Source organism: Triticum urartu, chromosome 5A, assembly GCF_056163025.1.
Source record: "Triticum urartu cultivar PI428250 chromosome 5A, HENAU_Tu73, whole genome shotgun sequence".
Lineage (NCBI taxonomy): Eukaryota > Viridiplantae > Streptophyta > Magnoliopsida > Poales > Poaceae > Triticum > Triticum urartu.
In genome coordinates, this window is record NC_141877.1 from 385,950,149 (window position 1) to 386,017,368 (window position 67,220).

The window sequence follows — 67,220 nt, forward strand, 5'->3', positions numbered from 1 at the left end:
CAAGCCTGATGTTGCCCTTGAGAGGAAAATATCCAAGCTTCATCCTAAGATCATTGGTAACAATAGCTGGGATTTTCTGTACAATAACAAATTATTCTGGCATTAGATTACGAAGACACGCATGTTGATTGTGGTTTAGAGAAAGAAACAATGACGTACCAAATGGTCTGTGTGAAAGTTGGTGAAACATAGACGATGCACAAAGGTGATGGCAGGGATGTGTTTAGCATTAAGGACTTGTTTAATCATGCAAGCCATGTCGATATAGGAAAGTTTTATGCCCCGGGTGTAGACTGTCTCGTCTATGTAGCTCCTTTCCGATAAACTGAGGCCTTCAAGGGCTAAATAAATACAACCATGTATTAGCCACTATGTGTGAAGCAATGAATAGAGCAGTTAAAACTAAAATAAACGAATATTGGCTTTTAAAAGGGAAATTACAGTTTTAAACTACATTGTGAGTACAAAGAAAGATTTAATACATTATATCACAGAGATTAAGCACATAAATATCAACGGCATGCCACAGTAAAATTATAATAGATAAATGTTAACCAGAACAAATATTGATAAGCGATCAGAACATACCAACAGAAGGTTTGGGAAATGCTTTGTGACCTCCTCGAGATTCACTCAACATCAAGTCAATGGGAAAGAAGAAATCTTCTGCTTGCAAATCCAATTTTATAATATCACCATAAAATAGATCATAGTCACGTATCAACTTTTCTCATCCAGGTCCATGAAACTTAGACATGTGGTTGCCATCTGTAAACTTAATCTTGTAAGACAATTCCTCACTGGTGCCGAACACAAGGTTAAAATCTTCGTCTTCAAAACCATCCTCGAAATCATCATCTTTCCGTAAAGAGATCAAAGAAAGGACCTGGTTCCGGTAGTAGCATGGGACATACTGCATAAAAGTAAAATTAAGACAAAGGTATATAAATGTTTTACTGATTTTCAGAAGAAAAAAATGCATGAAAGTGTTTTTTTCCTTGAAATTTCTTTGCTTTCAGGCACGGGAACATGCACCATCTATGACATTAAATTAAACCTATACAAAACAATTGAACTTCTAATTACATCAAGGCCTATAAAATAAAAACAAGCATGCGCAGTATAGTTCGCTCCGAAGGAATACGTGTGGTTGCAGACTGGAATAAAGATAACTGCAACAAATACAGTGACGAAGGTTTTTTACTGGCCACCCGTGATTTGGTAGCAAAACTTACCAGGCATGACTCATAACAACGAGGCAAAGACACAATCAAGAAAGATTGGGCAACATCAGATTCAACACCGGGACAGTTGAGGTTCCTGCAAACATCACACGCCATCTTTGTCTGCGAGATGTAATAGTATATAAGACTCAAGTTCATTAATTATTAAAGAAAAATTTATTTCAACACTCCGCTAATGGTACAAAGAATTAAAGGACTGTATATCAATGATACATGGTTGTTTCAACGAGTAAGATAGAGCGGAGCGAATGCTGATATGGTGATATCCCTTGATGTTAGTGTCTCTGTAAAAAAAATGAAAAAACACGCACAGACCTCCTCAAATCTACAAGCTTGCAGCGAACTAGCTGAAAAAAAATCAACTATTGTCCTCCAACATTATTCCCCTATAGAACCTCTTAAAAGGGGTAAGATATTAACACAAAACTAAAATTAAAAGGGTAACATACAACAAGAATCGATCTAAAAAACACAGTGCGCAACGCGTAAGTATTAAGCAGAGGGGAAAATTTTATTGTATTTCAGAGCAAGTGGGCGAATCGTAGATCCATCTATGTGGACTGTAGAGTGAGGAAGATGAAGCAAGAAAGACGGAAGGAACCAGAGAAGAAGGGGAGCAGAAGAGCAAGTGACTCGGGAGAGAAGACACACAAAACGATGTATTTATGGAGTAATTATGGAGAGGGAAGTAATTTTGTGTACTCGCCCGCCAAAGCTGAAACTACTGACAATAGTAAATGGCTCCTTGCCATCCCAGCGTAAAAAAAAGGGGGCGGGGGAGGGAGTGGGGGTTGGTCGGTCTGGCGAGTAGGTGGAGTATTTGGTTGAGCCGGACCATGTCGAAGTCCCTCGCTTTCATTTCCCCTCTCGCTCTCTCACTATATCTCTTCCCCTCTCTCTTTCTCCCCCTCTCTCTCCTTTCGAATTCGATGCCGCCTACGACACCGCATCTTCTCACATCCTCCGGGCCATGTCGACACAAAAGTTCGGACAAGAGGGGAGGAAGGAAGGCTTGAACTTCCTTGAGCTGGATTTTGATTTCTATGTAGGTGATTTCCTGCTACATGCGGAGCGTTGAACTAGGGTTTGTTTTCCAAACAAAAGATCTGAGCTCTAAAAATTCATGTGGCCTTGTAGGAGAACCCTGATACCATCGAAGACCATGATTTCTGTGGCAAAGAGCTCGACCGTCCTCTCTACTGCGTTCTCCATGATACCAAGCCTCTCAGGTGTGTGGCCTTTGAAGGAAGTGACACGGGGAGGAGGTTCTACAGCTGTGCTGTGAAAGTTAGTCACTTTCGAAAATCTGAGCCTACTTTCTTGTTGAATCAAACTGTTTGGATATAGGGCTTGTAGTCCTCCAAAGAAGACTGACTTCTTCTTGTGTTTTCCGGTTGATTGTAGGAAACATTGTGTAGTCCTTTTACTTTACATAAAAGGGTAAATGTGACTACTTCTTTTACATCACTGAACACAAAAGAAGTGATCTAGACACTCTCATGTTTGTTTACAAATGGGACTTCTGTTTAATGGTCAGTATATTCTTCAAAAAAACTCTCCAAATAAGTTGACTGCAGAGGTAGCTCCAGATTAATTCAAGCTGGCTTAAAAGAAACTAAGTACAATTATGAAACAACTCCGCGGACAGGGTGGGCGAAGTACCATAATTAGTGTTGTGGGTACCTAACCATTGACATGCCACATTGCACAAACACGGTTCATAGTTAGTTGAATAAGGTTATAAACCAAGTATATGTGCACCAGAGTATTAATAGTCTCTATTTATTTTGTTCCTTTTTGTTCCCAGAGAGGCGTTAACTGTGGAGTCGTAGAATGGGTTGACCCCCCATGGCCTATTATTATGCAGAGGTGCCTACTCAAGCTCTGGGGGATGTTGCATGAGAGCAATGATGATAGGCAAGCAAAGGATGAAGAGATAAGCATGCTTAAAATGGATATTTAACAAGTGAACCTTAAGCTCAAGAATCTTGTTGCAGCTGTGGAAAGAACTAATGTAACTACCATGAACATTGACAGGCAGAAGAAGCGGATGGGTATCATTGATAAAGACGTCAAGCGCATTTAGAGGTCTCGCACAAGTGCCATTCATAATCTTAAGGACGACAAGGGTGAGATTAAGCTGGACAGGGATTTTCTGAAGGAGGAGGTGCATAAGCTGAAGGAGAATAGAAAGAAGATGCAAAGTGTCATCTGTGATCTTTTGGGGCAAGGGTTTTCGAACACTGATGACCTCCTGATGATCAAGGCAACCCTCGAAGAATGATCATTAACAGTTGCCTTCTTTTGAAACGTTGCAAGGGATACTCGTCTAGTATAAGTTTATGCTTGGACATGGTTACTTGACTAAAGAAATGTATCTCATTTTTTGCAATCTTTCAGAGGGTGTGTGATGGTCTACGCACATCAAATATTGATCTCCTGAATATTTTATATTTCAGAGAAACGTGCTGCTAGCGAGGCGCATCCAGCAATATTTCGTCTTGCATCGTTCAATGAGGCATGGGTTACTGTAATATAGCAAGGCACATATGTCGCTTTGGCAGGCATGGGGAACCATGCCTCTGGTAACCTGGCACTGACTTGTCAAAGGCACGGTCCTATGTGAGACAGAAGCACCGCACTAGCGCTGACACACATAAAATCTACAATCTACAGAGTCCTGTTTACTCATGATGCAGACGCACGTATGTGCCTCCGTGACTCGATTGTTTGTACTCAGACATAAACTCATTCACAGACATGCGTTTACACGAAAGGCACGTACAGTCTGAGCTCGCTGGGAGCACGATTTGAGATTAAGCAGAGCCACGGCCATGTGCACGTACAGTTTGCCACGAAAGGAGGCAGTGCCATCCGGTCACTGCAGACGCACTGGCTTACATGCACTAGATGCACGTTCCTTGCAGAACAGGCAAGGCGGTGCCTCTTCTCTTCCAAATGTTTTTGTTCCCTGGTCGACTACCGCACATGAATGTTTTTGTAGCACCGTGATAGTGACATAAAACTATCAAATTTTCAGAACAGCGGGTGGATAGCACAAAAGCATTGTTATAACAAGCTTACAAAACAGTGCAAAAGGCGAATGGATTGTTTGGTCATGTTTAGACATAACACGGTCTCAGATTGGCGCAACAGCATCTAACTGTACTAGCTTGATGAACTAACTTCAGCCCTGTGTCCAGCAGGCACAAGTAAACGGATCTGACAAATCTAGGCATTCAACACGCCTGTGTTTCAAATCCAAGCACAGATGATTGCAGCATGCTGATAACTTGAGATGGGCGCGTTTGGAAACTTTATTCTCCCACAGGAACAACTTCTATTGTTGTTCGTAAAATTCTTGCGTGAAGTCTGAGGGAAAGCGAAACTTAATCCTGATGGTCTCTAGCTCCGTTGCATTCAGAATAAAGAACCTCACAAACTCAGTGTTCTTCCCTCTTTTTTCATAATATTCCAGTGTTATTGTCTTAAAATGAATGATGTGTTCTTTGAGAAATGCACAGTGCTTGCGACGCCAAATATTTCTTGCACCATCAGGAATGTTTCCTCCCTGAAAACACATAAAGGTTGAAAGATACTCAAGATCTATCAAAGGACAAAAATAACGATAAATTCCATGACCCCCATCCCAAACAGTTCATCAAACATTTCCCTAGATACGGATGTATGTATAGTAATAAAAAAACATGCCTAGACATAGGGTGTATCCATTGCAAACAAAATGTAAGATAAGCTTTTTGAGATGCAAGGAGTGCTGCACTATGCATGGTATGAGTTTTTCATTGGGCGTGAGAATCATCACCTGAACAAACAAGTTCTCCAGATTTGGAAGGCACTTAAGCAAGTGAACGACCAGGTCCACTTTATAAGTCATGGCCAAAAACAAGGTTTTGACAGATTGCCGCATTGTAGATAGGCTGACCGTCGCCAAACCCTTCACATAACATAGAAAATAAAACATAAAATTATTAGAACAAAAGGTTGGATGACATGAAACTACTTTCTCAAGGAAATGCAGCTGGAATTATTGTGAAATGTCAGTACCATAAGACCCGTGGAGTCAAGCGAGATCCTGAATTTGCCCAATGTCTCCAGTTTGGGTGCAGAGACGATGAATACCTCCATGTTATTGCTCTGGAGATCGTGGATCAACCTTTGAAGTGAGGGGGCATCCTCGATGATGAATTTTCCTTTCTCACCACGAATGTCGATGCTTACAAGGTTAGGGGAATTTATTGTGATCCGATGCCTTTCTCTATTGCAAACAAGCAGCAGGCACTCGAGTGCAGGGCAACTAGAGTTGATCATGCTTTGCAACGAGAAGTCTAATATATCAACCTCAACAAGTGAAAGTCTCTTGACCAGTGGTAGTTCAAGTACCTCTACATAATGGTCTGGTATCTGGCAACACGCGAAACTGACAGTGCGCAGAGAATAGGAAAACCGAAAGATCGACTTCGGTAGTGAGGGCGTAGATGAAGAGCATGTGTGTGATAGTTTGACAGTTTTTTTCACAAATCGTGGAAACAGGTAGTAAAACTCCTCAAGCACCTGGAGATTGTTCAATCTGGGGGACTCAAGCCAGGCGTGGACAGTAGAGGGCCTGCATTGGAGGTAGCACGCCGGTGTACAAAGGCGAAGAACTGCGCCCACATGGCTGGAGAGAGGATGGACTCTGGAAGGCATGAACCATCACCTGGAACTATTTTTCCCTGATACCAAGTTCCGATGTATCGTATGCGAGCAAGCTCCTCGCTGTAGGCAGAGACCCTACTGATTATCTCGACATGAACTGTTTCTAGGGCGTTAAAAAGACGAGCGACAGGGATCTCACAGCAGTCAAGATTCAGAGGAGTGGTTGGCCAAACAGGGCGCCAACGACGTGCGAGCATCTGAGTGCGGATGCCCTCCCTAGTGGAGAGACGGGAGATGACTCACCGAGGATGGCGTCCGGGAGGTCATTGATGCGGTCTGAACCAGGCTGCTCTTCTTGATCCTCGGATCCGGTAGGAGAACCCTCGCCGCTTCCAGCCGCTACCGCCAAACCACCAGAGGACGGCGTCGCCGGTGGCGCGAGCTTCGCCCTCTTGGTGCATGGCGCACCGGAGTGGATCTCCATCTCCGTCTCTGTTGATGGGATTGCTGCATGCGAGCGCCACTATATGTGGCGTGGATCTAAAAAGACCAAGGAAGAGGGTGTGTCTAGGGTTTCGAGACTCTGTCCGGCTTAAATAGCCGGAGCCTGGCCTCGGGCGACGAGCCAGAGCGGCGTCGCCGGAGGGGACACCCGTCGGATGCTTGGGTTTCCGGAGCGGCGCCATGTGGCGTTCACACCCAAATACGAGGAGACACCCGTCGAAACATAACTAGGGACAGGAGAGAAGGGGGGAAGAGTGGAGGGATTCGTTCAAAATGATTCCATTGACTCTATCACCATGAGAGGCACGGTATGGCGGCCCAGACAGGCATGCTTGCGTTTTACGCGGGGTTGCGTTCGTGCGTTTATAGCGGAAACCCACAGCGGCCGCCTCATCCTTGATTCAGTGTTTTGGGTCACAAGCACGGGCATGAAGCGCTCAAAGGCATGGTCGGTGGTATTACATAGAGTCACGCTAGCCTGTGACTCTATCAGATGAAGATGCACGGGCGTTTAGCCCATGGAGATGAACCTTTGTCTTACGCACAGCCACAGACGTTTACTCTGTGAGGCACGGACTGGCGTATAAGAGGGGCGTTGTTTTTAAAAATCTTATTTCCTTGTATTTAAGAGCACGGACGTGCAGTTCATACAGACACGGTTCCGTACTGAATTGTGTCACGCTTCTTTCTTGATAAAGGCGTCGACGTTCGTGGCTGTCTGTGTTTCGCACGGCGTGCTATTATATAGAGTCACGCATAAAGGTTTTCTTATTGTATTCCAAATGAGTCGGTGGTATCGATCAAAAGGAGAGGCATGGACATCAAGCCTTCGGAGGCATAGTTTGTTCTTACTTGGAGTCATGTTTGTGCTTTTATTACGGAAACCTAATAGAATCGGGCGACTGTCCTTGTTAGAATTGTTTTCTTTGTAAGATTTTAACTCAAATGCAAGAAGGAGACTTTGTATGTTTAGTAGCGTCATGGTCCTTTACGCATGAAGACGACTTTCTGTGTGTCAGTGTTTCAGGTCATAGGCATGGTTATCAAGCCCACAAATGCACGAAGGCGACTTTATATGTTTAGTAGCGTCACTGTCCTTTACGCATGAAGACGGCTTTCTGTGTGTCAGTGTTTCAGGTCACAGACACGGTTGTCAAGCCCACAAACGCATTACCTGTAATTATCCAGAGTCACCTTCGTGTCTCTTTGTGTTCCAAATGCATCCGTTAACTATATTACCAGGACAGGCACGGTCGGGATGCCGAGGGAGGCATGCCTGTGTTTTACGTGGAGCCACATTCATGCGTTGATTGCGGAAACACAATGTTTCGACGGGCTCCTCCACCTATTCGGGTGTGAACGCCACGTGGCGCCTTCACGGAAACCCAAGGGTCCGACGAACGTCTCCTCCGGTGACGCCGGTCTGGCTCGTCGCCCGAGGCCAGGCTCCAGCTATTTAAGGCGGACGGACAGAGTTTCAAAACCCTAGCCACACACTCTTCCCCCCTCTGCCCGCTGCCAGGCCATCCATTCCTCTTGCTGCTCTCTATCCTGACCCTCTCCGCCACGGCTAGTCAGGAGGAGACTACCGCGGAACCCCTTGTCCAGACACTGGATGAGATCAAGGATGGCAGGCGTTCCTCATCTGTAAGTTCACTCTGCTTCCGCTTCATTCGTTTTTCCTTTCCGTCGGCTACTTGATTTAGTTGTGAAACATGAATAAGCCAGACAGAATCTCGAAACCCTAGCCACATCCCCTTCCTCCTTTTGTCCGCCTCCAGGCCATCTAGTAATCTTGTTGTTCTCTATCCTGACACTCTCAGCCACGGCTGTGCAGAAGGAGACTACTCCAGAGCGCCATGTCCAGTCGCAGGAGGAGATCTCGGCTGGTGAGGCTTCCTCATCTATAAGTTCACTCTGCTTTGGCTTCATTCATTTTTTCTTTCTTTCGACTACTTGATTTAGTTGTGAAACATGGATCATTGTGGTGAGCTTCATCCTAATGTTGATGAGGGTGCGTCCTGCCATCAATCTGACATCTTCTCCTTTGACCAGCTGAAGAACCTGTTCAATACTGTGGAAGACTTTGTGAAGATATCCACGATGTTGGACGACGAGAACAAAGCCATCATTGCACTTATGGATGAGAAAGGCGCAGCTCGAACTTCAGTGCGATAAGCTGAAGCTGGAATCATATGTTATGAAGAAATAGATCGAGGAACTTCGTGCCGAGCAACCAAAAAAGAAGTCTCGCCGGACTAAGTAGACAGCAGCGACCCTGATCCTCATATCTGAAGCTATTAAGAAGTGCACTGAAAGTTTCTTATTTTGTCTTTCGTTACCTCGTGCCGTTGGTAACTTTGATAAAAAAATGTGTTTTGCTTTCCTGGTTCATGTTCATTCCAAGTTTATGGGTACATATGAACATTAACGTAATGGCCAGTTCTAGAGACACAGTTTTTAAAAGCACGGACGTGAAGTCTCTGCAGCCAAAGTTTTTGAACCAACTAGAGTCATGTCTTGTGCACACATGAAGGTGTGGACATTCCCGCCTTTCTTTGTTTCAGTGTTTCGGGTCACAGGAAGGCATGGTCGGTGGTATTACATAGAGTCACGCTAGCCTGTGACTCTATCAGACGGAGATGCACGTTTAGTGTTAAGGGTCACAGGCACGGGCATAAAATGCTCAAAGGCATGGTCGGTGGTATTACGGACATGAACTCTTGTTATTAAAAGTTCACAAGATATGAACTCTCTACGAACACAATTGCGTACTGAGTTGGGTCATGCTTTTTTCTTGATGTTACGTATAATATTTGATAGAAGCGTGGAGGTTTGTCGTTGTATGTGTCACAGTGTTAAGGTTCACAGGCACGGGCGTACAGTCCTCAAAGGCCTGGTATTGTATTATATAGAGTCACGCTCGCCTGTCTTTGTGTTCTGAATGATTCCATCCACTCGATCAGATGAAGAAGCACGGTCATTAAGCCCACAAAGGCAAAGCTTTGTCTTATGCACAGTCACGTCCGTTCTTTAATTGCGGAGACCCTCCGGAATTGGTTGAGATGTGAACACCCACTATTTACTAACATGATTCTACCCAATGGCACGCCCTGGAACCCAGACAGGCATGGTTATGCTTTACACATAGTCACATTTGTGCCTTTATTGGGGGAACCCAACGGTTCGACGGGCATCTCCTCGGATTCGGCTATGAATGCCACATGTCGTTGCTCCGGAAACCCAGTGGTCCGACGGGCGTCTCCTCTGGTGACACCGCTCTGGCTCATCGCCCGAGGAGAAGCTCCGAGTATTTAAGCCGGACGATGTCTCGAAACCCTAGCCACATCCTACTCCTCCCTTTTTTCGCCGCCAGGCCATCCGTTCCTCTTAGTTTTCTCCATCCCGACCATCTAGGAAACAGAGGCCCGCACGTGACACCCACGAAGGCATGGGCTATCACTCTCTGCAGCCACAGTTATGTACGTTTGTGACTCTCTGTGTTTCAGTCATTAGGGTCACAGGCATAGGCGTCAAATCCACAAAGGCATCGTGTGGTATTATATAGAGTCATGTTCGGTTGTGTTTGTGTTCCGAATGATCAGGACGACTCGTTCACACGGAGAGGCACAAACGAGAAGCCCATGGAGGCATACTTTAGTATTAGGCAGGGTCACAATCATGCGTTTATTTCACATGGTCGATTGTATTACATAGAGTCATGCTCGCCTGTGAGACTCGACCAGACGAAGATGCACGACCGTCTAGCCCACGGAACTGAACCTTTGTCTTACGCACAGCCACGGGCGTTTACTCTGTGAGGCACGGAATTGCCTATATGAGAGACGCTGATTTTAAAAGCTTATTTCCTTGTATTTAAAAGCACAGACATGAAGTCCATAGAGACACGGTTCAGTACCGAGTTGCATCATGCTTCTTTCTTGATAAAGGCGTCGACGTTCGTGGCTATGTGTGTTTCAGTGTCAAGGGTCACAAGCACGGGCATACATCTCTCAAAGGCATGGCGTGCTATTATATAGAGTCATGCACAAAGGTTTTCTGATTGTGTTCCGAATGAGTCGGTGGACTCAGTCAAAAGGAGAGGCACGGATGTCCAGCCTACGGAGGCATGGTTTGTTCCTACCCGGAGTCACGTTTGTGCGCTTATTACGGAAACCTAATAGAATCGGGCGACTATATTATCAGGACAGGCACGGTCAGGATGCCGATGGAAGCATGCTTGTGTTTTACGCGGAGCCACGTTCGTGCGTTGATTGCGGAAACCCAACGTTTCAACGGGTGTCTCCACGTATTCGGGTGTGAACGCCACGTGGCGCCGCTACGGAAACCCAAGGGTCCGACGGACGTCTCCTCCGGTGACGCCGGTCTGGCTCGTCACCCGAGGCCAGGCTCCGGCTATTTAAGGTGGACAGACGGCGTCTCGAAACCCTAGCCACACTCTCTTTCTTGTTCTGTCCAGATCCACGCCACATAAAGCGGCGCTTGCAGGCCGCGCGATCCCTGCAATGGAGACGTAGATGGAGGTCAACTCCGGTTCCCCAAGCACCTAGAGGGCGAGGCTCGCGCCACCGGCAACACCTTCCTCTGGTGGTTTGGTGGTAGCGGCTGGAAGCAGCAAGTTTGCGCCTACTGGATCCGAGGATCAAGAAGAGCAGTCTGGTCCGGACCGCATCAGCGACCTCCCGGACGGTGTCCTCGGTGAGATCATCTCCCGTCTGTCCACTAAGGAAGGCGTTCGCACTCAAATCCTCGCACGTTGGTGGTGCCCTGTTTGGCGCACCGCTCTTCTGAATCTGGACTATCGTGAGATCCCTGTCCCACGTCTTTTTAACCCTCTAGATCAAGTACATTTCGAGTTGGTCACCGCGAACTCCGTCACACCAGAGGAACTCGTCCATGTAACATACACTAGAACTTTTTTAGAGGATAACATGTCGGTGAAGATAATTCGTATGAGAATTCGTACCTTCCAGAGGCCATCCTCTCCGGCCGTCAGAGCGCAGTTCGCCGCCTCTGCATTCCGGCGTCCTACCTCCACTACAGGCACTCCATAGTCGACGACTGGCTTTGATCCCCAAGACTGAACAATCTCCAGGTGCTTGAGTTTTACTACCTGTTCCCACCATGCTTGAGACAACATGACATAGGGCCATTCTCATGCCCTTCGCTCATGCCATCACCACCAGCATTAAACCCTCAGATTTCCTCCTCTCTCCAAACCATCTCCTTTGCTCTTTGCAAGTTACTAGACAATTATGTACGGGTGCTTAAACTACCACTGCTCAGGAGACTCTCGCTAGTAGATGTTGATGTATCAGACATCTCATTACAAAGCATCATCAACTCTACTTCTCCTACACTTGAGTCTCTGATGCTTGTTTGGACAGTTAGGCACCATTGCATCAGAATAAAACTCACCTAACCTTATAAGCATCGACATTTCTGGTTACTATGGGAAAATTGTTATAGAATATGCCTCGTCACTTCAATTGTTGCTTTGTGATGGTGATTGCAAGAAGTTGCGGATAGTTATCACCTCTGCACCTAAACTACAGGTCATGGGCAAATTATCTAATATTTTCTATGAATCTGGCGTCACAAATGACCGTATAATTATTTAGGTACTGACTTTCAACAATACTTTCACCTTAATTCATTGGTACAAACAAGTTCCATGCAATTCAACCTTTACTTTGCTAATATTATGTTTTATTCTACATGAAGTGCTTGCCGGCAGTCAGCACATCCACAGCGGTTCATTCTATCAAGACGTTGTCTATCAGCATGGATTATGACCTGCACGCAGTCTTTTCCTTGGTGGAACACTTCCGAAGCTTAGAGAACTTGTATATCGAGGTGATGCTTCTCACACAAATTGTAAAACACATACCATGCATGGTGTAGAACTCCATTCAACAAAAAAATGTCACTTACATTTGTATGTAATGGACAAAGCTGTATATAGTCATGGACCAATATTAGGACAAAACTAAAAAAACTTTTATTACAACAGAGGTTATAGAATTATTCCATCACTTTCTCTCCAAGCAGAATCACTCTTTATGGAGCTTAACCATTTCAAATCTTCATGTTTATTCAGGAAATAGCCTCTAATGAAGAAAGTTTTGCGAACGACTGTTCTTGCAAGCACCATCATGACGTTCGTTTGAAGTCACTAACGCTGGAAAGCTATGTTCAATGCGAGAAAAGCATTCGATTTGCGACATTCTTTATTCTCAACGCGGCACAACTGCAGACTATGAGGATCAAGTTTCTTCTTCAGGAAGACTTCGTGGAAGAATTCTACAAACAACAACAAGACATGCTTCAGTGGGACAAAAAGGCTTCTAAACATGCTTGCCTTAGGTTGTCGCCAAGTTGCAACCACGGGAACTTGGATCTAAGGCACGCATGCGTTGAGCACCTGGATTTAAAGGATCCATTCACTTGTAAGTGCTGAAAACAGTGCTAGAGTGAGATGTTGCCGCCACTTTCCGGTTTGGAATTTACGTAGGTGTGGTGAAACAATGCCCGTACCTTTTTTCTCAATCTGTAACCTTGCCAATAGCGAACTCGGTATTTCGGTCTATGGCTAAACGGTCTTTTGCTCATGTCGTACATTTCATTTTCTAAAAGGGATTCAAGTCTCTGCAGCCACGGCTATATACATTTGTGACTTTCTGTGTTTCAGTGATAAGGGTCACAGGCACGGGCGTCAAATCCGCAAAGGCATCGTGTGGTATTATATAGAGTCATGTTCGCTTGTGCTTGTGTTTGTGTTCCAAATGATTCAGTGAACCACGGTTTGTCAGCAAACACATAGACATTCATGCCTTCATAGAAAAGTGATTCAAGACACACTGTTCTACCTGTCACACATGCATGACCATGGCAAACACACGGTTTTCCACGAACCACACAATGGCCGTGAAATGATACGAAGCACATTGTTCTACATGCCACACAGACACGCCCGTGATTCCACGTGCTTCAGTAGCACGTAAAGACATTATTCTTTCATAGGAAACACCATGAACCTACTGCCAGGCACTATATCCATTTGCAAAACAGAAACGCAAACACAACTGTGACCCGTTGTGTTTGAAATCTTTGCATCACAGAAGCACCGCGTGAAGGCACATGAAGTAAGGTTGGACACGCATCGCAAGCACGGTTATGCACATGAGGTACGGTTAGGCACAGTGCAGGGACATAATTGCAGATGTCACCGCTATTGCGCGTTATTCAAATCATAGGCTTGCACTCTCTGTGTTTCAGTGTTTCGGTCATTAGGGTCACAACCACGGGCGTCAAATCCACAAAGGCATCATGTGGTATTAAATAGAGTCATGTTCACTTGTGTTTGTGTTTCGAATGATTCAGTGGACTCATTCAGATGGAGAAGCACGGACGAGCAGCCCATGGAGGCATACTTTAGTATTAGGCAGGGACACAATCATGCGTTTATTGCGCATGGTCGATGGTATTACACAGAGTCATGCTCGCATGTGAGACTCGATCAGACGGAGATGCACGGGCGTCTAGCCCACGGAACTGAACCTTTGTCTTACACACAGCCACGGGCGTTTACTCCGTGAAGCACAGAATTGCCTATATGAGAGACGCTCATTTTAAAAGCTTATTTCCTTGTATTTAAAAGCACAGACGTGAAGTCCATACAGACACGGTTCCGTAGTAAGTTGAGTCACGCTTCTTTCTTGATAGAGGCGTCGACGTTCGTGACTATCTGTGTTTCAGTGTCAAGGGTCACAAGCACGGGCATATAGCCCTCAAAGGATTTCTAATTATATAGAGTCACGCACAGAGGTTTTCTAATTGTATTCCGAATGAGTCGATGGAATCGGTCAGTCGGAGAGGCACAGACGTCAAGCCCACGGAGGCATGGTTTGTTCTTACCCAGAGTCACGTTTGTGTGTTTATTACGGAAACCTAATAGAATAGGGCGACTGTCGTTGTTACAATTGTTTTCGTTGTAAGATTTTAACTCAAATGCACGAAGGTGACATTATATGTTTAGTAGCGTCACGGTCCTTTACGCATGAAGAAGACTTTCTGTGTGTCAGTGTTTCAGGTCACAGGCATGGTGGTCAAGCCAACAAATGCATGACCTATAATTATCCAGAGTCACCTCCGTGTCTGTTTGTGTCACCAGGAGAGGCACAGTCGGGATGCCGGGGGAGGCATGCTTGTGTTTTACGCGGAGCCACGTTCGTGTATTGAATGCGGAAACCCAACGTTTCGATGAGCGTCTCCTCCTATTCGGGTGTGAACGACACGTGGCCCCGCTCCAGAAACCCAAGGGTCCGACGAGCGTCTCCTCTCGTGACGCCGCTTTGGCTCATCGCCCGAGGCCAGCTCCGGCTATTTAAGCCGGACAGAGTCTCAAAACCCTAGCCACGCACTCTTCCCCCCTCTGCCCGCCGCCAGGCCATCCATTCCTCTTGCTGCTCTCCATCCTAACCCTCTCCGCCATGGCTGGTCAGGAGGAGACTACTGCGGAACCCCTTGTCCAGACACTGGATGAGATCAAGTATGGCAAGCATTCCTCATCTATAAGTTCACTCTGCTTCAGCTTCATTCGTTTTTCATTTCCGTCGGCTACTTGATTTAGTTGTGAAACGTGAATAATCCAGACGGAATCTCGAAACCCTAGCCACATCCCCTTCCTCCTTTTTGTCCGCGTCCAGGCCATCCATTCCTCTTGTTGTTCTCTATCCTGACACTCTCAGCCATGGCTGTGCAGGATGACACTACTCGGTAGATCTCGGCTGTCGAGGCTGTCTCATCTGTAAGTTCTCTCTGCTTCGGCTTCATCCATTTTTTCTTTCAATCCGCTACTTGATTTAGTTGTGAAACATGGATTATTGTGGCGAGCTTCCTCCAAAGTTGATGAGGGTGCGTCCTGCCATCAATCTGACACCTTCTGCTTTGTCTAGGTGCAGAACATGCTCGAGGATCTCCTGGAGAGAACCAGGAAGTTGGATGAGGAGAACAAAGCCACCATTGCACGTCTTATGGATGAGAAAGCGCAGCTCGTCCTTCAGCGCGACCAGCTGAAGCTGGAATCATATGTTATGAAAAAACAGATAGAGGAACTTCGCACCGAGCAACCAGAAAAGAAGTCTCGCCGGACTAAGTAGACATTAGCGACCCTAATCATCGTATCTGAAGCTACTAAGCAGTGCACTGAAAGTTTCTTATTTTGTCTTGCGTTACCTCGTGTCGTCAGTAACTTTGATAGTTTTGCTTTCATGGGTCACGTTCATTCCAAGTTTATGGGTACAGATGTGAACATTAACGTAATGGCCCATTCGAGAGACACTGTTTTTAATAACACGGACGTGAAGTCTCTGCAGCCAAGGTTCTTTGTACCAGCTACATTCATGTCTTGTGCACTCATGAAGGCGTGGACGTTCATGCCTTTCTTTGTTTCGGTGTATCGGGTCACAGGCACGGGCATAAAACACTCAAAGGCATGGTCGTTGCATTTACTCTGTGAGGCACGGAATGACCTATGTGAGATAGCCCGTTTTTAAACGTTTATTTCCTTCGATTTAAAAGAACGGACATGAACTCCCTACGGACACGGTTCCTTATTGATCTGTGTCACACTTCTTTCTTGATGTTACGTATATTGTTCGATAAAGGCGTGGACATCGTGGTTGTCTGTGTTTCGGTGTTAAGGGTCACATGCATGGGCATAAAACTCTCAAAGGCATGGTCGGTTGTATTACATGGAGTCATGCTCATGGATCGAGAGGAAGCACAGCCGCCGCTTCCTTCCGCTCCGACGACAAGCACACCACAAGAAGGCGGCGTCGCCGATGGAGACACTCTGGACCTCTTGGCGGCACACCACGAGCAGCGCATTCCATCTTCACCTCCATTGCCGCGGTGGCGCCGCCTACGACCAGCGTTCGCTGGATCTGGAAGAGGCACGATGAGAAGCCCATGGAGGCATACTTTAGTATTAGGCAGAGTCACGTTCATTCGTTTATTGTGCAAACCATACATTTCATTAGCTAAACTGGCTTGAAGTCTCTGCAGCCACGTTATGTGCGTTTGTGACTTTCTGTATTTCAGTGATAAGGGTCGTAGACACGGGCGTCAAATCCACAAAGGCATCGTGTGGTATTATATAGAGTCATGTTCGCTTGTGTCTCTTTTCCGAATGATTTCGTCGACTCGTTTAGATGGAGAGGCACGGACGAGAAGCCCATGGAGGCATACTTGAGTATTAGGCAGAGTCACATTCGTGCGTTTACTTCAGAAACATAACAGAATTGGATTCAGATGTGAACCCTCACTGTTTACTTTCTGAGGCAATGAATGACCGATCCGAGAGACATTGTCCTTAAAAGCACGGGCAAGAACTCTCTGCAACCACAGTTCTATACCAAAGAGCCACTGTCAAACACATGGAAGTCATGCAACGAGGGCCACACTTTTAGTAGTAGAAAAAACACTTTATCAGCTGGCGTTGCTCCTTTGTTACGCGCACAGTAGGGTGGCTGTGGAAGGCACGTTATTCAAACAGAGAATGAACATCATGATGCTAGGACAAGGTCAAAAGCATGGTTGTGAGTCTGCAGTGTCATGGCTAGAATCCTCGAGACGCATTTCGGTGTGGCCTGTTGAGTAGAAACTCGGTTGTGCGGTCACCAGAAGCACTACGTAACACCCCGCAAAACAGGTTTGGTTCACCGTTGGGGTGGCTGTCTATGCTTTCAGCTCTTTTCATCTCTCCTGTGTCACAGCAGAGACGCATGGGTGTATTGTTACACCATCCAACTTCATAAAGAAAGGGCTGCAAACATTTACAAACAAACCTATCGCCCTTATAATATTTTCCCAGCTGAGTAATAAAAATACCTAAACAGGCAAAATCTGTTCTACTTACATTTGCTTTGTTTCTACAACTGCACCAAATAAACTTACAAGCCGTTTTTTATAACCACAGTACGAGGACCAGAAACAGTGTAACGGCTCAAATGCAGCTCCATCAGTGCAAGGCTCAACTGCAGCTCCTCAGTGTGTATGGCAGGTACATCCGAGAAGCACCTCTCTACCTGCAACATAGGCACGGTTGTGCATGCATTGTGTGCATGACAGGTACATATATAAGACAGGCACCGTCGTACATACAACACAGCACGGTTACACATACAGCGCGCATCTCTCCACTAAAAAATTAAATCTACTTTATGTCTCTTAACCTTGGTGCCACAGCATTTTATGGTCCTTCGGCCCATACAAAGCCGCAAAACCACACATTTCCTTCATGACTACACGCAACACAAAAACAGACAAGCGTACACATGGTGCAAAGACTACAAGGGTTGTCTAATAAAGTTTACATAGAACCCAAGCTTAAAAGAATGCAACAACAAATAACTCCATACACCTGGACAACTAACACAAGGCCTGATTTCAGCATCCATACGTGAACGGAACCGTCAAATCCAGGTATTCAACACTCCTCTTCCTTAAAAGCGGACGCGCGTGGCTGCAACTTGATGATAATCTAAGACGTGCACGTTTAGAAGCCCTTCTATGCCACTCCAGAGCCCTTTGTTGCTTTTCGTAAAATACTCCCGTGAACTCTGCGGGAGGGGAGGTAAACTTAAGGGTGATGGTCTCCAGATCCTTTTCACTAAGAACAAAGAACATCGCAAATTCACTGTAACTCCCGAAGCGAACGTAATCTTCCAGCGATACTGTCTTCAGACAAACATCGTGATGTTTGAGAAACTGCCGGTGCTTAAGATGCCATTTGTTTTTTTCACCATGGCAAATCAACGATCCCTAACATATAAATGATAGGTTGAAAATACTTAGCGTCTATAAAAAGAGATACAGACCATAAAAAATGAAATGAAACAATTAGTTCTACAACCACCGTAACAAGAAGTTAGACATAGACTTGTCTATATATATATATATATGTATCCAACAATAAATCATGTGTAGATATGGGTGCATCAATTCTAGTCAAAATTAAGACAAGAATTTTGAAATAGAACGAGTACTACAGTATGCACATTTCTGAAGATCATCACCTCGACAAACAAGTTCTCCAGTTTTGGAAAGCACTGCAGCAATTCAACAACGGTGTCCACCTTACAATACATGTAGATAAGCAAGGTCTTGACAGATTGACGCATTGTTGTTAGACTGACTGCCTTCAAACCCTTGATGAAAATTAACAGAAGATGGATCAAAAAACTAATAGCATAAAGGTTGGATGAATTAAAACTTGTTTCCTCACAAATAAAGTTAAGCTGGAAGTATCATAAAAACTCAATACCTCAAGACACGTGAGACGACATGGATACGGTTCAGACGCAGAGACAACGGTTACCTCCAAGTCCTGACTCTGCATGAAGAATAGAACATAGACCATCAAATTAATAGAACAAACATTGGAACAAGTACAACTCTGTTCCAGTATGAAGGAAAGTCAGTACCTCAAGACACGTCGAGGGAGACACAAACACGAATTCAGCCAACGTCTCCAGTTTAGGTGCAGAGACAACGGTTATCGAACAGTCGTCAACCAGACAATCAACAATCAACCGTCGAAGCGAAGGGGCATCCTCAATAATGAGTTCTCCGTGTGGACAACAAATTCCAATGCTTACAAGGTTAGATGAGTTTATTGTGACGCGACGACCTCCTTTATTGCAAACAAGCGGGAGAGACTCAACTACAGGGCAACTAGAGTGGATTATGCTTTGCAGCAAGGCGTCTAATATATCAACCTCCACAAGTGAGAGTCTTTTCACCAGTGGTAGCTTAAGCATCCCTATGTAATTGACTGGTATTTGGCAAAGAGAAAAGCCAAGGGTGTGGAGAGAGGAGGAAAACCGAAACATGGACTCCGGTGCCGAGAGCTTAGTTGAAGTGCATAGATCCAATAGAGTTACCTCTTGCGTCAGAAATTCTGGGAAGAGGTAGTAGAACTCAAGAACCTGGATATTGTTCAACTTCCAGGGTCGGAGCCAGGCATCAACGGTGGAGGGCCTGCACTATAGGTGGCACGCCAGAATAGAGAGGCGGCTAACCGAGCCAGCATGGCCGGACAGAATGGATTCCGGAAGACTGACAGCAGGATTTCGACAAAGCCGCGTTCCGGAATAGCATTTGAGAATGCGCTCCTTGGTGAAGGCGGACAGATGAGATATGATCTTGATATGAACTTTTTCTCCATCGTTAAAAAGGCGAGAGACAGAGGTCTCGCGGCGGTCGAGATTCATAGGAGTGATGGGCCACAAAGGATGCCAGCGACGTGCGAGGATTCGAGTATGGATGCCATCCTTGATGGGAAGACGAGAGATGATATCACCTAGGACGCCATCGGCGAGATCGCTGATGCGATCCGCACGACATCCCTCTTCTTCCTCCTCGGATCGAGAGGGAGCACGGTCGCCGCTTCCATCCCCTCCGACGACCAACACACCACTAGAAGGCGGCATCGCCGGTGGCGCCACTATCGACCTCTTGATGCTACGAGCAGCACTTTCCATCTCCACCTCCGTTGCTGGGGTGGCGCTGCCCATGACCAGTACTCACTGAGGTGGATCTGGAGAAGAGCATGTCAATCCATGAAATGACTATAATACCCACGACGGGGAGCGGAGGTCTCCAGATTAATTACCTCTTTTTTTCTTTTGACGGGAGAGTCCGGGTTAATTACTACTCGTAACAAGTAAAATGTAGGTGACTGCTTGAAACATTAAATAGAGCCACGGCTTTCAAGGTACGAGATGCACGGGTGAAGACGCAGACCAGGCACGGGCATGCCCATTCGTGTTTTAATTATTTATGGCACACATTCAATAGAAGAATCTGTTTGACGCCGGAAGCACGGTTCTACAGTCATCTTGCCTCTACGAGCAGCAAAAATTTCCACGGGCACATTCACATTTAAGTCAATAGAAGATTCAAGGTCGTGCCTCTGCTTTGTAGATGATTCTTCTGAAACACTCACGGACAAAAGCAATGAAGCATGGCAGAGGCACGGCTTGTCACGTACCAGACACACGGTCCTGCCTTCGGCATTGTGACGCACTGTTCTACATGCCACACAGGCATGTAGAATAGTTCATGTCTATGTTCATGTCTCTTTGTGTTCCAAATGATTCTGTTGACTCTAACACCAGGAGAGGCACGATATGGAGGCCCAGAGAGGCATGCTTGCGTTTTACGCGGGGTCACAATTATCACAGGCACGGGCATGAAGCGCTCAAAGGCATGGTCGGTGATATTACATAGAGTCACGCTAACCTTTGTGTTACACATAGCCACGGGCGTTTACTCTATGAGGCACGAAATGGCCTATACGAGAGACCCTGTTTTTAAAAGCTTATTTCCATGTATTTAAAAGCACGGACGTGCAGTCCATAGTATATTATTTGAAAAGGGCGTCGATGTTCGTGGGTATCTGTGTTTCAGTGTCAAGGGTCACAAGCACGGGCATACAACCCTCAAAGGTTTTCTAATTACATAGAGTCAAGCACAGAGGTTTTCTAATTGTATTCAGAATGAGTCGGTGGAGAGGCACGAAAGAGGCATGGTTTATTCTTACCCAGAGTCACGATTGTGCGATTATTATGGAAACCTAATAGAATCAGGCGACTGTCCGTGTTACAATTGTTTTCGTTGTAAGATTTTAACTCAAATGCATGAACCGTTGCCGAACCATCAAGTGTGTTAGTGTTTCAGGTCAGAGGTCACCTTCGTGTCTCTTTGTGCTCCAAATGCATCCGTTGATCTATCACCAGGAGTGGCGCGGTCAAGATGCTCAGGGAGGCATGCTTGTGTTTTACGTGGAGTCACATTAGTGTGTTAATTGCGGAAACCTGACGTTTCGACGGGTGTCTCCTCGTATTTGGGTGTGAACTCCACGTGGCACCACTCTGGAAACCCAAGGGTCTGACGGGTGTCTCCTCCGGTGACGTCGCTCTGGCTCATAGCCCGAGGCCAGGCTCCGGCTATTTAAGCAGGATGGGGTGTCTAAACCCTAGCCACACCCTCTTCCCTCCTCTGCCCGCCGCCAGGCTATCCATTCTGCTGCTCTCCATCCTCTTGCTGCTCTCCATCCTGACCCTCTCTGTCATGGCTGTGCAGGAGGACACTACTGTGGAACCCCATGCCCAGACACTGGAGGGGATCAAGGCTGGCGAGGGTTCCTCATATGTAAGTTCACTCTGCTTCCGCTTCTTTCCCTTTTTTTCTTTTCTTCGGCTACTTGATTTAGTTGTGAAATGTGAATAAGCCAGACGGAATCTCAAAACCCTAGACACATCCCCTTCATACTTTTATCCACCTCCAGGCCATCCACTCCTCTTGCTGTTCTCTACCCTGACACTCTCCGCCATGGCTGTGCAGGATGACACTACTCCAGAGAGCCGTGTCCTGACGTAGGAGGAGATCTCGGTTGTCCAGGCTTCCTCATCTGTAAGTTCACTCTGCTTCCATTTCATTCAGTTTTTCTTTCTTTCGGCTAGCCAGATTAGTTGTGAAACGTGGATCATTGTGGTGAACTTCATCCTAAGTTGATGATAGTGCGTCCTGCCATCAATCTGACACCTTCTCTTTTTTCCAGGTGAAGAACCGGTGGGAGGCTACGGAAGCTCACCTCTTGAAGATCGTGGAGATATCCACGAGGTTGTACGATCTTCTGGATGAGAAGACGAAGGCGAAGCTCAAACTTGAGTACGACAAGCTCACACTGGAGACATACGTTATGATAAAAGAGGTCAAGGAACTTTGCGCCCAGCGACCCTGATCGTTGTATCTGAAGAAATTAAGTGGTGGACTAAAAGTTTCTTATTTTGTCTTGCATCACCTCGTAGTCAGTAACTTTGATAACAAACGTGTTCTGGCTTCCTGGGTCAAGTTTATGGGTACAGATGTGAACATTAACATAATGGACAATTCAAGAGGCGTTGTTTTTAAAAGCACGGGCATGAAGTCTCTACAGCCAAGGTTCTTTGTACCAACTAGAGTCATGTCTTGTGCACGCATGAAGGCATGGACATTCCTGCCTTTCTTTGTTTAAGTGTTCCGGGTCACAGGCATGGGCATGAAGCGCTCAAAGGCATGGTCTGTGGTATTACATAGAGTCACGCTAGCCTGTGACCCTATCAGACGGAGACGCACGGGCGTTTAGCCCATAGAGGCACGTAATGGTCTATGTGAGGGACGTTGTTTTTAAAATCTCATTTCCTTGTATATAAAAGCACGGACGTGAACTCCCTACGGACACGGTTCCGTATTGAGTTGCGTCACACATCTTTCTTGATGTTACGTATATTATTTCGATATAAAAGGTGTGGATGTTCGTGGCTATCTGTATTTCATTGTTTCACAGTGAAGCACGGGAACGCTTTTAAACAAAGCACAAGCACGTCTCGATTTGCAGAAACAGCACTGTCGTGGTTCTACAGGACGCTACATTCTAGGTTGTGTAGCATGTCTCCACCCAAACGTTCACCACAGGGTCACGGACATACATAGAGGAAGTGTCATGAAGTGATAACAAATGCACAGTCTTACAGGTACAAAGAGGCATGAGGAGGCATATTGATTAACATCATCAGAAATGAATCAGATTATACATGCGCACGCATATAGAGAGATGCATAAAAAGTGGACTACAAGAGATAAACTAAGTTGGTAATAGTAAACGATCGATGGTATTAACTAATAATGGAACTTAACAATAGGCATACAACATTAGACTCAAACTTATAGTAGAACACACACGGTAGATAGAAGTCTTGATCATGATAGATCGACTGGGTCACTGAAAACTCAAAAGTAGTAACAAGTCAATGCTAGATGGCTGCTTGAAACATCAAATAGAGCCATGGCTTTGATGGTACGAGATGCACTGTTGTACTTGCAGACCAGGCACGGGCGTGCCCCTCAGTGATTTAATTATTTACCACACACATTCACAAAGCGTGCCTGTCTTTGTGAATCTATTCGACGCCGGAAGCACGGTTCTACAGTCATCTTTCGTCTGCAAGCGGCAAAATTTTCCACGGGCACGTTGACAATTAAGTGACTAGAAGATTCAAGGCTGTACCTCTGCTTTGCAGATGATTCTACTAAAACACGGACAAAACCAAGTGAGTGAAGTGATGGCAGAAGCACGGCTTTTCAAGAATGAGACACACGGTCCTGCCTTCGGCATTGTAACGCACTGTTCTACATGCCACATAGGCACGGCCGTGATTCCACGTGCTTTAGTAGCATGTAAAGACGTGATTCTCTCACAGCAAACGCCGTGAACCTACTGCCAGGCACTATATCCATTTGTGAAGCAGAAAAACAAACACAATCATGGCCCGTTCTGTTTGAAAACTTTGCATGACAGAAGCACAGCGTGAAGGCACACGAGGCACGGTTGGACACGCATCGCAAGCATAGTTATTTGAATTACTTACAGGCATGCATTCATAACAGAAGAACATGTGTGAGAATAGGCGAGGCACTGTTACCACGAAAGCCACGGTTATGCAGCCCCAGAAGCACGACCCAGATTTGGTGCTTAAAAATGGTTTCATTCCATAACGGCGGGCGTGACCATGCAACCGTGAGAGTCACGGTTGAACACGCACCGGTGGCATGGCCGTGGCTGCCTGTGCCCTTAGGTTATTTTTATCTCTCTGTCACGCAGTAGAGAAGCATGCTTGTATGCTTACAACATCCACGTTCAGAAACCGACGTGGCTGTGGAAAATAACAAGGAAACCTGTGCTTCTGATATTTTTCTCTGCCGAGTAAAAAATACATAAAGAAGCAAAAGGCATTCTTATTTAAATTTGATTTGTTTCTATAACTGTAGCAAATTAACTTACAAGTCGTTCTTATAACCACAGCACAAGAAGATAAACAATCGACACCCGCCCGCCCTCCCCACCGACCGCTTGCTATTTCATCGCTCCACGTGCGGCCTTGTTTTTGAATGTTCAGCGATCCATTCTTCCTTCTAGACCCTTGTGCAACCCCACCCTTATGCGTAGCTATTCAACCTATTTACCTATAAAATTAATATTCATGCATAAAAACAAAGCGAAATATTGCAGTCATCACTGTTTTTTGCTTACGTCCTGTTTAAGCTGCATTATTACCTTTTAATTTTTCTATTCGTACTATTCTCCGGTTCCAAAAAGTATCCACTCAGACCTTTCCTTTCTGGAAATGGACTGCGCAGATTCTGTGCCTTGTCCCGGGCTTCCCTGCACGCATTCTGTGTGCCTGGCTTGTGTGATGTTCGATTCTGGCGTAGATGTAAGACTTTGGTAAATGCTCCCTGCTGTCAGTGGGGTCGTTGGAGTTGCTGGCGTCTGACGTCTTCCTCCTAGGCTTGGAGTGCATTGTCCTGAGTCGTTTGATGTCCTTGTTGGTGTTGTTGGCCATTTCATTGACCTTGGACTCTTCTCCTCCTGCAATTTCCTCTTCTCCTCTTCAATCCTCATCCTCTCCTGGACTTCTGGGTTATCCGGGCAGTTTGTTTTCCTGTGAACCTTTACTCTACAACGGCCGCACTTGGATGCGGCTTTGTTGCCTTTTCCTTTCTTCTCAGAACCAGCTTTGATTTGATCTCCTTTTTTCGTGCCCTTTGAGCCACTCATGGGAGGGTTCTTGAGAGTTTCGGCAAGAATGCATGTGTCTGGTTCCTCGGCAAGTGTCGCCATGACTTTTATTTTCATATCTACCATACACTCACGGAGCACACGGTATGCCTTCTCTTTTCTGCAAGCATTTGAACAGATATCCGACAACTCAGCGTAAGCGAGGCCGAATCTCATAGTTTCATCGTCTTGTATGGTCATGCTATCACCTTGACTTGTAGACAGAACTTTCAGACTCTCTGATAGATTCCTGGTCCATCTAGGGATGACAAAGGATTTTGGAAGTTGATCGATCATGCCTATTTGGTCCATCACCTTAAGCACATGGCAGCATTGAATGCCATCCCTACTCATTTTCTTGCAGCTGCAACTGTATATTTCCTTTTCCTCATCCACATCTACCCTGAACTTAGACCTATCAAATTCCTCGCCCGGATATGGTTTCCACACTTTTTCTCCGGGCTCAATAATCTTTTAAAAAAAATATTGCCTCCCCTTTGCCAGGTCAGAGCACTTGAAGTAAGTCCGGTTCCGTAGATTGAGCTGGAATTTCCTGAAAATTTCATTCGTGTATACTTGACTTGCTTGTCTTTCAATCGGAAACCCTGTCTCTAGTGATGGCACCTTCTCTTCTGTTCGATGTCTTTTCTTGTCGAGCGTGGCGAGGCAATTTTGCTGAATCATGTGATACCCATCAACAAACCTTTTTATTGTGTCACTATGGTTGACGTAATTCTTCCACATCGAATTCGTGCTCTCACTGCGAGTGGTTGTTGACGAGAAAGGATAGAAGCAGTCCTTGAAGTAGGCCGGCACCCAGAAATTTCGGAGTTCCCATAGCGTGTTCAGGTGTTTGTTGCCTTCCGCCTTGTGCACAGAAATTGCTGCTTTCCAGGCACGCTCAAACTCGTCTTGATCTAGTGAGTTTTTGACGATTCGAAATAAATCATCAGACATCCCTGGGTGCTGCGCAAACACTGCTACATTATTTTCCTTCAGGTTCTTCCTAATCTGCCACCAGAAGAACCTGTGCCTCGTTCTCGGAAGAGCTTCCTTTATTGTAGTCTTCATCGCCCTGGTCCTGGTCTGTTATTATGTATTTCGGCTCTTTACCTCCCATTGCCTCGACAAACGTGCTTAGGAGCCACTTGAATGACCCTATTTTCTCATCCTTCAAAAGACCTACTCCAAACAGGACAGTCGACCCATGGTTGTCGACACCTATAATTGGTGCAAATGGCAAGCCATATATATTCGTAGAGAATGTCGTGTCAAAAGACACGAAATCTCCATATAGCTCATAATTCATCTTACACAAGGAGTCTGTCCAGAACAGGCTGCACACTACATTGTTCTCTGTCTCTTCCACATGGTGGAATCCCGGCCTCCGCCTCTGCATATCGGCAAACAGTTTCATGGTGTCTGCGATATTAGTGCCGCGCTCTCCAGCCCTGTCCCGACATGCAATGTTGCTTATTTCAATCATGTCGAACATAATTTCTCGCCTCGGTTTCCCCATGGCAGTAAAAATCTTCATAACCTTCCTTGGTTCTAACCTCGCCTTCTGCAGCACTTGTATAAAGAATTTCTCCTGAGGTGTCATCTTCTTATAGCATCTCATGAATTTCAGCATCCAATCAGATGGGTGAAGCTGGTGGTTGTGCTCTAGACGCATGTTCTTCAGATACCATTTCCTCCTATCTGTATCCCTCTTGGCTGTTATTTGGACTGGGCAGCTTGTCCGGATCAAGCAGTTGCTCCTTCTCTCCTTAACATGTCTCTTAGTTGTTTTATTTTGCCCTTCCTTGGTGCACTGAAACACCTGCTTGTCAAGCTGCTGATCATATGTCGATCTTCTGCTCGTTGATCGCTTGGCAGCAAAGCCAACCTTTCTAGCATATCTGCAGAAAAAGAAAAAGCACTCATCCAATGATCCGAATACCATACCACCCTCTGGTTCGAGCGCTTCGGTGACCTCCTAAATCGTTGGGTATATGCCTTCTTTAAACATGTCGTCAATTTCCTTCTCTACAATGGTCGGCGGCGCCATGATGATTCTGTCTACCATGTCTTCGTTCGTCTGATCGCATTCACTTCTGATGACATCAGTTTCATCGCCAGCCACACGTCCACTTACAGCGGAGCTGCTGCTGCTCTGTTGTTTGTCACACGCAGCAGCGTCGTTTATGCATGGAGCGATCAAATCCATAAATGAGTCTGTCTCTCCACTGTTGCATTGTGCAATGCTGCTCCCAGTTTCTCCGGCACTTGTGCAACCAAGGGACTTTGCTGCTTCTACCATGAAATCCATGCTAGCGTTGTACGATAGTTGTTGTTGTGAATGTTGTGTTTCCTTCGAAATGGATGGAGAACTATGATATTTCTTTGCCTCATCTGTTATCCCCTCCGCCAAATCCTAAACACATGGCACGAAACAGAATTAGATGTCTAGAGCAGCATATGCATTTTTTAATTTCTAAACAAAAGATTTATATGACTCGTCAGGGCTCATCTGGTATACCAAAACCAGACCCGTGCCTCTTCACCGAGTATAAGCGGTACACCAGAGGCACTGTTCACATTACACCCAGCAGCACGAATGTGACCATGCTACACACACATCTGGACAAAGAGGCACAGATGTGCTTCTGTTTACACCATACAACCGGAGAGGCACAACAACATCCTATACAAAAGAACAACTGCACATACAGTCGTACCAGACGGACAGCCGTACTCCTGTTTTGCACTTTACCTTGTTCTTCCATAGAACTGTTTGTGTGTTGAATTGAAAAAGGCGACGTCACCTTTGTTTTCCCATGCCTCTCTTTTCCAGCAAATCTTGGCGACAACCTCCGTGCATTGGTGATTTCGCTGACGATTCTGAATGCCATCGGAGATCCTTTTGAAGGACCCCTCATGTTGAACGCCACAGGTGATCCTTTCAAAGGACCTTGCTTATGTTTTCATTGATCCGTGGACTACCACGATACTTGCTTCCTTGCTCGTACACCTACGTGTGCAAGATACTACAATTTAAATATACCAGATGAAAACAAAGAAAAAATTGCTCACAAAAAATATACATTTTCTTTAAATGTTGTTTCACGTTCATATTTGATGTCACCTGTATTGCTTTCTGGTGCTGCTTGATACGTCTCCAACGTATCTATAGTTTTTGATTGTTCCATGCTATTATATTATCAACTTTGGATGTTTATGGGCTTTATTATGCACTTTTATATTATTTTTGGGACTAACCTATTGACCCAGAGCCCAGTGCCAGTTCCTGTTTTTCCCTTGTTTTAGAGTATCGCAGAAAAGGAAAATCAAACGGAGTCCAATTGACCTGAAACTTCACGGAACTTATTTTTGGAACGAAAGCAACCTGGGAGACTTGGAGTCCACGTCAAGGAAACTTCGAGGAAGCCACGAGGCAGGGGCGCGCCCACCCCCTGGGCGCGCCCTCCACCCTCGTGGGCCCCTCGTGGCTCCCCTGACGTACTTATTCCTCCTATATATCTCCATATACCCTAAAACGATCGGGGAGCACAATAGATCGGGAGTTCCGCCACCTGAAGCCTCCGTAGCCACCGAAAGCCAATCTAGACCCGTTCCGGCACCCTGCCGGAGGGGGAATCCCTCTCCGGTGGCCATCTTCATCATCCCGGTGCTCTCCATGATGAGGAGGGACTAGTTCTCCCTCGGGGCTGAGGGTATGTACCAGTAGCTATGTGTTTGATCTCTCTCTCTCTCTCTCGTGTTCTTGATTTGGCACGATCCTGATGTATCATGAGCTTTGCTATTATAGTTGGATCTTATGTTTCTCCTCCCCCTCTACTCTCTTGTAATGGATTGATTTTCCCCTTTGAAGTTATCTTATCGGATTGAGTCTTTAAAGATTTGAGAACACTTGATGTATGTCTTGCCGTGCGTATCTATGGTGAAAATGGGATATCACGTGATTCACTTGATGTATGTTTTGGTGACCAACTTGCGGGTTTCGCCCATGAACTTATGCATAGGGGTTGGCACACGTTTTCGTCGTGATTCTCCGGTAGAAACTTTGGGGCACTCTTTGAGGTTCTATGTGTTGGTTGAATAGATGAATCTGAGATTGTGTTATGCATATCGTATAATCATACCCACGGATACTTGAGGTGACATTGGAGTATCTAGGTGACATTAGGGTTTTGGTTGATTTGTGTCTTAAGGTGTTATTCTAGTACGAACTCTAGGTCTGTTTGTGACACTTATAGGAATAGCCCAACGGATTGATTGGAAAGACTAACTTTGAGGTGGTTTCGTACCCTACCATAATCTCTTCGTTTGTTCTCCGCTATTAGTGACTTTGGAGTGACTCTTTGTTGCATGTTGAGGGATAGTTATGTGATCCAATTATGCTATTATTGTTGAGAGAACTTGCACTAGTGAAAGTATGAACCCTAGGCCTTGTTTCCTAGCATTGCAATACCGTTTACGCTCACTTTTATCATTAGTTACCTTGCTGTTTTTATATTTTCAGATTACAAATACCCATATCTACTATCCATATGCCACTTGTATCACCACCTCTTCGCCGAACTAGTGCACCTATACAATTTACCATTGTATTGGGTGTGTTGGGGACACAAGAGACTCTTTGTTATTTGGTTGCAGGGTTTCTTGAGGGAGACCATCTTCATCCTACGCCTCCTACGGATTGATAAGCCTTAGGTCATCCACTTGAGGGAAATTCGCTACTGTCCTACAAACCTCTGCACTTGGAGGCCCAACAACGTCTACAAGAAGAAGGTTGTGTAGTAGACATCAAGCTCTTTTCTGGCGTCGTTGCCGGGGAGGTTAGCGCTTGAGGGTATATCTTTAGATCTTGCAATCGAGTCTTTTAGTTTCTTGTTTTATCACTAGTTTAGTTTATAAAAGAAAACTATAAAAAAATGGAATTGAGTTTGTCTCATACGCTTCACCTTTTTAATATCTTTCGTGAGTATGATGGAAAGGAAAATTGTGCCAAAGTGTTAGAAGAAGAATGCATTAAAATGTTTGTCACTAAATATTTGAATGATGAGCATGATTGCAATGTTGTTAGTATGAATTCCTTGAATATCCATGATGCTAATGATATGCAAAGCCACAAGCTTGGGGATGCTATGTTTAATGGAGATGATATTTTTTGTCCCCCAAGTTTTGATGAGCAAATTTATTATGATGATAGCATGCCTCCTATTTATGATAATTATATTTATGAAAGTGGATTTGGAGAGGTCATGACTTTATTTAGCAATGATTCCACTATTTCGGAAGAGGTTCCAATTGATTATGAGAACAAAGTTGCTGTGTATGATGATTATTGTGGTGACTTGTATGCTATTAAGAATAATGATAACCATGAAACTTGTCATCGTGATTTTAATTTTCAATTGGATTATGCCTCACATGATAGTTATTTCGTTGAGTTTACTCCCACTATTCCGAATGAGAAGAATTTTGCTTATGTGGAGAGTAATAAAATTTCTATGCTTGTAGACCATGAAAAGAATGCTTTATGTGATAGTTATATTTTTGAATTCATACATGATGCTACTGGAAATTATTATGAGGGAGGAACATATGCTTGTAGGAATTGCAATAATATCAAGTTTCATTTCTATGTGCTTAAAGTTTTGAAGTTATGCTTGTTTTACCTTCCTATGCAAGTTGATTCTTGTTCCCACAAGTTGTTTGCTCACAAACTCCCTATGCATAGGAAGTGGGTTAGACTTAAATGTGCTAGTCATATTCTTCATGATGCTCTCTTTATGTTTCAATTCCTATCTTTTATGTAAGCATTATTGAAATCATCATGCCTAGCTAGGGGCGTTAAACGATAGTGCTTGTTGGGAGGCAACCCAACTTTATTTTTGTTCACAGATTTTTGATCCTAATCATCTATCCTCTGTTATGATTGAGTTTTTTTATGTTTTAATTAGTGTTTGTGCCAAGTAGAACCGTTGGGAAGACTTTGGGAAAGTCTTTGCGATCATGCTGTAAAAAACAGAAACTTTAGCACTCACAAGAATTGCTGCAATTTTTTATTAGAGAGTGCTATTTAGTTAATTATTTTTGCAGATGATTAATAGATAAATTCCTCATGTCCAGAAAGTTATTTTAGAATTTTTGGGGTTCCATAAGTATACGTTTGATCCAGATTACTACAGACTGTTCTGTTTTTGACAGATTCTGTTTTCTGTGTGTTGTTTGCTTATTTTGATGAATCTATGGCTAGTAAAATAGTTTATAAACCATAGAGAAGTTAGAATACAGTAGTTTTAACACCAATATAAATAAATAATGAGTTCATTACAGTACCTAAGTGGTGATTTATTTTCTTATACTAACGGAGCTCACGAGTTTTCTGTTAAGTTTTGTGTTGTGAAGTTTTCAAGTTTTGGGTAAAGATTCGATGGACTATGGAATAAGGAGTGGCAAGAGCCTAAGCTTGGGGATGCCCAAGGCACCCCAAGGTAATATTCAAGGATAACCAAGAGCCTAAGCTTGGGGATGCCCCGGAAGGCATCCCCTCTTTCGTCATCTTTCATCGGTAACTTTACTTGGAGCTATATTTTTATTTACCACATGATATGTGTTTTGCTTGGAGCGTCAATTTATTTTGTTAGGATTTGCTTTCTGTTTGAATAAAATACCAAGATCTGAAATTCTTTTAATGTTAAAGAGTCTTCACATAGTTGCACAATTATTCGACTACTCATTGATCTTCACTTATGTCTTTCGGAGTAGTTTGTTGTTTGCTCTAGTGCTTCACTTATATCTTTTAGAGCACGGCGGTGGATTTATTTTGAAGAAATATATGAACTCTCATGATTCACTTATATTATTTTGAGAGTCTTTAGAACAGCATGGTAGTTTGCTTTGGTTATGAAACTAGTCCTAATATGATGGGCATCCAAGAGGGATATAATAAAAAAATCATATAGAGTGCATTGAATACTATGAGAAGTTTGATACTTGATGATTGTTTTGAGATATGAGGATGGTAATATTAGAGTCATGCTAGTTGAATAGTTGTGAATTTGAGAAATGCTTGTGTTGAAGTTTGTGATTCCAGTAGCATGCACGTATGGTGAACCGTTATGTGATGAAGTCGGAGCATGATTTATTTATTGATTGTCTTCCTTATGAGTGGCGGTCGGGGACGAGCGATGGTCTTTTCCTACCAATCTATCCCCCTAGGAGCATGCGCGTAGTACTTTGTTTCGTTAACTAATAGATGTTTGCAATAAGTATGTGAGTTCTTTATGACTAATGTTGATTCCATGGATTATACGCACTCTCACCCTTCCACCATTGCTAGCCTCTCTAATACCGCGCACCTTTCGCCAGTATCATACACCCACCATATACCTTCCTCAAAACAACCACCATACCTACCTATCATGGCATTTCCATAGCCATTCCAAGATATATTGCCATGCAACTTTCCACCGTTCCGTTATTATGACACGCTTCATCATTGTCATATTGCTTTGCCTGATCATGTAGTTGACATCGTATTTGTGGCAAAGCCACCGTTCATAATTCTTTCGTACATGTCACTCATGAGTCATTGCATATCCCAGTACACCGCCGGAGGCATTCATATAGAGTCATATTTTGTTCTAAGAATCGAATTGTAATTCTTGAGTTGTAAGTAAATAAAAGTGTGATGATCATCTTAGTGGAGTCTCTGCTGCTTAGAATGCTCCTCTTCGCAGGTGTTTGTTGCACACCATGCTCCTGGTTGGGACGTTTGCCAAGAACTTGTATCTCACTCTTGACTCCAATTATTCCAGCCCGCATGGCATGTGCATGTTTGACAGCATCTGCATCCTTGATCTTCTTCTCGTTTTGTAGTAATTTTTTTTCTTCCACCTCTCGATGCTCAACTGCAGAGTAGATGCACAGGATAAACAGATATTACAATATTCATCCAGGATATATAAATCATTTTTGTTGTTGTTAATGATCTACTATTTGGTGTTCTCAGTGGTGGCACCTTGACAGCAAACGTCCCAGAAATAAAAGACCAAACACTAATGTTCAACTGCCTTACATTACCTGCCTCCCATAATCCTTGCCGATGTTGTTCAAAGACCGACCGTCCCTGTTGTCCTGACCAGATGACGCACTCCTAAACATCTGCCCAAAAAAGAGACATAATAAATATAAAGGTTATAAACCTGCAGTATGAGTGTTGAAACTTTTCAAAGTCGATCTCAATCTTCCTTACTAACCTTTTACACTTACAACGCAACAGAGATATATTTTTAGTTCTATATAATTGACATATATAAATATATACATGAATTAATTTTTAATTAAACTACAACCTCAACCAAAGTGAGATCCTCTGATGCTAATTTTCTTGTGAAACACTTAACACAAAGATAACCATGAAACCTAACAAAAGTAACAAGCTCGTATTACAAGGACGGGAGTACACAAAACAAAAAACAAACTCAAATCAGAGCTACAGTATAAACTAAACAGTTTTATTCTATGAATCCCGACCACAACAAATTCATCGGCGAATTGAATTTCGTGTATCAGGAATCGACATGCAAAAGGTGCGTTGATACATTTTTTACTAACCTTTGATTGCGGAATCTTATGCGCTGATTGTTCAGAACTCACACCTTTATAAATTGTGGGGGTCTGCTTCCCTGCAGTTTGTCAGCAATCTCCTTCAATGATTTTGAATCTGGGAGAGAGAGAAAAGAGAAAGAGAGAGGGAGAGAGAAAGAAAGAGAGAGGCTACTTTGATTTTTTGCATGCAGGATAAGAATAACCTGATAGGTGGGGTGAGTTTTGCGACGCATGAGAGATGGGCATGTTTCTTGGGCGTGACAAGATGTGGTAGGTCAACTTCACTTGACCATCAACGAGACTGACAAGTGGGCTCTCAGTTACTAATTCCTCTAAGTCTCTCACTAACTTGTGGGGTCGGCCTTATATGACTCCTACGAGGAGTACCTCCATCTGAGGTGAGAAAATGTGGTAGGTGGACTTCAAAGTCATACTGACATGTGGGCTCTCAAATAGTTCCTCCAAGTATTTGACTAACTTGTGGGGTCATCCACAGATGAGTTCTAGATCTCTCTCCATCTAGCATCGGTGGCGACAGGTGAGGCATATTCTAGCTCTCCAAAGGAAGGACAATCCTGATCCCTCCGCGGAGTTCGCTCGTCACTGAAAAATTATTGGTCTCCTTCATCTCACTCGCCGTGTATCTCTTGTTCAGGTAATCCATTGCATCCTGACCATGATTATGCCACCGAATCAACGTTTGAACAAAAAAATTACCGGTGCTAGTAATTCCGCGGGCTGCGTACACACCGCATGTGCGCAACACAGCAGGTGGAGCGCGATTTGAATATCGGTTCCGGATCCAATTATCTTCAGCTGGTCCGTGCTCAAACTGTTGTGTCGTATTAACAGTAGAAGGGTTATGGATTTAAAATTAGGACTCAACTGACCTCACTTTAATCATGACAACTGCATGCTTGCGCCGTGATTTTGCTAAGTTGAGCTATATCTCCAGCCATGCAAAACTTAAGCACTCTCGTGACCACAGATTATATTATTTGCAGAGCTCAATGAAACTGCAGTCAAAATTCACTATCCTGATCCCTAACATGAGGACACAGGTCAAATGATTGTAAAGATCCACAATCTATAGCAGAGATCCAAACGACTTACGTCCGTTTTTGCAAAGCACTTACTAACTTAGAGTTAGAATCCGTCTTAGCTAACCAACCTGTTGATGATGGTCTCACATGGACTGCTAACAACTATCTTACATAACTGACCTGGTAACAATGACGTCTCATGGCCTCTTATGTAGAGTTCGATGAGATGGACTCCACACCACAGCTGTCGGAGACTTAGTCTCAGTCTGTCGATGGCACGGAGATTGTCACCCAAGATTTCATGGTTCATGACCAACTAGAGACAGAGACTAAGGATCAAGTTAAAACATGCAGCGCATAAAAAGCTTGTTGAGGAGTACATGACAAAGAAGCAGCTTGCTGCCTTGAAGTAGGTGTTTTTTGTCATGCATCTTGCGTGTGTCGTTGAAATTTCTTTGGAAATCAATACCTCTCATTCTAGCTGCATTTTTAATCACGGCTTAAATATTTGTCTCTGTTTTGTTTACTCGGCATTCATATGTAAGCTTCTGCCAGAAAAGCACGTGGTTCAACAATACATTTGCTAAAGGTCATTTCTTATCTTTGTCCACAGAGCTGTTACAATGGGTGAATATGAAGAAGAGTTCAGCACAAAACTTAGCTTCCAGAAATTCATTACTGTCTGTGAAAAGCTAAAAGAACCACAAAAGCAGCTTGTCAGAGATATTGGTTTTGGATACCTTCTAGATCTATGCTGTCATGAGCTTCCAAGGTGTTCCGTTCGCTGGCTTGTCCGCTATTTTGATTGCCCTTCGAGGTATTTCATACTGCCTAGTGGATACATATTCCTTATCAACTCGTACACCATGCACCGGATCTTAGGAATTCCACTGGGCGAGCAGATTATCCCTAGAAAATGCTTAGAAACTTTCAGATGTCAGGTTAAGTCTGAAACTCGGTGTGCTGGGCACGCTCCAAACATCAGAGAGTTAAATGATCTCATAACCCCAGAGCTGACAGGAGAAGTGTTTCAACGGATTTTCGTGATGTTTGCAACAGCGGTATTTCTATGCCCAACGACATATGACTGCATTAGCCCCGACTACTTAGCCGCTCTAGAAGGACCAGCAAGTAACATATCATCATATGATTGGTCCAATGCTGTCACAGAGAAACTGGTGGCATCACTCTAGACCTTCAAGGACAAAGGATTCGCAGGCGCCCTGTGTGGCTGCCTCCTGATTCCAGTGGTTCTTCACTAACTTGTACATTTCTTTATACCCACAAGCAGCTACAAGAACATGATTAATTTTTACCTCTTCCCCACTTGCAGATAACGTATTTTGAGTTCCTGGATACAAAGATTATGGACCTGGAACCTGACACTCCTGCAAGAGTTGTCATGTGGGACACAGAGGCCATTAAGAATTATGCTAACATAGACAGTCTGTCAACAAAGGACGGAATTTTTGGGAAACACACGGTGAGTCAACTTTTCATCATTCTCCTTTGGTGAAGTTTTCGACTCAACATAATGACTTAGCTGCCATGTATTAATTTGACTTGATTGTAATTGTTTCCTTTGACATGGCAGCTGAAAGACATTAGGCGCATGCCTTTCCAACCACTACCTGGCTTTCAGGCGCCATTTTTCCAAATGTGTCCCAGACTAGAAGCCTACATAGAAGAATTTGTGCCTCAAGAAAAACTTTGTTTCGTAAGTGATTTCCAGCTTCTGCACCTAATTTTATGTTTGAAATGATGTTCCCTAGGTTTTTACGAAACAGATACATGTCCTATTGTGTTCATCCAGACAGTTTCCTATAGAACGTTAGTTGTTCTTTTGTGTTAAAACTAGAAGTGCTTCATATAGGACGTTAGCTATCCTTTCATGGTCATCCAGACAGTTTCCTATAGTACCTTAGCTGTGCTTTTGTGTTAAAACCAAAAGTGCTTCCTATAGGACGTTAGCTGAGCTTTTGTGTTAAAACCAGAAGTGCTTCCTATAGTACGTTAGTTGTGCTTTTGTGTTAAAACTAGAAGTGCTTCCTATAGGACATTATCTGTGCTTTTGAGTTAAAACCAGAAGTGCTTCCTACAGGACGTTAGCTGTGCCTTTGTGTTAAATATAGAAGTGCTTCGAATAGTACGTTAGTTGTGCTTTTGTGTTAAACATAGAAGTGCTTCGTATAGTACGTTAGCTGTGCTTTTGTGTTAAATATAAAAGTGCTTCCTATAGTACGTTAATTGTGCCTTTGTGTTAAATATACAAGTGCCTCCTATAGTACGTTAGTTGTGCTTTTGTGTTAAAACTAGAAGTGCTTCCTATAATACGTTAGTTGTGCCTTTGCGTTAAAACTAGCAGTGCTTCCTATAGTACGTTAGTTGTGCCTTTGTGTTAAATATAGAAGTGCTCCCTGTAGTACGTTAGTTGTGCTTTTGTGTTAAAACTAGCAGTGCTTCCTATAGTACGTTACCTGTGCCTTTTTGTTAAAACTACAAGTGCTTCCTATAGTACGTTAGTTGTGCTTTTATGTGAAAAGATATTTTCATTTTCGGTATTAATAACTTCTTTTCATTCTCGGTATTAATAATTTCGGATGGTTTTTGTTTCAATTCCAGGCCAAGGTGAAAATTGCCAAAGTTATCAATGAAATGTACACAGAACTTTTCTCGCGGTTTCAACCAGTTCTCGAGCAGAAATTGGAGAACCTCCTTTCACTTGGTAGGGATCTTAATGCAAAAGAAACCAAGACCAGAGATCGGGGTGTTTATTGTAACTTGCAACAGGACAACTCAAATGAAAAATAAACTTTTTCATCACTCCCTTCAACATATTCTATGCTTCCAAGTTCTAGCACGACAAGCAGTCAAAGTTCTTCCAGCAGTGACTCGACCAGTGTCCTTCACGCCACATCATACTCCCTGGAAAATTTAAAGGGTTGCTGCGATACCCCTGACCCAGAATCCGTACGACAAAGAGCAGTCCCAAATTCATCTATCTTCACGCCTAAAATCATCAACCCAGATTAAGTTGCTACTGGAGGTGAACAGGATCAACCACAACAAAGAGGACATTAATGAACAAGCCAAGATTCATCTGGACAAAGTGCATAACCATCTGCACAACTGCCTTGATGGCTTGCCAATTCATGAGCCCTTCGTGTCAACATCTGATATGCTGGAGAGCGGGGCAATTATAATGACAGGTGAAAATTCGTCTGAGCGTTCCCTACCGATTGAAACCCAAAATTTTGCTGGAGTATCTGTAGACCACAACTCTTTGACAAGCCCACTGGAAAAACTCTTGGAGGAAACAGCAAAACCTACTGCAACAAAAACATCAGCCTCGCACTCTGCGGTTGACAAATAATTACTGACTGCTCCAATCTCAACAGATACACTTGGAGCACCTGTTTATCACATTGGGAAAACGTCACCAACTACTGCACGGTCCAGCGGTTCTGACAGCGCTCACAACAACTCTTTAACCAACACAAAGAGCCTCACTATATCCCAACCTGCACAAAAATCAAACAATGTCACTGGACAACATTCTTCTTCGCTGCCGGAAGATAAGGTCCATCTTGTTTCAATTTTGAGTGACGAGAAGAACATTGCTGAAACAGAACGCATAAGAGCTACTTTCTCCCTTGCTCCTACAGTAGAAGTCCCCGGTGTTTCTGCCAGCAGTTCTGGCTCAGTACTGGACACGGGACAAGCAATTCCATCCACTAGTGATGCTCCACTGGTTGTTGCACCATCTGTTGATGGAGAAGACAATAACATTGAAGAAGAACATGAACAATGTATGAAGCAACCACCTATTAATCCCATAGACAGCGTCCCTATTACCACAAGCGCACATCCGCCAGAACCGGAACCACAAATGACAGCTCACAAGAGGTCCTTATAGCAGTCAGAAGATCCAGGTAACAAGAGTACAACGCCTCCTAAGAAAAGAGTTAGGATACTGGACCCTCCACATAATTCAACAGAAACTGCAAACAACCAGTCTCTACATGCTGACAACCGCAGAGGCCTCCTTGATTGTGGATTCATTGATGATGATCAAATATGGTCTGACCCATCTATCTATGAACAACTTGATAGAGTCATTGAACAAAAAAATAAACAACCCTTTCATAACCAAGTAGCATCACAACAATGCCAACCTGATACTGTCTCACACTTGGCCAAGAATTCAAGCTCGTCAGCTATATCTTCCCTTTCTAACTATCCAGAGCCACCTATACCCAGTAGATCATGATCAATGTCAGGCGGTAGCCACCTCACACAGGCCTTTGATACGTCATACTCTACAGGTTTAACTCAAACTGTCCTGTCCCAAAGTTTACCAGCAACTCCCTTGTCCCAACACTACAACCAACCATCTCCTAGTATCAAAAACCACTTCTACCGACATCCTGGTGCTTAGAATAACGGCAGTTCAAACAACAGCCAACGCTCACCATATGCGATGAACAACCAAAGTCACAAGCAGTACCAGCAACAAACCACTATCCGTGATGCCCACTACCCCCAACACAATGATGCTTAGAATAACAACACTACACGGTGCCAACAACGCCAACCTCAAGAGCAGAACAATCAGCAACCACACAGAGGCGAGTCTAATGGAAAAAGTTACAGTGCCTTGCAACAACAGTTCAACAGCATGCAGTATTCCGGCCATCCTCTCCAGCATTTTCCAACAAATATTCCTTCAAGCTCAACCGGTGATCCAACTATCAGAACATTAGAACTGCGCATGCAGCACCAACCACAACGCCTAATGTTCCAAAGAAACAACAATTATAATGAGGGTCGTCTGCAACTTAGTAATGGTCAACTGAACTCTGGTGGTCATGTCTTCCAGCCTCATCAACATCAGTCTCAGCTAGAACAGACTAGATTCACTGACCAAGGGAATGACCATCAAGATCACTGCCAACTTTTGGAAATAAGAGACTCTACAATGGAGGAGAAAGAAGTGTATGAAACAATTGTCGACAGTACGCCAAGTATCAAGCAAAATGATAGGTAATGAACTCGTTGTTCCTGCTACAGTAAAGTTTTGGTCCCTTCGTTTACTAATGCAATGTATTCTGCCTGAAGCTATCATATTCAAGTGTTTTGGATCGATTCTTCTACTATTGTAATTGAATACAAATCATTTCCTCTTATGTTAAAAAAGAAAATCTTACGATTTAAAATTCATTTTTTTACAGCAAGAGGATATTCTCCGTCGATCGACGTTGGGCCGATCACCAAACTTTAGGTTTGTCAATGAAGGTATACGGATATATCAACTCATTCGTGGTCGACGCCTACTCAACGTTGCTAATGAAAGAACAATTCTACGGACAACCAACACTTGTGCACAAGCATATAATGTACATGGACACTTCTATAAGTTCTTGCATCTCATAAATAATAATAACAAGCCACATTTACTACTACTACCACACTGAGTGACACAGCTTCAATTTTCTGCAGGATAAATTTCAGGTTCTAGGAGAAAGCATTGAACTACTCAAGGAACACATTGTGGAAAAAACTATTGGGTACAGACTGCCCAACAAACGTAGCATCGTGAGTTCACCCTACTCACTCTATCTGCCTAGTGTTCGTCTTCGATTCTACTAGTTTTTCTTGTTACAATGATATCATTTCCTGTTAATTATTTTAGGTCTTAATACCTATGAGAAAGGAACCACATTTTATCTACCTCATCATCGTGAATCTTTCAATGCGTCGCTTCGAAATTCTTTGTCCTTATATCAATTGCGACGGTACAAAGGAGCACTCGGACATTGTCATCGAAAACTTCAAGAGAGCTTACCATTATGCTTACAACAACCATCCTCACACCATGGCCTCTTTTCATGTCAAACCTGTGCAGAGTGTATGTAACTCAGACAGAGAGTGAGTTTCTTTTATATGTAGCTCTACCTCATTTAAACCATGCATTTCTTTGTTCCACTACACATCCCATATCTACTGTTCACCTTCTAATCACTAACATTAATGCTCTCAATTTTCAGGGATGACAGTGTTATTTACACCATGCATTTGATGCCACTCATTAATTTGAATTTTAATTCATTTTTATCAACAAAGTAAGTTTAGTCTCATTGACAACAAATCAACATACGCTCATCCAAGCCAGCTGAACATTATGTTTTACAATAAATTTTATCAGTTTGCATGGTTATGTGTTTGCAGATCCATGTGAAACAGATGAGAGAACAACTAACTTACAAAATGATAACATCCCACTACAACACAGGGCATGTATTTGAGGCACTGAGCATTGTCCTCAACAAACACAATATCCGGCGCGAAAGAAGAAGAGTTGGAAGAAGATGACTACTGCTTAAATGTGCCTTAATTTAGCTGGAGCCATGCGAACATTATTTCAACCATATTGACTCCTGTAATCACAACAATGTTTCAGCTATTTTTGTGTCGGTCCAAGATATCTCCTATGGATCCCATTAAACACAGTTGTAGTTTTTCCAAAAGTTGTAAACATGATATTCAATACAACACTTCCTTGCACTAGAACGCCACTCACTTCGAGTAGACATAATAAAAGAAACATCTGCAACACAGAGGAAAAACACTATCAATACGTAAGCATCTGACGAAGGAGCTAAATGACTCACCTCCAGTAATGTTGCTAAATGACTCACCTCCAGTAATGCGGGTCATAGAGGCACTGTTGTGCCTCTTGTCCATGTAGAACGTGCATCTCTTACCACAGACAACTAAGCTGACACACACAAGTGCGCCACCAGTTAACATAGGACCGTCCCCTCTTGATAGCTTAACACCGGCCCCTCTCCAAGCCAATGAGTCATGGAAGCACGACCGTGGCTCAAGTTAACGAAAGAAGAAACCATCCTCTGTGATAGATGACTAAACTGAAAAAATACCAAAACAGAAGAACGATCGTGACTTCAACTATAAAAGGTCCGTGACCTCACAAGTTTCAACGACGAGTCTCTCTCAGCAAATAAGTGAAAGCAAACGTTTCGAAAGAAAGGCGCGACTGTGCCTCTGAGTAACATCGTAGACATGCCTCTCTGAGCGAACGTGTAAGAGAAAGCATTTGCGAACAACAGACAGAACTCTGACTCAACATAACATAGAACATGCCTCCACTAACTAGACATACGTGACTTCACTAGCAGACTAACTAGAAGTATTACAGAACATACAACCATGACAGTGACTCATACTAACATAACGCAATGCCTCTCCGAATTTAATGTCCAAAGGAAGGATAACGCCTCTACCAAATATACGACAATGCATCCAATACCTTCACGGCCATGCCTTTCAGAATCAAAGTACCACCACAATAATTGAAACACAGAAACACAACCATCGATAACACAATACTCCCACAGCAAGTATCACACTGGATTACCGTCCCTAAACACACAACATATATTGAAACAGACAACATATATTGAAATAGACAGCACAGTGAGAAAATCTGAAGAATCTTGAACACACTCAAGGTTTGCATAAAAATATTTCAAACACACAACCACAACCGTATATTCAATATAAAAACAACCATGCCAAACACAGTACAAACACAACGCAAAAGTAAAGCCCCTACCTGTCAGTGTAACGATATTGAGAGAAGAACTGAAGCAGCTAGCAAACTAATAACACCAGAGCGCGCCTTGCCTAAAACAAAAACAATGCCTCCCTGAAATGACAACTGTGCGCTACCTAGAATCACGAAAGTGCACATCTGAGTGCTCCCCTTAATACATCTCATCTTATACCAACTCGTAGCAAAAAATATTAGAGGAAAATATTCTTGAAGGCACCCAATCAAGAAAAACATAATGGAACGAAAATAAACTTAAATTTCCAATCTAGTCAACTCCATCCGGTTCAAAATAAAACCACCACAATTACAAATTCATCAGTCTATGTAATATTACCCCATACAATAACTATCAAATAACCAATTCATCACACAATCCATCTTGCCAGCACTTCCACCTGGACTACTCCTCAGAAACGTCCTCGCCATCTGAGATCAGGAAAACAACAATGATGTAGGATGTCCCTCATTGACAGAAACCGGCGGTATAGCTCATAGCTCACATACCCTTCCTAAAGGAAAAGCAAATGAAAACATGAATATACAAAAAAATTAGTACTGTTCTAGCAACAAAGGCAGAAACTAACGAAAATGAAATCTTCACTTACAGTAGCTCCATATTTCAGGTGATCAAAAGTAAGTGGCTTCCAATCCCAGTAGTGACGAAGAAATTCTGGAAAAGATGACTCCAGCTTTGAATAAGATTCGTCAATGATGGCTCCTGCTAAGTCCTCCATGGAGTCCCTTTCTTCGCCGCCTTTGATCATAAACTTCTCTTGGATGTCGATGTGGTACCCTTCTGGAATTCTGATGAAATCTTGAAAAAGAGCATATCTAATATTCCTAACGCCCACACTAGAGAAAGTTATACCTCTATTCTCAAGGAAATCCTTCAGGGCAGGGCACTCCATCCTGGCCCTGCAGAAGTGATAGACCAAAATATGATTCCGCATAGCCAGTTGCATGACGGCGACTTTTCTACGCCCGTAACAATCCTTTCGCGTGAACTCCATGTCGAGACCAACAAACTTGTGCTTCTCCTCGCGCAACCAGTCCTCGTACAAGGCAATGATCTCCTCCACCTTGTCAGGCTCGTTGGTGTACCACATGTCGAGCTTCGTGCTACCATCAGCAACTATAGGATGATACTCGATGGTGTTCAAAAAGTCGTCCATGGCAGCGAGCAGCAAGGTGCCAATGGAGATTCCTAAGACCCTATGACAAGGTTGGGGAGTGGTGAGGATGGTGGGAACTGCCTGATGTTCTGTGGCTACAATACGATGTGAAGACCTCACAAACACGGCCAGTATTTAACCTTGGCGAGGGACGTTTGATTTACAATGCGCATTAACGTGTGAACTAGGAACAACGAATAGACGGTTGTGCTTCCCAAGCTCATAAAACCATGCACTTCGTAAAGTCACGGCTGTGGACAAATATTTGATGCCGTGGAGAAATCAAGGAGCCTCTAACTTTATTTTATGGTAACTAACACACTGAATAGTCACATCAAACAGCCGACACATCGGTCATCAATTCCTCCTTTGAACAAAGACCACCGACGGAAGTATCCAATGAAGCAAACGAACAGCCAGCCGTACACCTTAGATCCGAAGGCCAAAACTCATTCGTGCCTCATCTAGCTATATTCACAACATCTGTCCCTCGAGAGTCAAGGCTGGTTTCACGTGAGGCCCGGGTATGCAGGCACAAGACGCACATACGTGTCTATCCCACAGGCACAGGTATGCAGGCACACGACACACATATGTGTCTATTCCATAGACACGGGTATGCAGGAACGTAGAGATACAGGTAGCAACTCGCTAGAAACACGTGAATGCAGGCAACGCAAGCACGGAAACTTAGCCTCTACATGCATGTGCTTCGTCTTGGCAAGGCATGAATACGGCATTGCAATTGACGTTCTCGAGCCACGGCTACACACCCTCTGCGTACAGACATGGAATTGTAGTTTCTCCGACGCACAAGCACGGTTTTCGAATTGGCATTCTCAAGGCACAGGTACAAATCCTCTGGATGCAAAAAAGAGAGGTGGCAGAGGCATGGGTAAGAACACTCTGTTTGAGAGGCACGGTTGCAAACTCTCAAGAGGGACAGCCATGTAACACCGCAGACACATAGAATCGTGACGTGTATCACGTGAGATACATCAAATACAAGCAGCGAATCAACGGGAGAAGTGAAAGAGCAACAGTTTTAAAGTGTCCAGAGGCACGGGCGTGTAGAAGCACAGGCACGACGAGTCACAACCACCGCATCCCCTCACGGACGGGCGTCTGGCACCACAGGCACGTAGAGTCACAGCCGGCGTGTCTCCTGAGACAAGCGAATGCAGGTACAGGACACACAGAACTGAAGCGTATACAGGCACGGAATTGCGGCTTTTGGCGCACAGGTACGGCTTTGGAATTGACGTTCTCGAGGCACGGGTACAAACCACCTGGATGCACAAAAGAGTGGTGGCAGAGGCACGGTTGTGTAGTCTGAAGAGAAACTGCCGTGTGACACCACCACATAGAGACATCGCGTATGTCACGTGAGGTACATGAATAGCAGAAAAGAAGCCACGGAAGTGAAGCCTCCACGGACACGGATGCCGGGCTTCTAGAGGCACGGTCCTGAAGAACACAAAGACAAGAAATTGAAAATGTTGCCTCGTACATTACCAGATGTGCCTCTCTTGTGCGAATGTGTAAAACACAACAATACAAACACAAACAAACGGCGGTGAATATAAGCCAAACAAAAAACACGCTTCTCCCAAACAATATATATGCATCCCCTCACGGACGGGCGTCTGGCACCAGAGGCACGTAGAGTCACAGCCAGCATGACGCCTGAGACACGCAAATGCACGTACAGGAGACACAGAATTAAAGCGTATATAGGCACGGAATTGCGGCTTCTCATAGTTCTCGAGGCACGGGTACAAACCACCTGGATGCACAAAAGAGTGATGACAAAGGCACGGTTGTGTAGTGTCAAGAGGAACTGCCGTGTGAAACCAGCACGTTACAGACATGGCGTGTGTCACGTGAGGTACATGCATAGACGGAAATAAGCCACGGAAGTGAAGCCTGAACAGACACGGATGTACGGATTCTCGAGGCACGGTCCTAAAGCACACAAAGACAGGAAACTAAAATGTTGCCTTGTACGTTAGTAGACGTGCCTCTCTTGTGCGAACGTGTAAAAGACAACAATACAAACACAAACAAACGGCACTGAATATAAGCCAAACACAAAGCGCGCTTCTCCCAAACAATACATATGCGCCACTTCAACAGGTTCTCTAAATGTACATGAACTCGCGCAAACGTCAACAATGAACTTGTAACATGAAAAAACATAAGAAGTTATATTCACATAACATGAGACGGTACTCCATAGGTTTGAACTAAAAGTACTCATTAATTATACAAAAAAATAAATGAAAGTCTTCCAGGAGCCATTCTTCTTAGACCACCGTGACCATTCTACTCAGTTGGAGTTCTGCTCAGAAGCATCAACGGCGTCCGGGGTCAGGAAGACAACGAGGATGCATCATGTCCATCATAGACAGAACTCAGCGGTAGAGCTCGTAGCTGACATACCCCTCCTAAAATAAAAGGCGGATGAGATGAAGATATACGTAAAGGGGAAAAGGTACTATTGTCTCAATAAAACAAAAATATAAAGAAAGAAAATCATAAAAAACAAAATTTTCACTTACAATTGCCGCATATTTGAGGTGTTCAAGGGAAAGCGGCTTCCATTCCTAGTAGTCATGCAGACCTTGTGGAAAAGACGACTTCATACTCAAGTAAGATTTGTTTATGACGGCTCCTGCCAAATCTGCCATGGAATCCCTTAGATTGCCTCCTTTGATCATGAGCTCCTCTTGAAGGTCGATGTGACACTCTCTTGGGATTTTGAGGTAACTGTTTGCGAGAACATCCCTATCATTCCTGACGTCGACACTAGCGAAAATTATACCTTTATTCCGAAGGAAATCCTTCAGGGCAGCGCACTCCGTCCTGGCCTTGCACAAGTGATAGACAAGAACATGCTTGCGCATCGCCATTTGCATAATGGCGACTTTTGTACTACGATCAAAATAATCCTCTCGTGTGTACTCCAGATCAAGACCAACAAACTTGTACCTGTCCTCACGCAGCCATTCCTCATAGAGAGTAAGAATCTCCTCCACCTTGTAGGGCTCGTTGGTGTACAACACCTCGAGCTTGGTATTACCATCAGCATCTATAAAGAGACGCTCAGTAGTGTTCCTGAAGTCGTCCATGGAACCAAGGGTGAGACGACAATGGAGTTTGACTGTGCTTCTCGTACGAGGCGAGGATGATGGGAGCTACCTGCACTTCTCTGGAGAGAATAAGATGCGATGACCTCCAAGAATAGACCACTACTTAACCTTGGGGAGAGACGACTCAGTTACCATGCGCCCATTTAACTGCACCAATGGATGATTGTGCTTCTGCAGCTCATGAAACCATGCACTTCAAAAGTCACGACTGCCACGCTGTAATCGAGGAGCCTCTAGGTCAACTCTAGAACGGTATCTGGCACAATAAATACTAACAATAAATAGTCATCCCATCGGTCACCAGCACATCTTTTGACCGAGAGAACAATGCGAAGAGGCAAACGAGATGACCTTGTCGTACAAATACTACACTGGGAGTGAACAAAAATAGAAGCACGGTTCGGCCAGAACAAAAGCCACACGCATGCCTCCACTTTGGTTAAAGACAAACCTCAGTGACATCAACGGACCAGAAACATTGACAAAACAAAAGCGCGTCCATGCTTCTGACATACATATAACCGTGGGCTATCATACATATTCCCGCCTGAAGCCAGCGTACATCAAAATAGTGGCTCCCCTGGGTCAACGACTGCCTGAAAAAAATTGCAATACCACAGTCACAAACCGTGACTCGATTTCAGATGAAAATGTGCCTCTCATTAGGAACCATCATGCCTCCCGTCAATTTGCATCCCCCGACATATCGACCATGCCTCTCCTGTTACAACGACGGTGCATCTAATAACATCATCACCGATACTCTCCTAAAGACACACCCAACCATATCTGATTAAACATGTGATTAAAAAAACATAGAAGCACAACATGCTTTTCAGTATATATAACCGTGCCTCACAAAAAGTATGTGAGGCAGGATAGGCACGTAGAAGACTCCGCTAGGAAGCAGGATAGCTATACAACTACAGTGAGAGGCAGCTGGATGAGTCAAACGTCTCGCATCCCCATAACACCTCGGAATGCACGCACACTATCCACAAACCAGCATTCATTCCATTTCGCAGGATAAAAAATAAAACAAGAAGCACTCATTACTACTCTTGCTCTCTCAAGACTGCTTTATATTTAAATAAGCTCCGACTCCCTCAGCCACATCACAACTCACTTGCCTTCTCCGTCCCCTACTTCTAGCCTAGGGTTCGTTCTTCTTCCCCGCACACAATCTGATTTCAAACAAGTTATTGTAGAGTTTTTATTGGGTCTATTGATTAATTTCTAAGCCGTGCTTCTCTCGTAGATTGCTGGCCGTGGGTGCTTGCCATAAGCTTCCCATCACAACCCATATGTCTTATCCGTCCGCCTACTTCTAGGGTTCGTGCTTCTTCCTTGCACACAGTCTCATTTCAAACAAGTTATTGTAGAGTTTGTATTGGATCTCTCGATTAACTTCTAAGCCGTGCTTCTCTCGTAGATTTGTTGGCCATGGGAACTTTCCCTAAGCTTCCCATACCCCAATCTCCGTTCGTCGACGCCCGTTCTTCTTCTCTCCCAGGTAAAAAGCATATGCGTAAGCAGCATGCTCTGATCCGTATCTATGTTTTGAAAAAGATATTTAAATTATTACTATTTTATGTTTAGGTTTTTCATTTGATAGTTATTGAAGCATCAGATCCGGCATAGCGACTTCATTCTCTAAAGCAATAAAAAAACCATTTGAAAATCTAAACAAGTGATCTAAACTCTGTCATACTGCTTTTCTGGAAGGACTAGATGAGAAGATTTCTGGTAAATTTGTAGTTGTTGTCTGCCTTTGTACGGATATTTTTAATACGGCTAACGTAGCTGAAGTTAGTCGTTGTCTACCTTCAACATTTAAGCTTGTTTTAAATTGTTACGATATTCTTGTTTTCTTAACACAGTTGTTCTGAATTATTTAGGTATGATTTTCCCTACCTGCCGCCAACCAGGCGGCCCTTGCGAACCACACCCTGAAGTTCTCCAGCACTTTGAGGTTATTCTTGATGAAAATTGCTGGAGCCGCATGGTTAGTAAGCATTACTAACGTATTAGTTGCTTACAACATAGTAGAAATTGTCGCTGTTACTCATACCCCTTTGCACCTACACTAGGTTCCCCTCCTGTCACTTCTTCGCACCTATCTTGTGTTCTCATTTTCCATTAGTTTGCCTGCCCATACCTTGATTACTATAGTGCATCTTCAGTTCTGATTAAAATTAGTCAACATATGCCAAAAATCTGTAATTCTTATAAAATATTCATATCCAATTTAAGAAAACTTTTAACATTAATAATACGTGAGTTCAAATTTATACTTACAGGTTGTTATTTGCACTATTTTTTCCAGTATGTACCTTGTAATGTCAGAGCTTTTCTCGCTGAATACATTAAAGAGAGGAAGAAAGAAGCAAGAAAATTGCGTAAACGGCAGGTAGAGCCAGCCCTTCTTACACATGAAGGAAAGTCTTACAATGCTTTGTTTAAGCATAGGGCGAACTACACAAAGTTCTGTGGTGGTGAGTAGAATATCTTTCCGGCTGATTATGAACTTCGTGCTGGAGACCACATAGAATTTGAACTACCAGACGAGGGTCTTAATCTCGAATTACAAACATATCGGGATGACAAAAGGCTGCTTCCATTACCCCACATTGGTAGGTATTTTATATTACAAACTTATCTTCTTTCACTGTAATTTTATATGCATGAATTGAGCTGAATAATATTAACCCCGTGTTGAAAATAACTTTATCTAACTTTAAAATCTTTTTCTTTTTCTAGCTCTCGACGATATTTCTTCTGACGGTTTCGACCATGTTCACTGCTGCGTCTACTCTAAGGATATTGAGCTTACCTACGACGAGACACGATTCTTTCTACAACGCCTTTTCGGAGATACTTTCATCCGTTGTCGTCCATTTGTCCACGTATTGACTCCCACTAACACCAAAGACTGCGTCATGGTTGGTTACAACTGTCCTTGTTAAAATACCAAACGTATTTTGCTCATATGTAAAATTATAAACAACCTATTTATTCAAACCTAAAACAACAAAACTTTGGTTGTTCTCTTAATATGTTGTTTTATCTGTTTACACACAAACCTAAACATGCCAGGAATTATATTACTTTCAATATGGAATTTCTCAATGTTTGCGCACTCATCGTATTCAGCCATTCTTTTATTTATTGTCCAAGTGACAAATCAACGGTTTTAATTTTGATTTCTTATAGAAAATTCTGAGGAGCGTTGTCTCGACACTGAAGAGATGGGTGGACATGCCAACCAATGGCAGGGCGACCCTTGAAGCTCCTGATGAACCTACCCATGTCATCACTCCTTTGTCGTACTACATCTCCAAAAATGACGGCAGGATGGTAATAGAAAAGTCTTCTTTCAGAGACTTCATATCAGCTACATCCTTTGTTGAAAAGAACATTGTTCTAATCACTTTCAAAGAGCGCCATGATCGTTCTGTGTCCATCATCATTCAGCGCATTCTGTAGATTCCGTCAGAACCAGCACCTAAAATGTAAGCAAGCAGTGTATCTCCTAGGATGCCAGCGCTCATTTCATGATGATGTCTCCAGCAGCAAAACACTGGTTACTATAAGTTTGCTAGTTAGGATGGTAGAGTAATGTAACTATTATGGACCATGTGCTTGCTTGAACTATCGGAATGATATTTTGCAATTTATGTAGCTCTTACGGACACTCAACTTGTTGTTTCAACCATCGGAATGATCCTTTGCAACAAATACTGTTTGAACTATCGGAATGATTCATGCGAAAAAACCATAATTCAAAAAACCAAAAAACAGAAAGAATCATTTTCAAAAATCAAACAAACAAGAATCAGTTTTTGATTAAAAACCTATAGCAATGCCATGTCATCAAACTTATTCAAACCATCTAGTGAAACATATCTCAATTTAAAACCAAACAGGACTCTGTTTTCAAGTCCAAACTATATTTACTTCAACTTTTCCTAAACACACACTTGTGCACAGAATAACATAACAATAGTGCCTCCCGAACCAAGGAAGATTGTTGATTGAAAAAAAAACGTTTTCACAACAAAGGCACGACCATGCATCTGCTGAGTGTTCTACCATTTACATGACTACTTTCACAGCCAAAGATGGAATACACACATATGGATCACGCACGCAGCACGCAACGAATAAAAAATTCAATGAACAAGATAAGTGAAATTCTTTAATAACAAAAATAGATAAAACAAACGAAATCACTAATTGAGGAGCGCTCGCCTATTTCCGAAAATCTACGCCTGGAACCGCCGGGTGACTAGCAACTGCTATTTGGCGGTTTCCTTTTTTGCACGACAAAATATCCCTTTCACTTTTCCGACTCCATTTGCATCCTCTTCCTCGAAAGTTTCTCGTGGGCCGCAGTTCACCACCGCACACCTCCAGCCATGGACGACGGGAAACTAACAACACTCACCGAACACATCAATACCCACGGTACAACCGTGCTGGAGGTGGTGTACACCAACGACCCAAGGACCATGGAGTGGATCATCAAAAGGTACGAGGAATGGCTAAAGGAGGAGAAGAACAAGTTCGTCGGCCTCGACCTCGAGTACACACGTAAGAGCAGTTACATACGACAAGGGATCGCCGTCGTCCAACTTTCCATGTGCGAGCATGTCCTTGTATACCACTACTGTAGATCCGAGCGCTCCCAGGCGTTAGTTGACTTCCTGCAATGGAAAGCGGTAACTTTCACTAGCGTCGACACCAGGAACGACAAGACCATGCTTGCTCGTGCATGGATCAAAATTCCAGACGAGCACCACGTCGACATCCAGAGGCTATTCTGCATCAAGGGTGGTGGAGAAAGGGACTCCATGGGTGACCTTGCAGCGGCCATCATCGACCCCTCATACAAGAACATGAAGAAATCATTCCCAAAGGAGAAGCACCAGTTCTGGGAGTGGAAGCCACTTTCCCCGATACACCTTGAGTACGCGGCAAAGGATGGGTATGTTAGCTACGAGTTGTACCGTAGAATCCTAATCATCAAGAACGGGCTACATCACCTCCACCAACAACCAATGAAAGAAAGACTCTGCCCACGTAAGAACAAAGATGAGGGATCTTCCAGCGGCTGGAAGCGCCGGAAGGGAAACAGTGGTTGGTGAATTGCGAGAAAATTGATGTCTACATTAAACTAGTAGGAACTACTATTATCATAATTTATATTGTATGAACCTATGTTGTAAATATGTTTGTTGTTGCTCAAAGATGTTGTGTGTATTGTATTACTATTTTACGTTTGAACTTTGAACGCAGTGGTGTGCTCATGTACAAATGCATACTACGTTTTGCATGTCTAAATGCAATTAGTAAGTTATGTCCCAGTATTGAGCAAGCATATATTGTATCCATGATTATAGAACGAGAGATATGTCGCATGATATTGTATTATAATTTTCATACTCAACCTTTACAAGATGCATCATGCATTTACAAGAATATGTGATGATATCGTTGTAAACTTTCAGTACAATGCTTATTAAACATTGGCATGAACAATTCATAAATATTGCAGAAGAACATTCGGTACACAGACACAAGCGACAAGAACTTCGTTAATTTAACCACATTGAAAACAAATTAAAATCGCACAACACAACCATTTCACATCAAACACCGCTCTGTCCATTCAGAACATCCTTGCTATTGCACACAGGTTCCTCTCCGTACACCAGTTCTGCACGATGCCACAAAACTACACTACCGTGTGCAACTGACCTATGTACAAGCGTGGCTCTCTAAGTGTCTACTCAATCCATGCCTGTGGTGTCACGTAACCGTGACCCTAGAGACTTCAACCTGTGCATCCACAACCGAGCCCCTCTAACCAAATATTTGGACCGATGCCTCTACTGCCGTACATCCGTGCCTCTAGAAACTTGACAGCAGTAAGTGGGTTCAAAACAGTGCCTCCACACAACCGTGCTTGTACTGACTTCACTTCCGTGCCTCTATTTTCTTGATCAACGTGCCTCACATGAAACCCACAGTAACTCTACGTGCTCCGCACGCGTGATCGTCAGTGCAACTTTGGTGCTGCATAGACGCGTCTCTCAATATGCCCGTGCCTCCACACAAACGTGCATGTACTGACTATAATTCCATGCCTCCATTTTGCTCAATCGACGTGCCTCACATAAAACCAACAGTAACTCTACGTGCTACACACACGTGCCTCTCGCATGAAACCCATAGTATCTCTACGTGTTCGGCACGCGTGATCGCCCGTACAACTTCGGTGCTACACACACGTACCTCTCAGTATACCCATGCCTCCTCACAATCGTGCCTGAACTCACTTCAATTATGTGCCTTCATTTGCTTAATCCACGTGCCTCACATAAAAGAGATGCACAGCCGTGCCTCAGAGTAAACAACACACGTGCCTCTACTATATTGATAACTATGACCCCAATTAAATAACATCCATCCAAAAAACATCTTTAAAAGAGATGCTCGGCCATACCTCTTCTACAAACATACAACAGCAATGAACACTTAGGTTCATATCGTTTCATATATCTAGATAACATTAAACCGTAGCATAGATTTTTAAACAAAATCCATTTATGTTCAAAGGCTATAACTAACATCACTGCGGCAGAAGATTGAAGATAACAACAAGCCTCCCATCATGCTCTTTGAAAGTTATCAGCACCAAGTTGTTTAATTCAATAGACGATGCCTGGAGAAAATCACTGAAACCTTCCTGTTTGAACACCATTCTATTACCCAAGCCAATGAAGTAGGAGCAAGGGGTTCTCACATATGTATCATCATCACCAGATTCCAAAGTAATTTCAAGGGTTAAAACGCCATTCCTAGGAAAAGTCACAAACTCCTTCAAACTCCTCACAACAATACCAGGAATAACCTGACAAAAAACATCAAGCTATTAGAAATAGAACAAAAAATCAAAACTATAAATAGAAGAGATAATAAAAATAAATAAATAAACAGAAACAAAGAAAAAACAGTGGAAAAAAATCTGACCATATGATGACCATTAACATTCATGGAATCAATGTTGTGAACAAAAGGACAACAGGGTATGTAGTCATCATCAAAGAGTTGACACCTCATGAAATACATCTGCTGATAATTAAGAAAAACACCACGGGTGTAATAACAACTCCCAACAAGTTTCATCTCGGAGTCGCTCAACCCATCAAGAGCTACAAAATATAATTACACAGGCTCAAGGGAACAGAAAAATCATCATGTACAATAAAACAAGCTAAAAACTTCCTTAAAAATAAACCTTACCAACCAACGGTAAAGGAGACAACGCATCTCCATGACCAACACGATAAAAATCAATACCAATCCATGTTCCATAATGTTCAAGCCTAATGGTCATTATATCATGAGGACGAACACCATAATCACTGACCAATCGTTCCCAGGAAGGACCATGGAATTTTCTCCTCACCCGACCATGACTAAACAGAACACCATACAAATGACCCTCATTGCACTGAAGAGCAAGATCAGTATCTTCGTCACCCCTCCTTATGGCTAAAGCCCTACACTCCTCGATGTAACGAGCAAGATGAGCTCTAACACTGCACGGAACATACTGCACAACAAATCAAAACAAGGATCATAATATAAACCTAAACAGCATGGGCAGCACCAAAAGAAATAAGCCTGTGTGCCAAAAATTGAACAATTATAAAATGATATTCTTACAACACGCCTCCAACAACGCCGATCCAGGACCACACTGAACCCATCTGCAGAAGAATCAACAGAAGAACACGGGCCACCAGGCATACAGCAAAAAGGACAAACCATAACTGCAAGGAACACAATGATTATCAAGAACTAATCCCACAAAAGCCAGTTGAAACTTGACATCTGATAGTGTTGGTAGTCCCCAACCGTAACTACCTCATAAATCTCCATATCCCGGAAATATAATGGGAACAAAAAGAGAAGCGTGAAAGGGAAACAAGGAACCCACGAAGGCAACCGGTAGGGAACGGCGATATCGCGAACAGGGAAGCGCGGTTGACGCTAAAGAAGGACCGCCGTAAGAGCAGTCAACAAGCGCGGCGGCCGGGACAGGGGCCGCCGTAACCACGCGACAAGAGCAGCGGCCGCGACGGGCGGAGACGACGGCAAAGAAAGAACAGTGCGCGATGATGGATCGCCCACACCAGAGAGAAACAAATCTCAAAATAGATCAAAAGGTATTACAAAACATTAAAAGTATAAGGACTAAAGTAGAAAAAGGAAAAACTACAAAGGAAAACTGGAAACCGGAAATCATGGGAGACGCCGTGTGCGCGACAAGTGTCGCGCGTAGAGCACTTCGGAAAAGTCTCACGAGCAGTCCGCGCGTGACACTAGACGCGCGGGGAGCGCTCCCCGACTAATCGTTATGGGGAGCACTCCTCAATTAGTGATTTGGACAGATCACTCTGGACCACGGGCGGTAGCTAATTGGGCTGTAGAAACGGTTCAGTTAACCAGAGGGCTCTGTTTTTTCTCCTGGAGCAGCAGCCCATTAGGACAGCTGGGCCAGGAATTCTTCACAGTATTGGAGATTGATAGACACAGCACATCCAACGTCCAGAAACGCCCTAATCTCTAAAACGGACGGCCAAAAATGGAGGGCGCGTGAGAGGGCTGGGTTTAAGCTCAGTTATACTATCCTACTATCCTAAAATAAGTTGAGGCCCTGGGCTTACAAGAGTCCGGACCGGCTTATACTTTGTAACCGATGCCAGATCTACATCACCTTGCCTTCTTCGGCAAGTTGCCATTGGGCAGCTTACGCGGGCAGTGGGGTTCGAGAACACGCAACCGCGAAGTGGGATGCGCACGTTGCTAGCCACTGCGACAGCCAGGTTCTACTGTCAAATTGGCAACGCAACACTAACAGAAGTAAACGACAGCGGCAAACTGGTAACACAACTCCACCGTCATTACTTTGATTAGGTCTCTAAAATAGCAGTCCCGTGTATATGAACAAATTTAAAATGGCAGCCCCATGTCGCTAGCCACAAATATGATTTTCTTTTCAGGAAAGGTAAAAAAATAAACATGAAAATTTTCTAATTCTGAACAAATTTATAAAAGTCGAACATTTCGTGAGACCCAAGCATTTTTTGAAAAAAAGAACAAATTTCAAAGGGAGAACATTTTCTAAAATGACGAACAAATTTATGAAAATGCGAACATTTTTTGACAAAACAAGAACATGTATTAACAAAGCAATTTTTTTAAATCAATTACAAATTTATCAAAATGCGACATTTTTTATATTACCTAAAATGTTTCTGAATTCATGAAAACATGGTTTTTTTTGTTCGTGAACATATTTCGAAAGTGAAATTCCCGAACATTTTTCAAATTTGTGCACAAAAATTCAAAGGCGAACATTTTTTGAGATCCTCGGAACAATTTGTTATTTTGCGAACAAATTTTTGAAAACATGAACATAACACTATTTGAATTCCCGAACAAATTTTGAAGTCGGAACATCTTTTGAAACTCGCAAACATTTTCTGAATCTGTGAACAAAAATTAAAATGCAAACATTTTTTTATTTGAAATTCTACACTTTTTAAATTTTTTAACATTTTTGTAAATTTAAAAACAAATATTAGAAGTCTACTTTTTTGGAATTTCTGAACAAAATTTCAAAATTGGAACATGTTGGAAAGAACGAACAAAATTTTAAAAATGTGAACATTTTTTAAAAATTCTGGAGATATGTTGGAATAGAAAAGTGAAAATGGTATAAAAAGGAAAGAAAAGAAAAAACAAAAAAATAAAATAAAATAAAAGGAAAGAAAAAGAAAAAACGAACAAAAGATAGAAATGAAAAAATAAACAAGAAAAAAAATAAAAAGAAACAAAAAAATGAAAAGGAAAATGGAAAAACGAAAAAGAAGGAAAATAAAAAAACAAAAAATAAAACACAATATAAATCCAAAAAACCGAAAAGAAAAGAACACATGAAAAAAACGGTTTAGAGAACCTTCTAGAAGGTTCCTAAAACCGGTTGGCCGCACCTGTGTAAAACTCAAAGTGGGCTGGCCCATGTTTGTCGCTCGCATCGCTGCCCCTGTGTGGTAGCCCGACAGTTTGCCGCATCGAGCGGCGAATAGGGATTTTCGGCATACACCTCCGGGTTACGCACCGTCTTCTGGTCTTGGGCCGCTAACCAGTCCATCTTGTAAGCCGCCTCCTAGCTCCATGTCTTGGTTTTTTAGGCCTGTCTAAGGCTTCCTTTATGAGTCACCCTAACCCGGCCCTGTTAGGGCGGGCCTCATCATGGGGTTATATCCCCAACATCTGGCGAAAGCAAAAACGTGCCTCTCGCGAAAGAAAAAAAAGTGTTTTTTTCGTTTTCGGGAGGCATGGTCGTGCCTCTCACGAAAGCAAAACCGTGCCTCTCACGAAAGCAAAACCGTGCCTTTCACGGAAGAAAATAAACAGAAAACACGTTTTTTCCGTTCCCGAGAGGCATGGTTGTGTCTCTCTCAAAAGTAAAACCGTGCCTCTTGCGGAAGAAAGAAAAGAAAACACATTTTCTTCACGCAAATTTTTTTTGGTCCAAAGGCTTAGGAAGACCGGGGGAAAACTGAAACATCAGAAAACTCGGAAAAAATCGTTTAAAAAGCCGAAAACACGTGTAGAAAAATTAAAAAATAATATCTAGAGGAAGCATCTAGAGCGCGACATGTGGCGGACATCTGAGAGCGCGTCAAGTGGCGCTGATCGTTGTGAGGCCCTTGAAGGAGCGCTCATCAACTACTTGCTCTCTGCTCACGGAAATGCCACTGTCCGAGACTTGGACCGTGGGTTGTTTATGGACTTGGTTGTGGGCCTGAGCCCAGGCCAATCTACCCGGCGGCCTATATAAGGAGGCGCTGGCAAGTGGAGTGCACCCTAACTCACTCACTCCCTCTTGCACAACCCTAGACTTCATCTGCTCCTCCTCTCTTTGTGCTGCTTCCGGCGATCCCATCCCGACGACAGCGTGTACGGTTGGTCGGGAGAGCAGGTGCCTCCGAAAATCTGTTGTTCAATATCCTGCCCAGGAGAGCGGCAATATGGTTTTTGGGGAGCGTCTCAACACGACTGCTCCTGATATGTCCACGTCCCCGTCTTCTTCCACTACTTCCCCTTATCGACACCATAATCGACAACACCGTCGTCAAGAAGAAGGCCACGGACGACGCCGAGGATGCTGTTGTCGCCGCTGTGTTGTCCTGGCCAACCGGAGGGTATGATTTGTTCATCCCCTATTTGCTCGTACATGTGCTAGCCGTATATATGTTGTTCGTAGATGTTTTGGTTCTATGTATTGTGCGTGCTCACATGCTTAGGTATCGGTATGAGTTGTATACTGTGTTAGCCATGCTTACTGTTTACTCGTGGATTTGTCTAATCAAAAAGGTGCTCATATTTCCAACAAATGTATCATTGCTCAAGAAATTATATTTGATTTGCCAACATGCTTGTATATAGGGTGTGGTCTTCTTTATAGCTTGTTCCTCTTCCTACTGTTAAAGTACTTGTTTTTTACTGAACATGTATAGCTATGCATATGCTTTATAGCAGTGTTTCTCCAACATTACTACATAATGTTACTGCTTGATGTCAGATGTTGTAAATTTGCATTGGCTAAATTTTACCTTTACTTGCTTCCTTTTTCCATACAGTGATTGAAGATTATTGATGCAAATGAGTGGTTTCTCATTTCCACCGGAGTTCCAACTATGCTTTGTCACTTTTGTCGTCGTCCTGGAAAAAACTAATTGGCTTGTTTGTTGGAGATCTTATTTAGTATTATGTTTGGTCAATGCTTTATTATAAAGACTCATGTAATGTGTAAGTGTTAATGTCATGGTTCTATGTGCGACCAGTTTGTTGCTTATCGCCTCGAACGGCTTGTTTGTCAGAGATGTTATTATATATGTTCGTTCAATGCTTCCTAAAAAAGGACTTGTATAATGTTAAGTGTTGTTGTCATGATGCTATGTGACATATGTATGTTGCCTGAATATTTAGTCCGTCTTCCTATTTCCTGATGGCATGGATGCCATAGATATGTATGCTCTTTGAAATGGCCACAGAGATACAATTTACTGTAGATCATATGCACTTGCAAGCATTAAATAATTCATGTTCAATACAGCCAGTTTAATAGCCAACCAAAACGCCAACCTATATAGACCAGACTTTAATTTGATGTGGCATTGCTATACAGCCAGCGGCCGACTGTGTTATTAACCATGCTCTTAGGCTTCTAAGGGTGGTTGGTTGGTTGGTGTGTCTGACGAGGAAAGTTCGATGGAAGCTATTGCTTTTTGGGGTAACTGGTGTTGCTTGAAACACGGTTTGTCGATCTTTCTAGGGAAGACCCCTTTGCATTGTGTTTGTATTAGTTGTGGTGGCTAATCTTTAGTTGTGATGGCTGCATTGACGGAGCTAGGCCACATCTTTGGGGGGGGGGTGGGGGGAAAACGTAAATGCCGATGTTTTGACGGCGGGGGGGGGGGGGGGTGATGAAGCTATGTACCTAGGGTAGGGGCATGGACCTGTCCTAAGAGCCCTACCCAAGGACATCCCTGGAAGAAGTCACCTTTCAATCGACTTGAAGGTATCCCACTCGACGGATTCAAGACACTCGACCAGGAAGCTACCACTCGACTACGAAGACCAACCACTCGACTGACAGGAGATCTAAAGTCACTCCGCAAGCAAACGGTCGGCAATTAAGTAGTCTTCATGGTCATCATAGCACTTTAATAGGGACGTTACCAGTAACGCCCAGTCTTAATGTATTTTAACCCTACATTACTGAGGACCGGAGGGGTCTGGCGAACTCTATATAAGTCACCCCCCTCCTCAGTAGCAGGGGTTGGCAACCCTGTAATTCATACACACATAATTCAGTCGACCGCCTCCGGGCACCGAGACGTAGGGCTGTTACTTCCTCCGCGAAGGGCCTGAACTCGTACATCCTGGTGTATTTACAGCTTCTCCATAGCTGAGATCTAGCCTCTCCATACATACCCCCCTACCTCACTGTCAGAGTTAGAACCACGACAGTTGGCACCCACCGTGGGGCAGGAGTCTTAGCGCCTAGTTGGAGAAGTTGCGATTTTTCCGATCCCTTTGATCATGTTTTCGTGCGGAGATTTGGTGGAGGGCCGCGAGATCCGTCTCGGCGCACTCACGTTCATCACCGACAACTCCACTTGGCTTCAGGAGGCTCCGCTCGACATCGACGCCCTCCCCGTCCGCGGTGCGACGCACTTCCACGCATGTGTTCGTGGCGTCCTCCTGCGGCAGCCGTCGACCTAGTATCGCTCGGCTCTCGTGTCATCTTCCCGCCCTGTCTCCCACCGGCGCAAGCGCTCCGGCCGGTCGAGACTTCAGAGGTGGGTGAGGCATGCCGTGGCCCGCCAGTCGGCAGCCCCACAAGTCGCGGCAATCGAGCCCGACGAATCCCTCTATGGCCTGTTCGACCTGTCGACTGGCTCCGCGGAGACCGCATCCGAGTGCGGCAGCAGCGTCCCGGCGGCTGAGGTTCTGGCGGTCGATGGAACACACAGTCCTCCCGGTTTCCCTCGCACCGATGGAGGCGCGGGTGGAGGCGACCCGTCGCATCCCCACGATGAGTATCTCCCCGAACCTCTCACGTCATTGCAACGAGAGGAGCTTCGCTGCCGGAACATGGATGCACTCCGCACTCCTATCGTCGGAGAAACCCCCGAGGCCCGGGCCTTGGAGGACGCGCGCTTGGCTAACTTGGCCGAGCACACTCGACTGGAGAATCTCCAGCGGATACTCGACGAGCAAGCGCGTCAGCGAGCTCCCAAGTCCAGTCGACGTCAGCTCTTCCCGCCTACGCAGGTATATCGGACCCCAGTTCAGAATTTGGCAGCCACGGCCCGTATAGCAGAATCGATTCAGCCCTCCCAGTCGGAGGCTAGCAGGGGCTTGTTGCAAATCAGAGCGTTGCTCCGGGCAGCGGGGAACCAGAATTCCGCTGTTTCTCAGTCGCGGAATAGGATCCACAGTCGATCCATTGCAACGGATACAGTCCAGTCGGCTCACAGCCCAAGATCGCCCCCGAGGCGTGAGGGACGCGGAGACCGGCACGATCAGTACAGAAGAAATGAGCAGTATGATCACCAGTTTGATCGACGTCGAGTGCCAACCCCTCCCCCGAGGAGTGGGTCATATGCGCCTCGATAGTAGGATGACAGACACCCTCATAGTGTTGGGTGGAGAGTTCTAGTCGACCCCAGGGACCCAGGCTTTGATGCGAGATCCATCCTCGTTCAGGGTCTGGTTGACAGGAACAGAGCTAACCGAGAAGGCCACGATAGGGATGCGCCTGCCAGCAGCAGAGTACGTGTTTCGGGGCCAGAGTGTTTCAGTCGAGCCATCAGGGCCGCAGTGATTCCTCCCAACTTTCGGTTGGCGACTGGAGTCAGCAAGTTCACCGGCGAGTCTAAGCCTGACACTTGGCTCAAAGACTACCGAGTGGCTGTCCAGATTGGTGGCGGCAATGATGAGGTGGCTATGAAGCATTTGCCTCTCCTGTTAGAGGGCTCAGCCAGAGCGTGGCTGAATTAGTTAGCACCCAGCAGCATCTACACTTGGGAGGATCTCTCTCGAGTGTTTGTCACGACCTTTGGAGGAACATGCAAGCGACCAGCAGGCCTTACAGAATTGCGGTCTTGCGTGCAGAAACCGAGTGAAACTCTGAGGGATTACATCCAGAGGTGGATCACTTTGCATCACACAGTTGAGAACGTACCGGATTACCAAGCAGTTTGTGCCTTTAAAGAAGGCGTCAAGAACAGAGAGCTGAACCTGAAGTTTGGTCGGACCGGAGAAATGTCTCTGAATCGGATGATGGAAATTGCCACCAAATACGCTAACGGAGAAGATGAAGATCGACTCCGGAGTGGCAAGCAGAAAGCAGTCGCCCAGGAAACCGGAGGCAATTCCAGTCGGAAGCAGAAGCGGAAGGCCGAGCCAGCCGCTCCTGGGGAGGCCCTGGCCGTAACCCAGGGAAAATTCAAGGGAAAACCCAAGGGGCCCTGGAACCCCAAGAAAGTCAAGGATCAAGATGGAAATGATGTTTTGGATCTGCCATGTCACATCCACACCAAGAAAGATGAAGAGGGTAACCTTATTTACCCAAAGCATACCACTCGACAGTGCCGGCTCCTGATCCAGCAGTTTCAGGGCAAGCAGTCCAAAGACAAGGAAAAAGAGTCAGACAGAGTTGAGGACAAAGAAGATAGTGACGATGGATACCCCCAAGTCAATTCCACCTTGATGATTTTTGCTGATGTCGAAAGCAAAAGTCGACTGAAAGTCATTAACCGTGAAGTGAATATGGTTGCCCCGGCAACACCCAGCTACCTGAAGTGGTCTCAGACTGCCATCACGTTCGACCAGTCCGATCACCCTGCGCACATTGCCACCCCTGGGAGGCAAGCTCTGGTGGTCGATCCAATTGTCGAAGGCACTCGACTGACCAAAGTCCTGATGGATGGTGGCAGCGGCCTGAACATACTGTATGCAGAAACGTTGAAAGGGATGGGCATTCCGATGTCCAGACTCAGTGCCAGCAACATGAGTTTCCATGGAGTCATTCCTGGAAATAAAGCCGAGTCACTCGGCCAGATTGCTCTCGATGTGGTTTTCGGTGATTCAAAGAATTACCGCAAGGAAAAGTTGACATTTGAGGTTGTGGACTTCCAAAGTGCTTATCATGCTATTCTGGGCCGGCCAGCTTATGCACGCTTCATGGCTCGACCGTGCTATGTGTATCTCAAGTTGAAGATGCCCGGCCCCAGAGGTGTGATCACCGTTACAGGCAATCGGAAGAAAGCAGAGGAGTGTTTTCAGAAAGGATCAAAGATCGCTGATGCTCAGATGTCAGTAGTCGAACTGCAAGAGTACCAGAAGACTGCTGATCCGAGTGAATTGCTGCGAGCCAAGAAGCCAGCTTCAGAATCAGCTTTTCAGTCGTCCGGTGAAACTAAGCCAGTTCACATTCACCCGACCGACCCCGATGCTGCTCCGACTCACATCTCAACGACGCTCGACTCCAAATAGGAAGAAGCGCTCATCCAGTTCCTCCGTGAAAACTGGGACATCTTCGCATGGAAGCCTTCTGACATGCCTGGAGTTCCCAGGGGGCTGGCTAAGCACCGTCTACGAGTCGACCCGAAGTTCAAGCCTGTGAAAGAACATCTTCGACGGTCCGCCGTCCAGAAAAGGAAAGCTATTGACGAGGAGGTGGCTCGGCTCTTAGCAGCAGAGTTCATCCAAGAGATTTACCACTCTGAGTGGGTCGCCAATGTTGTCATGGTCCCCAAGAAGGACAAGTCACTTCGCATGTGCATTGACTTTAAACATATCAATCGGGCCTGCCCGAAAGATCATTTCCCTCTCCCCCGCATCGACCAGGTAGTCGACTCGACCACGGGGTGTGAGCGTTTGTCTTTTCTAGATGCTTATTCAGGGTACCATCAGATCCGTCTGTATGGACCCGACGAGATCAAAACGGCTTTCATCACCCCATTCGGGTGCTTCTGTTATATCACCATGCCCTTCGGCCTCAAGAATGCTGGAGCCACGTTCATGAGGATGATTCAGAAGTGTTTGCTCACTCAGATCAGTCGGAACGTAGAAGCATACATGGATGATATTGTGGTTAAGTCACGGAAAGGTTCCGACCTACTGACTGACCTTGCCGAAACCTTTGCTAACCTCAGGAGATATGATATCAAGCTCAATCCATCAATGTGCACATTCGGAGTTCCAGGTGGAAAGTTACTCGGTTTTCTCGTTTCCGAACGAGGAATCGACGCCAATCCCGAGAAAGTTGGCACCATATTCCGGATGAAGCGCCCTGTGCGTGTACACGATGTCCAGAAGCTTACAGGTTGCTTGGCCGCTCTAAGTCGATTCATTTCTCGTCTCGGTGAAAAGGCGTTGCCTCTTTACCGACTGATGAAGAAGTCTGACAAGTTCGAGTGGACTCCAGAAGCTGATGCAGCGTTCGCAGAGCTCAAAGCTCTGCTCTCCACCCAGCCGGTGCTTGCTGCCCCAATCAGTAAAGAGCCTCTGCTGCTTTACATTGCGGCCACGGGACAAGTTGTCAGTACGGTACTTACGGTCGAGCGGGAAGAAGAAGGAAAGGCCTTCAGAGTTCAGCGCCCAGTATATTATGTGTCTGAAGTTTTGACTCCTTCGAAGCAAAGATATCCCCATTACCAGAAGCTTGTATATGGGATTTACATGACCACGAAGAAGGTTGCACACTACTTCTCTGACCATTCCATTACAGTCGTCAGCGATGCTCCACTGTCAGAGATTTTGCACAACAGAGATGCAGCTGGTCGAGTGGCGAAGTGGGCGATTGAACTCCTTCCCCTAGATATCAAGTTTGAAGCAAAGAAGGCTATCAAGTCCCAAGCAATTGCAGATTTCGTCGCCGAGTGGATTGAACAGCAGCTTCCGACTCAAGTTCACTCAGAGCACTGGACCATGTTCTTCGATGGATCTAAGATGCTGAATGGTTCCGGTGCTGGGGTAGTATTGGTCTCCCCCCGAGGAGATAAGCTCAGATATGTTCTCCAGATTCACTCCGATTCCTCCAATAATGAAGCAGAATATGAAGCACTCTTGTATGGGTTGCGCATGGCCATTTCACTCGGCGTCCGGCGCCTCATGGTCTACGGCGACTCAGATTTGGTGGTTAATCAGGTGATGAAGGAGTGGGACGTCAGAAGCCCAGCTATGACTGGCTACTGCAACGCAGTAAGAAAGCTAGAAAAGAAATTCGAGGGGTTAGAGCTTCATCACATCCCCTGACTGAAAAATCAAGCAGCTGATGATCTGGCAAAGATAGGCTCCAAGAGAGAAGCCATTCCCAGCAATGTGTTTTTGGAGCACATCCGCTCGCCGTCAGTCCAGGAGGATCCTTTTACAGAAGAAGCCCCGCAACCGAAAAGTGCCACAGATCCGACTGAAGTCGAAATTCCTGCTGTGGTCGACCTAGTCATGGAGGTCTTGCCAATCACTCCCGACTGGACGATACCATACATCGCGTATATCTTGAGGAAAGAACTTCCAGAGGATGAAGAAGAGGCTCGACAGATCGTCCGTCGATCTAAAGCTTTCACAGTCATTAAAGGACATTTGTATAGAGAAAGCGCAACTGGAATCGGTCAGAAGTGCATAACGCCAGAAGAAGGTCAGATAATCCTTGATGATATCCACTTGGGGACCTGTGGTCACCATGCGTCCTCTCAGACCATCGCGGCCAAAGCATACCGAGCGGGTTTTTACTGGCCCAGGGCAAACGAAATGGCGAAAGAGATAGTCGAAAAGTGTGAAGGCTGCCAGTTCTACTCCAACATGTCGCACAAGCCAGCATCAGCTCTGAGGACCATTCCACTCGTCTGGCCCTTCACTGTTTGGGGACTGGACATGGTTGGTCCACTGAGAACAGGCAGGAGCGGATTCACACATGTGCTTGTGGCAGTCGACAAGTTTACCAAATGGATTGAAGCCAAACCTATCAAAAATCTTGATGCTAGCACTGCTATCAGTTTCGTCAGAGGGTTGATATTCAGATATGGGTCCCGCATAGCATCATCACTGACAATGGGTCAAACTTCGATTCAGACAAGTTCAGAGCTTTTTGCGCCTCTCAAGGCACACGAGTCGACTACGCGTCGGTCGCGCATCCCCAGTCGAATGGACAAGCTGAAAGAGCAAATGGTCTAATTCTCAAAGGACTGAAGCCTCGACTGATGCGTGATCTCAAGCACGCAGCAGGCGCTTGGGTCGATGAGCTTCCGTCAGTTTTGTGGGGACTGAGGACCACCCTGAACCGGTCGACTGGAAGAACACCATTCTTTCTGGTTTACGGAGCCGAAGCCGTCCTGCCGAGTGATCTACTTCACAACGCCCCCAGAGTCGAGCTTTATAACGAAGACGAAGCAGAGCAAGCCCAGCAAGACGCAGTCGACCTCCTAGAGGAGGAGAGGGAAATGGCTATGATCAGATCGACCATCTATCAGCAAGACTTGCGTCGATTCCATGCCAGAAATGTGAAGAGCCGAACCTTCCAAGAAGGAGATTTGGTCCTCCGAGTGGATCAGCAGAAACCACACAAACTTGCTCCTACTTGGGAAGGCCCCTTCATCGTCACCAGAGTCCTCCACAATGGAGCGTATCATCTCTACAACGTTGGTCGCCGGATCGACGAGCCACGAGCTTGGAATGCGGAACTACTCCGCCCATTTTACACTTGAATTCTCACTCGGATGAGGTGTAATAAGAAAAACTTCTGTAGTTTATTTTTATCAAAGACAAGAGTGTCCCAGTTCTTCCTGTAATTGCTGTCACTTTTGTTTGCGTACGAAATCCCCCAGTGGGTAGCTTAGCTACGAATCCGTTTCGCCTAAGTTTGCAAAAAATCCTACCGAGTGGCGAGCCAGACTCCCACTCGGGGGCTTAGCTGCAGCCCAGTGCTCGCCTAAGTATATAAAAATCCTACCGAGTGGAGAGCAAACCTCCCACTCGGGGGCTTAGCTGCAGTCCAAGTACTCGCCTAAGTATTTGAAAATCCTACCGAGTGGAGAGCAAACCTCCCACTCGGGGGCTTAGCTGTAGCCCAGTGCTCGCCTAAGTGTTTGAAAATCCTACCGAGTGGAGAGCAAACCTCCCACTCGGGGGCTTAGCTGCAGCCCAGTGCTCGCCTAAGTGTTTGAAAATCCTACCGAGTGGAGAGCAAACCTCCCACTCGGGGGCTTAGCTGCAGTCCAAAGTACTCGCCTAAGTATTTGAAAATCCTACCGAGTGGTGAGCCAGACTCCCACTCGGAGGCTTAGCTGCAGCCCAGTGCTCGCCTAAGTGTTTGGAAATCCCACCGAGTGGAGAGCAAACCTCCCACTCGGAGGCTTAGCTGCAGCCCAGTGCTCGCCTAAGTGTTTGAAAATCCTACCGAGTGGTGAGCCAGACTCCCACTCGGAGGCTTAGCTGCAGCCCAGTGCTCGCCTAAGTGTTTGAAAATCCTACCGAGTGGTGAGCCAGACTCCCGCCCGGAGGCTTAGCTACAGCCCAGTGCTCGCCTAAGTATATAAAAATCCTACCGAGTGGAGAGCAAACCTCCCACTCGGAGGCTTAGCTGCAGCCCAGTGCTCGCCTAAGTATATAAAAATCCCACCGAGTGGAGAGCAAACCTCCCACTCGAAGGCTTAGCTGCAGCCCAGTGCTCGCCTAAGTGTTTGAAAATCCTACCGAGTGGTGAGCCAGACCCCCACTCGGAGGCTTAGCTGCAGTCCCAGTGCTCGCCTAAGTATATAAAAATCCTACCGAGTGGAGAGCAAACCTCCCACTCGGAGGCTTAGCTGCAGCCCAGTGCTCGCCTAAGTGTTTGAAAATCCTACCGAGT

The 67,220-nt window shown here is 44.6% G+C and overlaps 3 protein-coding genes and 1 pseudogene across 3 annotated transcripts; 1 reads left to right on the plus strand and 3 right to left on the minus strand.

Moving 5' to 3' along the window:
- Nucleotides 1-24,609: 24,609 nt before the first annotated feature.
- On the minus strand, nucleotides 24,610-43,565 carry LOC147971501 (uncharacterized; annotated as a pseudogene).
- A 2,606-nt stretch (nucleotides 43,566-46,171) lies between these two features.
- Nucleotides 46,172-46,696, minus strand: LOC147971502 (uncharacterized). Its single transcript, XM_087524000.1, has one exon. The coding sequence runs from the start codon at nucleotides 46,694-46,696 to the stop codon at nucleotides 46,172-46,174; it is 525 nt and encodes a 174-aa protein (XP_087380126.1).
- A 4,439-nt stretch (nucleotides 46,697-51,135) lies between these two features.
- On the plus strand, nucleotides 51,136-51,864 carry LOC147971503 (uncharacterized). The gene has a single exon (XM_087524001.1). The coding sequence runs from the start codon at nucleotides 51,136-51,138 to the stop codon at nucleotides 51,862-51,864; it is 729 nt and encodes a 242-aa protein (XP_087380127.1).
- A 1,487-nt stretch (nucleotides 51,865-53,351) lies between these two features.
- On the minus strand, nucleotides 53,352-54,556 carry LOC147971504 (uncharacterized). The gene is made up of 4 exons (XM_087524002.1): nucleotides 54,452-54,556; nucleotides 54,026-54,338; nucleotides 53,753-53,934; nucleotides 53,352-53,633 (listed from the first exon to the last, which is right to left on the minus strand). The coding sequence occupies exons 1-4, from the start codon at nucleotides 54,554-54,556 to the stop codon at nucleotides 53,352-53,354; spliced, it is 882 nt and encodes a 293-aa protein (XP_087380128.1).
- Between the last annotated feature and the right edge of the window lie 12,664 nt (nucleotides 54,557-67,220).

Bases quoted from the DNA above. Each gene is read 5' to 3' on its own strand.
- LOC147971504 (XM_087524002.1), bottom strand. From the start codon at position 54,556: ATGGTTTGTCCTTTTTGCTGTATGCCTGGTGGCCCGTGTTCTTCTGTT. The intron at 53,935-54,025 runs GTAAGGTTTATT...TATATTTTGTAG, and splicing joins GTCTCCTTTACCGTTGGTTG to CTCTTGATGGGTTGAGCGAC. The intron at 53,634-53,752 runs GTCAGATTTTTT...GTTTTTTGTCAG, and splicing joins ATGTTAATGGTCATCATATG to GTTATTCCTGGTATTGTTGT.
- LOC147971503 (XM_087524001.1), top strand. From the start codon at position 51,136: ATGGACGACGGGAAACTAACAACACTCACCGAACACATCAATACCCAC.
- LOC147971502 (XM_087524000.1), bottom strand. From the start codon at position 46,696: ATGGACGACTTCAGGAACACTACTGAGCGTCTCTTTATAGATGCTGAT.